Source organism: Trichoplusia ni, chromosome 5 (genome assembly GCF_003590095.1).
Source record: "Trichoplusia ni isolate ovarian cell line Hi5 chromosome 5, tn1, whole genome shotgun sequence".
Lineage (NCBI taxonomy): Eukaryota > Metazoa > Arthropoda > Insecta > Lepidoptera > Noctuidae > Trichoplusia > Trichoplusia ni.
Window position 1 is genome coordinate 15,212,615 of NC_039482.1, and position 72,089 is coordinate 15,284,703.

The 72,089-nt window shown below is 35.6% G+C and overlaps 3 protein-coding genes, 1 long non-coding RNA gene and 1 pseudogene across 4 annotated transcripts in view; 3 read left to right on the plus strand and 2 right to left on the minus strand.

The window, feature by feature from the left end:
* Positions 1-29,530: 29,530 nt before the first annotated feature.
* Positions 29,531-31,487, minus strand: LOC113493709 (annotated as a pseudogene).
* Positions 31,488-35,677: 4,190 nt separating this feature from the next.
* LOC113493711 lies at positions 35,678-38,781 on the plus strand. Its single transcript, XR_003400603.1, has 2 exons — positions 35,678-36,168; positions 36,746-38,781. It is a non-coding gene; the product is annotated as an uncharacterized LOC113493711 (long non-coding RNA).
* Positions 38,782-40,848: 2,067 nt separating this feature from the next.
* Positions 40,849-44,431, plus strand: LOC113493857. The gene is made up of 3 exons (XM_026871889.1): positions 40,849-41,574; positions 43,849-43,951; positions 44,038-44,431. The coding sequence occupies exons 1-3, from the start codon at positions 41,537-41,539 to the stop codon at positions 44,350-44,352; spliced, it is 456 nt and encodes a 151-aa protein (XP_026727690.1). The 5' UTR covers positions 40,849-41,536; the 3' UTR covers positions 44,353-44,431.
* Positions 44,432-55,608: 11,177 nt separating this feature from the next.
* Positions 55,609-57,317, plus strand: LOC113494064. Its single transcript, XM_026872201.1, has 4 exons — positions 55,609-56,218; positions 56,392-56,520; positions 56,662-57,045; positions 57,145-57,317. Exons 1-4 carry the CDS (start codon positions 55,609-55,611, stop codon positions 57,315-57,317), a joined length of 1,296 nt encoding a protein of 431 aa, XP_026728002.1.
* Positions 57,318-69,034: 11,717 nt separating this feature from the next.
* Positions 69,035-72,089, minus strand: part of LOC113494065 (uncharacterized protein K02A2.6-like) — a 4,372-nt gene continuing 1,317 nt past the window's right edge. Inside the window, exons 4-6 of the mRNA XM_026872202.1 lie at positions 71,529-71,649; positions 69,312-70,402; positions 69,035-69,225 (exon numbers count right to left, since the gene is read on the minus strand). Of these exons, the coding sequence (XP_026728003.1) occupies positions 69,035-69,225; positions 69,312-70,402; positions 71,529-71,649 (1,403 nt within the window). The remainder of the gene's footprint in view (positions 69,226-69,311; positions 70,403-71,528; positions 71,650-72,089) is intronic.

Here is a 72,089-nt window from a genome sequence, read left to right on the forward strand (position 1 = left end):
GTTACGTTTCTTCCATCTTACGCTATGGAATAGTAATTTGGGGTAACTCTGTTGAACAAATAAGAGCTTTCAGAGCTCAAAAAAATGTGTCAGGTCTGTATGTGGAGCTGATTATCTAGACAGTTGTGTACAACTTTTCAAAAAATATAATATTCTACCTCTACCATGCCTGTATATTTATGAGATATGTGTATTTGTTTATAAAAATCAATACTTATTTGAAAATGCCTGTAATATCAATAATAGACATAGTAGAAATAAATATAAACTTCATATACCAAAACAACGCACAGCAATGTTCAGTAAAAACTCGTATTGCATGGCTATTAGAATTTATAATAAATTACCTAATAACTTTAAAAATGAAACATTGAACATATTTAAAAAACAATTATTTGCCATGCTGATTGATAAGTGTTACTACACTGTAAATGAATACTTAAGTGATACAATGTAATATATGTGTTAAAATATGATTGTATAATGTAATGATAATTTTTCTCCTGAAATTTATCTATAAAATATTTATACATCCTTTCGCGTTATATAATTTTGGCCTATATTTGTTGTTTTTTTTTTTAGTTTATAAGTTTAAGATTTGTACACCAGTAATGGTAGAATACAAGATACTAGTTATAATATGTAACACCTTAATGCACTGTTTTCTAACAAATAAATTTATCTTTCTTTCTTTCTTTCTATTAAAATTCATATTCTTCCTTCTAAATTTCATACCCATTTTGCTAAAACTTGAGTCATTGCTTTGTGCAGGCTTCATGCGTTACTATTCATTCATTATTATCTACGCTGTTATCTATAATATTTTAGCCGTTGATTTCATTGTCAATTTCTTTGTGCGCTAATCACCCACGGTCGTAAAACTCGAGCGTTGAGTGCCTATTGCATGAATCATCTTGTTTACTTCAAATCGAAATGCATAGTCATTGAGCTTAGCAAACTGGTTTAATTTTTTGCTTACATGATAATATCTTAGTAACGCTGCATAGCTCGTTAGTTTAAATCAGCTGTTACCATTATCGAGTTAAGGTTTGCTTTGTGATCATGTCTGAACTTAAAACTTTAATTAAAAAACGCTCAGCTATAAAATCAAAGCTCACTATTTTTGGCAATCATATTAAATTAATTGAAACTTCTAAACCCTTAACGGAGTTACAAATCATAGATTTACAGTGCCGTTTACGAAAAATTGAGCCCTTATGCGAGGAATTCGACACCTTACAGACTGATATCGAGGTCCTTTCTGACGAGCCACCAGTCGACGAGGTACCCGCGGAGCGTGTGCAGTTTGACAACGATTACTATCCGCTTGTGGCCCGAGCTAAGATCCTGCTTGCTGGCGGGAGGAAGGACAGCGAATCTGTTGCGGAGTTCAGCGACGCAGAATCGGGTGGGCGAGTGAGAAATTTAGTTAGGTTGCCTAAAATTGACCTTCCACATTTCAGCGGTGGCTATCAGGACTGGCTCGAATTTAAAGACACATTCCTTTCTCTTATACACAACAGTGATCGCATAGATAATATTAATAAATTCCATTATTTACGGGCTTCTCTTCAAGGAAATGCCGCTCTGATTATTAAGAACATCGACTTTAAAGGTGATAACTATAAAATTGCATGGGAATTATTGTGTGAACGATTTGATAATAGCCGCTTACTAGTAAATAATCACTTACAGGCTTTATTTAACATAGAACCCATTCATTCAGAATCAAGTAAGTCGATTCAAAATCTTATAGATATAACTAACAAGAACATTAGGGCTCTCGCATCATTGAATGAACCGATCTGGGACACGATTATAATTTATATGATGTCATCTAAGCTTGTTGATGGTGTGACAGGTCGAGAGTGGGAACAGCATAGGAATACATTAACTTCGTGTCCCGACCCTAGCTCAGTTCACAACATTTTTAAGTCAACGAGCCAACATCTTAGAAACTTTAGAAGAAAAAAATAAAAATAATAAATTAAAATCAGAACCCGTAAAAGCAAGAAGTTTAGTGATAAATAATAATAATAGTAGTAATAATAAAAATAAAAGTTATAAACGTAAATCATGTCCATTGTGTGACGATGAGTCACATCAGCTGTTCAATTGCGAATCGTTTAGAAGTCTTCCTGTAGAATCTCGGATTTCAAGGGTGAAAGAGTTTAAGGTGTGCTTAAACTGTTTGCGCTTTGGTCACGTAGCAAAGAAATGTTTTTTATCACACTGCAAATATTGCAATGAAAAGCACAACACTCTTTGACACTTGGAAAAATCTGAGCAATCTGCTTCTCGTGATTCGTCATCTACGTCTTCAAAAGACATTGTATTGACAACTGATGTCATACCGGTTACTACTCCGATGCGTGTTTTCCTTTCCACAGCGTTGGTGAAGGTGGTTGACGGCAAGGGCAACAAACATACCGCCAGGGCGATCTTGGACAACGGTAATGGAATAAATATCGTTTCCGAAGCTTTCTGCGGTAAGCTGGGTTTGCCAAAGCGGAACGTGAGCTCCACGGTATCAGGTTTTAATAATCATGTATCCCATAGTACGCAGTCTTGCAATCTCACAATTGAGTCAATCAATACTAGCTATAGGACTAACATTGATTGTTATGTGTTTACCAACGTCACAACAGCAGTACCGATCACATATATTGACACAAGACATATTCAAATTCCAGCCGGCTTATGCTTATCTGATCCCACTTATAATATACCTTCTAAGGTCGATATTCTTATCGGGGCAGATATCTTCTGGGATATTCTAGGTAACAAAAAGATTAGCCTAGGCAAGCATCAACCTATGTTACGTAGTTCAGAGCTGGGATGGATAGTCACTGGTCACATCTCGAGTCCGAATAGTACATTCAGTCAATGTCTTCTTACTCAAGGTCAACTTGAAATTGATCTCACTCGTTTTTGGGAAGTAGATAGTGTTTCTCTTGAGCATTCTCAATCCGCGGAGGAACGTGCATGTGAGAACAGTTTTTCCGTTAACACAACTCGAAATAACGATGGTCGGTTTGTCGTCACCATTCCTCTCAAACAAGATCCACAGGTCTTGGGCGATTCCTTTGAGATGGCGAAGCGTCGGTTCTTATCGCTTGAACGAAAATTTGAACGAGAGCCGATATTCAAGGAGAAATATTTGAACTTCATGAGGGAATACGAGCAAATAGGCCACATGACTGAAAATAAAGTACTTTTTCCATACAGTGAGAATGCTAACTACTACCTTCCTCATCATGGCGTACTTCGGGAGTCGAGTACTACGACAAAGTTGCGTACTGTCTTCGACGCTTCTGCCGTCACCACTTCAGGAATTTCTTTTAATGAAATTCAGATGGTCGGTCCTACAGTCCAAGACGATCTCTTGTCAATTCTCCTCAGATTCCGCCAGCATAAAATTGTAGTATCGGCAGACATCGAAAAAATGTTTAGATCTATTGACATAGTACCTAGTCAACGCTCATTACAACAAATTGTATTTAGGTTTGATCCATCGCATCGTTTAAAAACTTATACACTGAATACAGTTTGTCAAGGAACCGCTTCAGCACCATACCTTGCGACAAAATGTCTGAGTAGCCTGGCATCCACAGCCAGCGATAATAGTGTCCAATATAGTATAGCTCACGACTTCTATTGTGACGATTTATTAAGTGGGGCTAGTACTGTAAGCGAAGCTATAGATTTATGTAAAGGAATTACTGCCACCTTAAACTCGGCAAAATTTAATATTCGCAAGTGGAAATCGAATAACATTTTAGTTATTAAAGAGCTATTTTCAGGTCAAATTATTGATTCAAATACAGTTTTAGATCTATCAGATAATAACATAAACGCGACATCAAAAACATTAGGCTTGTATTGGCTTTGTCAGCAGGATACTTTATCTTTTTCAATTCACATTGAACTTCATGAGAAGGTTACCAAGCGCCATATTCTCTCCGTTATAAGCCAAATATTCGACCCATTAGGCCTTGTTGGGCCATGCGTTGTCGAAGCTAAGTTAATTATGCAGAAATTATGGGTCAATAAATGCTCTTGGGACGAAGAAGTGCCGTCAGATATTTTACATCTCTGGTCTTCTTTTGCCAACACATTACCCTGTCTTAATAAGTTACAAATTCCTCGTTGGGTTCTTAGTGATCTCTGTGTTAAGATTGAAATCCATATATTCACAGATGCTTCTCAAAATGCGTATGGAGCATGCGTCTATATTAGGTCTGTGCGTAACTCAGGGATTGTGCGTGTTCAGCTCTTAGTCTCGAAAAACAAGATTGCGCCGATTAAACCTACAACTATCCCACGTCTTGAGCTGTGTGGGGCCTTATTGGGTGCAAGACTGTGTACGAAGGTGCAAAATTCACTTAAATTGAACGTTAACATGTGCCGTTTTTGGTGCGATTCCACGATTGTACTAGGGTGGTTGTCCACTCCCTCTATTCAACTTAATCAATTCGTACGTAATCGCGTTAATGAAATCAAGGAAAGCACTAGTGGTCACGTGCCGTCCAAGGAGAACCCGGCAGATCTCGTTTCTCGCGGGGTGAGGGCTGATGCGATCAGCGACGCCTCGTTGTGGTGGTCGGGTCCATCATTTCTACTCGAATCAGAGCACAGTTGGCCATAAATGCCTAATGAGACCCAGAAACGGGACCTACCGGATCTTCAACCTTGTCTTATAATAAATAATGATGTTAACAAAAACGATGATGATAAACTATTTACAAAACTTATACTTAAACATTCACAATTTACACGTTTACAAAGAGTTATAGCCTATATACAGATTTATCCATAATTGCAAAACTAAAACAAACAGACTTCGCGATCACCTTTCTTGTGAAGAATTACAACGGTCATTTAATTTTATTATACATATTGCTCAGTTAGAAATGTTCCCAAATGAATATCTTATCTTAAAATCAGGTCATTCATTACCGAAGAAAAATAAATTAATATCATTGACTCCATTCATCGATTCAAATGATATTATGCGAGTAGGCGGTAGGCTTGATAATTCACCTTATAGCTATGACACAAAGCATCCTATTTTATTATGTGGAAAACATCATTTAACTAAAATTATATTTCACATGCATCACTTGAAACTTCTACATGCTGGACCTCAGTTATTGTTGTCCAGTATTCGTCAAACTTATTGGCCTTTGGGAGGAAGGAATCTGTCTAAATCCATAACAAAGAGTTGCATAAAATGTTTCAGATTTAAGGCCAGCAATGTTCAGCCCATTATGGGGCAGTTACCAGAATCCAGAACTACACTGGAGTTTCCTTTTTTACATTGTTCGGTGGATTATGCGGGCCCGATCATGATAGCTAACCGTAAAGGTCGAGGTTGCCAACTAATAAAATCTTACTTGTCCATTTTCGTCTGCTTAGCTACAAGGGCCGTGCACCTAGAACTCGTCACAGATCTGACTAAAGAGGGATTCATGGCCGCTCTAAATCGGTTTCTGGCTCGTCGAGGGAAGCCTCAAAGTATAACCTCAGACAACGGGACTAATTTTGTAGGCACATGTAATGAGTTACACCGTTTCTTACAGGACTCAAGTTCCCAAATCAGTTCTGCAGTCGCTCAAGAGGGTATAGATTTCCTCTTCATTCCGAGCTACACACCCCATTTCAACGGTATGGCTGAATCTGCAGTCCGTTCCACTAAATATCATCTTCGTAGGCTTCTCCAACTTACGCATTTCACGTACGAAGAAATGCACACTTGTCTGACTCAGGTGGAAGCCATTCTTAATCTTAGTCTGTTGCGCGTGCTCTCTGCGTACGGTCGTATTGAGATTGATCTGCGGTAAACAGCAGAATAGACGATAGTATAATATATTTAAAAAAATGGTACAGTGTAAAAAGTGCAAGTTATTTTTGTCACTTGCGAAAGATGAGGTTCTTAAATGCAAGGGCTCTTGTGAAGCAGTATTTCATAAGAAGTGCGTACAAAACATAAAACAGTTCCAAAGAAGTGAAATGTGTGAGGTATGTACTGGGAGTGACAAAAGCCCGAAAACAATGGCACCACAAATTGCCATTGACGCAAAGAAGGCGACAGTGGAATCCTTGTTAGCTGAGGTCAACAACAAGTTGGAGATCATATACCAAACACAGAAGAAAATTGACGATCTAGCTGAAAACGTTGATTTTTACGCTGAAAAGTACCAGCAGATGTTAGTTTTTAAGGAAAATGCAGAGAAAAAAAATTTATCATTGGAAAATAAGAATACCCACTTACAAAAAGTGAATAATGCTTTAGAAGAAAGGATAGCAATGTCAGAACAAAAGGAAACTGAGAAGTGCATTGAGATATTTGGATTTGAAGAAAAGAAAAACGAAGATACTATGCAAGTAGTGAAAACAATAACGCAAAAGTTAAAAATAGATCCCAATAATATTGAAGAAACCAGGAGGGTAGGAAGAAATAAAGAGGGCGAGAACCGTCCGCGAACAATTGTTGTGACCTTGCGCACAAAATCCGCCAAAAATGAGTGGATTCAGCATAGAAAAACATGCCTTACTAACGATGATATCCTCTCCAATAGTAACGGTAAAAGATTCTACATCAATGAAAATCTAACTAAGAATATGCGACAAATGCTAAAGGATAAGTATAAATACATTTGGGTACAGGATCATAAGGTTTTGATAAAAAAGGACGATAATTCCAAGATACGTGCGATTCGTACAACTGATGACGTAAGTAGAATATGTTTTAGTGGTGATGAGTAAACAAACAAGATGTAGTCAACTGTGACTGTGCGCAAACACACTATGCGAATTTTTTATTTGTTAAAATTCAACGATATATTATCTAGTATCGAAAATCATACTGAATTCCAAAAATATAATGAGATTAATAAATGGAGCTCGTATATGATAAGCACGGAGGGTGAATTACAAATCGTGCATCTCAATATTAGATCACTCAGGAAGAATTTCAATCAATTGCTCGTTCTTTTGAAAGACTGTGCGTATAGCATTGACATCATTATACTTAGCGAAATTAATATCAAGCAAGATGAGTTATCAATGTACAATATACAAGGGTATGAGATGCATGCAAATACTCGTAAAAGACGGCGTGGTGGTGGAATTCTATTTTACACAAAATCTATGCACAATGCAAAATTTACTATAAATGCGCAATCACAGGCAGTGGAGCTAATACAGAGTCACATCAAAATACTGAGGGAAACAATACATATTATAGCCATCTATAGACCGCCGAATGCTAATAAGTTGTGTTTAATAGAGGAAATAAATAAACTGCTGAAACAAATACCAGAACGAGAACATGTAATAATTATTGGCGACATGAACATAAATTTACTGGATAGCAACAAAATAACTGAGATGTATAAAAGCAGCCTGTGTGGACACGGCCTGCAAAGCGTTATCAGTGAGTCGACGCGAGAGGAAATAACGGGTGATCGGATGGTGTCGTCGTGCATCGACCATGTGTGGGTGCGTAGCTCAATGCGCGCATCTGCACACATGCTTACGTGCAAGTTGTCTGACCACTATATGGTTGGTGTAAACTTAGCGATTAATGAGAGGTGCAGTAAAACGGTAGGTAACATGAATAATAGCAGACAGAAGTATGTGTTGAGTAATAAATTGGTGCAGGAAAAACTTAGTGAAGTTGACTGGAGTGGATTTTTGAAGTTGGACTGTCTATTGGTAATGTACGAAAAACTTTGCTATGCATTTAACAGTATTTACGATAGCTCAAATGTGGTGTTAACTTGTAAGAAAAGAAGCGACACACAGCCGTGGATAACGAATAAGCTTAAGTTATTGTTAGATCATAGAGATGGGCTATTTAGGAGGTGGAAAGTCAATCCAAAAAATAATAACCTTAGACTTGAGTATACACGACACAGAAATAGGACCAACAAAATTGTAAACAGGGAAAAAAATAAATTTAGGCATAATGAACTGAAACAATGTGAGGGAGACTTTAGAAAGATTTGGGGAACCATTAATAATTGGATAGGTAACACTAAATCCAACTTAGATAGTGTAGTAATGCAATACCTCGGGAAAACAGATACTATTAGTAACATATGTACAAAGTTTGGGAAAGTATTTACTGAAGAAATTGACGAAATAAAACACCACTATTATAAAAAAAAATTGTAACGAGGCAGTTATGTAAATATTAGTAACATATCACTTCGATATCAAAATGTAACATCTATTGAAATTGTAAAAAATATAGACCAGCTAAGTAGTAGAAAGTCACCAGGGATAGATAAAATAAGAGTACAGGATATTAAATATATTAAACATAAAATTAGCCCAATATTAGCGAAATTTGTTAATCTATGTGTACAACGCGGAACCTATCCAAACTATTTAAAAAAAGCAATAATAAGGCCTATTTACAAGGGAGGAGATCACTTAGAATACTCAAATTATAGACCAGTGGCCATTTTACCGGTAATAAATAAAATTGTAGAGAAAGTAATTGTAAAAAGAATAGGAAACTTTTTAGAAAATAATAAAATAATAACTGAGACGCAGCATGGTTTCCGGAAATCACATAGTACGGCCACGGCATTAACTAAATTTACTGATGATAATGTCAATTTAAACAATAAAAAATATGTTGCTGTTTTATATATAGATTTTAAAAAAGCGTTCGACACCCTTGATCATGACCAATTAATTGAAGCTATGCAAGAGTGTGGAATTCGTGGACCACTAAGCATTTGGCTTCAAAGTTACTTAACGAACAGAACGCTTCGGACAAGGGTTGGGGAACATATAGGGCAAGAAGCAGCCGTTAAATATGGTGTGCCCACCGGGTCAGTCTATGGCCCTGTGGGGTACATCATGCACGTCAACAGCATGAACAGAGTGATAAAAAATTGTTTTGTATACATATATGTACGCTGATGACACGTGCATGATGTACGCTGATACCGATATAGATATTATTGAAAGGAACATACAAATGGATTTTGAAAGTGTTATTAAATGGTCCCATGATAATGGTATTATGTTGAACTTAGCTAAAACTAAATGCATGCTCCTACATTCGCCTTACATTAAGAAACCTACTAGAAACCTATCCATTATTGGTCACTCATATGAATGCCTACATAATAATAAACAACTGTGTGTTAATTGTAATTATATAGAATTGGTAAATCAATATAAATATTTAGGATTAATAATAGATCATAATTTTAGCTGGAAACACCATATTGATCATGTGTGCAATAAATTGAGATCAATTTTATGTAAATTCCAGCAATTTAAGTATTTAACAAATAGACGCATATTGTATGTTTTGTACCATGCGCTGGTAGAATCAGTATTGAGTTATGGACTGAGTTCGTACGGTCGTACATTCAAAACATATTTAGATAAAGTCCTAGGCATACAGACAAGATTCTTAAAGGTAATGGTCGATAAAAATGTTAAAAACAAATGTAACAAGAACTATATGAAACTGTATAAAATATGTAACGTGTTACCATTGCATGAAAAAGTAAAATATTTGTTATTAGTTGAACATTATAGAAACTCAGAGTTTAAAATACCAAGAGACACATACTGTATGCTCAGAAAAGATGTTAGAAATAAGTATATACAACCTACTGCAGGAAACTATTACGGTGAAAGGACACATAAATATATTATACCACGACTGTTTAACAATATTACAATTGAAGAAGAGCATATATCTAAGCGACACTATGCAATAATATTATAAATCAGCCTAACATTAAAAAAAAAAACGAATTACAAGTATACATTCGGTTTGAAAGTTCGGTATCAAAATTGATACTCGAGGTATTTAAGGGTTAAAGAGATTGATTTGATATATTATCTATACGTTTATTTGAAGATATTTAAGTTTTTAAGATTAAGTGAGAGCTCAGTATTCGCCAACAAACTGTCATGCAGTTTGGCGAATTAGTTTGTATTAAAAAAATGTATCACTTTTGTTCAATAAAAAAAAAAAAAAAAAATCTCGTCCTATAACTGCCTTAAACTCTGATCCTACAGACTTCACACCTTTGACACCCGCACACTTCCTAATAGGACGATCACTTATGTCAGTTCCACATCCACAGCTGTCAGAAAGGATAACAAGTCTTGAGCGATACAAACGAATCGAGTTCGTCAAGCAACATTTTTGGAATCGATTCTCCAACGAGTATGTCACCACTCTGCAGCAGAAGACAAAGTGGCCTACTGCATCAAGCGAACTCAAAGTAGATTCTTTAGTCCTTATAAAGGACAAAGCGCTTCCTCCCCTACGTTGGGCCCTGGGTCGCTGTGTGGCCGTTTTCCCAGGACCTCAGGATCAAGTCGCTCGAGTCGCCGATATAAGGATCAAAGGAGGAACCATTATTCGAAGGGCGTTTAATAACATTTGTCCCCTTCCAGAACCTGATTGTTGAACCAGCAGCCTTCCTGCTTACTTCAACCCGGGGAGTATGTTGGTGACAAAACGTACATTGCACCGTGAGCTACTGCGACGACCGGAGCAAGACATCGGCTTGCGGGGAGCGGGGGACGAGGCGCCGCGATTTGCCGCCGCCCGCGCCGCGACCATTCACTGATTTCGCTTATACGACACGGACCATACGCGCGCGTTCTTATTATCCCAATATACGAACCTACAATAGTTACAGTCCGCTATTTTATTTCTACCACATCTGAGTATCGCCAACACGTACATATATATAATATGACAAGACGACTATATCAATAATCGGAAAACCTATGGAACAAGAGTTTTCAAAAATTATTTCCGAACTTGCCGTTTAAAAGAAAGTTTACTCGGAGCTTTTTTAATATCGAGGGGAAGAGCGTTCCAGAGTCTAATTGCCGTAACCACGAAAGTATTGGACATAAAACCGGTACGGTGAGGAGGTATCTGCAGGAGCAGATTTTCAGCAGCGCGAAGGTTACGGTCGTGCGAGCTGCCTTGGATCTGAAAAGACCTTTTCAAATAGTTGGGAGCACAAGGATCATTAATAATTGAGTAAAGCAAGCAGAGTGATCTGAGGGATCTTCTCTGGCGGATAGGCAGCCATTTAAGCTGAGAACGGTACAAGGAAATGTGATCATATTTTCGAAGTCCATATACGAAGCGAATACAGTTATTCAGAAGTCGATCCAATTTGTTCAGAAGATTTTGGGATACATCAGAGTAACAAACATCTGCATAATCAATAATAGGGAGCACAAGAGCTTGGACCAGCAGTTGTTTAGTGCTAGACGGAAGAAAGTGCTTAAATCTGTAGAGAGAACGAAGCGTGGCGGAAACGTCGCGACTTACCAAATTAACCTGCTTTTCCCAGCTTAGTCGATCGTCGATATTTAAACCCAAATCCTTAACGTGAGGTGACAAAGGAATAGTAATGTCATTGAATTGAATAGGTACATATGGTAGACGCTACCTATTACCATGGCTTGACATTTGCTCACGTTAACTGATACCCCGAACTGCCTGGACCAGTCACTAATACTACGCAGGTCATCGTTTAGGGTGGAAATGCAGTCATCCAAACAGTTGACATCAGCTTGAGCGTAAAGTTGCAAGTCATCAGCATACAGATGGTAAGAGCATTTCAGGACGTTGGTTATGGAATTTATGAAAAGTGAAAATAGTAAAGGAGAGAGTATACCGCCTTGTGGAACACCAGTCGACAGATCATACCAGTCAGAACATGCCTGCTTAATACAAACCGCCTGCTGGCGACCACGAAGATAAGACGAAAACCAATCCCGTGAGGAATCCGAAATCCCAATCTGTGATAAAATGGCAAGAAGGATGTCGTGGTCAACGGTGTTAAATGCGTTGGAAAAGTCAATTAAAATTAAAAACGTTAACTTGGAATTTTCCATGCCAGACCTGATATCGTCAGTGACTTTTAATAAAGCGGTAGATGTGCTATGTCCAGAATGAAAACCAGATTGAAATTCAGTAAGACAGTTATTTTTAAAGATGAACGAAGATATTTGTTTGTGAGCAACTGCTTCTAGAATTTTAGAAAGGAAAGGGAGAATGGAGATGGGCCTAAAATGACTTGTTAAACTGGGATTTGGATTTTTAGGAAGAGGAATTATATAAGCCTTACGCCAAATTAGAGGAAAAACACCGGAGTACAAAGAAAAGTTAACAATATGTGTGAAAATGGGAATAACACTATCAAGGATTAAGGTGAGCATCTTCCTGCTCAGTCCGTCACATCCGATAGCATTTGACTTCATGGACTCAAAAATTTTGAGTATTTCGAGTTCAGTCACGGGGGAAAACGAGAAAGTATTTGGAGAAAGTGCCGGCGTGGAAGATATTCTAAGAATAGTGTCTCTTCTTACATCATCGGCCAGACTGGTTGTTGCCGAAAAATGCGAGATAAGGCCATTCAGAGACACATTCGGAGGTAAAACATTGGATGGTGAGTTAGCTATGCCAAGTGATTTGAGAAACTTCCAAATGTCAGCCGGTGAAGAGTTAAGAACATTCTCACAGATGTATCGGCGTTTAGCAACTCTCACCATCTGGTTACACCGATTTCTTGCAAGCTTGTACAGACCCCAGTTCTCCTCGCTTCGATCTCTTCTATACTTACGGAAAGCCCTGTCGCGCCGCCTCATTGCCATCCGAACCCCCATAGTTACCCACGGTGCTGGTGGACGCTTAACTCTTACAGCTTTCAAAGGCGCATGCGAGTCGTAGAGCTGTAATAAAGACTTATTTATCAAAGCAACCTTATCATCTACTGTCGGTGCCTCAAGAACGCTAGTCCAATCTATAGATTGTGCATCCCTGTTGAGCTTCTCTCTATCCAACCTCGCAAAATTCCGAAGTAAAAACATAGTAGGTCGCTGCTTCGGGGGCTTAATTTTGTAAGAGAGATAAATTAAATCTTGTCGTGAGAGCCCCGGAGCCGCAACCTGACCATAGTTAGCAACCAAATCCACGGAGGAGGTGAGCATAAGGTCGAGCCATGAATCGTCGGTGTGGTCATTCTGATGTGTTGGACCTAGGTCAAGACAAGAAATGTTGGTCGACTCTAAGATTGCCCTCAACTCACGTGACCTGGCCGTATCTTTTACGAGGTTGGTATTAAAGTCACCCATGATTATGAGGTGTTTGTACTCCGAGGAAACAGATTCCAAAAGACTTTCCAACTAGTGGAATAATCAATGGTGGGCGGGCAATAGACTACCCCCAGAACGGCTTTAACCCCTTTGACAGATATTTCAAGTAGTAAGAACTCCGGGTTACTATTATAGGGAGAGGGGGACGAAAATATTATTTTGTAAGGGATGTTACTGCGGAAATATATAGCAACACCGCCGGCCCTTTCCCTGTGCGATCATTGCGAATTAAGATAAAGCCCGGTAGACTGAAAGAGGTTGAGGAAAGTTCGGGTTTAAGCCAGCTTTCGGAAATCAGAATTGCGTGAAAAGGAACACCAGTAAACAAATCCAACAATTCCGAATGGTGTTGGGGAACACTTTGTGCATTAATATGACACACATTAAAATTTAAAAAGTTTGGGTACCTCTGACATTCGTTAATTAAGTAACTATTTACTGAAGTGGTATCATTAATAGATGTGTAGGAGTCACAAGAACTGTCACTGACAGAATAAAATGAGTCGTCAGACATCAAAGATATACTAAATAAAATATATATAAACAATAAATACTAATAATAGAATAAGAGGGAAACTACAACTAATTACTAAAATTAATTTCACTAAAATATAACCTGCCGGTCGACTGTTACAAAGATAATTTTAAAAACAAAAAATCAGAACGCATCCTTCACAGATTGACATTTGACAACTGTCACTGTCACTATCATAACTAATGTCAGCACTACGAAATAAAGGATTGAAACAAGAAAAAATAATAAAATCAAAAGTCGGTAGACTGCAAAAGGAAAGTTAACACTGTCTAGAGAAAGATTAAACCAATATTTGCATTAAAAGAAACATAGCACTTTGTTATAGTGTAACAATTAAACTGGATGGTTGGAAAAGAGAGGAGTTCTATCACTTCTTTTGAACATTACGTTTGGGCCTTACCGACACCTGCACAACCGGCGACGGACTTGGAATCTTCGCAGTAGCTTTGGGCGCAGACGGAGCCTCAGTTTGAAGTGACTTGCCATACTCCCTACCCAACACCATCACCTCTTCGTGACTAAACACACGGCGACGGTTACCATCGGGGAGCTTGATGTGTATAGTGCCGTCCAACGTCCAAACATTGGTTACGCCGAACAGCTTACGGGCCGTTGTAAAAGCCACTTGTCTCTGACGAGTGAGGAACTCCGACAGCACAAAAGATGAGCCCTTCAGCTTGGTTTTGGACTTCCAAATCTCAGTTTTCACCGCAGGATCAGAAAACCGGAACAATATAGGCCGAGGCCGACCCTCAGAAGCTGTACCGAGTCTGTGACAAACGGTAAGGGAGGAAGATTGGAGATGCACCAGGCCCAGGTTGCATTGCATGATTGATAGCACTGTATCTGTCAGCTGCTCGTCTGGCTTCTCAGGGACACCACCAAGCAAGAGAAACTTCTTCCTGTGCCGCATTTCGATAGAGTCAATGCCCTTGCTGACCTCCATTAGTTGCTGCTGAAGGACACTGAAGACGCTCCACACATGATCCTTGAAACTAGTGAAGTCTTTGTAGAGGTCACTTAAGTTAGCTCCAGGGGGTGATGCTTTCAGATGAGCTTCAAAGTCTGCCATACGCTGGCTGAGGGATGTGAGGGCGAAGCGCTGGGTCTCCGCAATAGTGGTCATTTTACTGACAATTAGGGATTGGGAATGTTGAAGTGAATTGAAGATTGTAGGTTAGAGGTAACCGGCAAGTAAGTGCAATTTACTCAGTTCACAACATAGGTATGTTATTGTCCACACAGTATATGATTAGTTGTAATCTTCTAGCAAATTGTATATAGTATTTATAAATATTATTTCTGAATTAATTAATTAAACTAATTTAAAACTTTAACGAACATGTGTCTACTTTATTTGCACCTACCCGAAACCGAATGTTATAATCGAAAATAATCCAAAAGAGGTGGAGCGTGCATAGTAGTGAGGTCCGATCATAAATGGAGAGAGCGGCCAAATATAGCAAAAATAACTACAAGTGGTGTATTTGAATGTTGCACAATTGAGCTGATTACCCACAAAATAGTATGTAGTGTGTAGTAGTATGTGTTTGCATTTACAGAGTGCCAAATTTCAATAACTACAATGACTGTATTAGTAAACTATAACGAATATTACATATCTTAATGAAAAAGAATTTTAGCGGGTGATTTTAATATAGATCTTCTTAAGCGGAATAACCAAGCAATGGAATTCGAAAATATGTTATTAAGCTTTAACTTGAAATTAGCTCTTTATCAGCCGATTCGCCTTAAGAGCAAAACATGCATAGACAATTTTGCGCATTACTTTAATAGGTTCTGTAAGGCTTCAGTATTAGAGCTAGCATTGTCGGATCACACGGCCCAATTATTAAAATGCCCATTTAGCACTGTGTGCAGTGATATAAGCATATTGAGAAATTTAAGGCTCATTTGCGTAGTCTATTGTTTTCAGAAGTTTATCTATCAAATGACCCAAGGCAATCAACGCGTTTCTAAATACATTTTTACTGCTTTACAGACAGTGTTTCCTAGACACTGTAGCTTCGGTAACTGTGGGATCCTGCCGTTTTGCCGAAAAGATTTTACCAAATTTTCATTACCCAAACAAATTTTAGCAAGCTTTTTTATACTAATGTAATATTTGTACGCACATTTTCATTTGATCAAATGTTTACTTGGCAGATTATTACTGCGGATTATATCATTATGGCATTTGGTCTTTAATCAAATGATTTGTGATGACAACAAATATAAAGGGAAAAATAAGATTTTTTGGGACTGGTATAATTAAAAATTCAGTGTCATTTGCCGTATTTCTTTGTCTGCTTATGTGCTTGAATTTGTCTGAAGCAAGTCAAATTTATGGTTACTAGACATTAGGTTATTTATGAAACTTTTTACAGTAGGTTATTAATTTAAAAAAAAAATGGTTAGGTTAGGTTACAACTGTGACCGCGGCAGCGGCCGGCGAGTGCCAGAAACGATTAGATTATATAGAGAAAAAATATGAAAAAAAGAGACTATTTTTAGGAGGCTATCGAGAGGAATATTATATAGGTAATGCCATTATTTTTAAAATAGAAAAAGCACCTTTTTTATTTTAGTTCCCGACGTTTCGAAACCTTTGCAGGTATCATGGTCACCTGAAATGTGACCTCTGTCTGTGAGATGTGAAATCTGTCTAACATTCACGTAAACCTAAGAAACTGAGTTAGGCTCAGTTATAAGGCACCACGGATATAAATTACAATATAATGGGTCCTATAATTTAGAAGCTGTTATTTTGATTCCAATAATAGGTATGGCAAAAACATCTGAAAGCACGGAAATTTGCTCTGGTTCCAACAAGATCCTCATAATAAACAACACCGGATGTCGGCTGCAAACTATCTAATAAGACGTTACGTTCGTCCTGCCATAGACCACACTCCCACAGAATATGATGTGCAGTTTGCTCATATTCACTGTTCGCCGTTGAACACTGACATAATGGTAAAACGACAAGTTTAAATGAAAATAATTTGCTTTTAAAGTTACCATGACCTGTAAGGAACTGGGCTACACAATGATCAACCTCTATCCAAGTCCTCTCCAGCTGCTCATGAACGGACGAAAAAAAAAAATGATAGAGGTGACGGCCCTTAATAGAGGTTTCCCATCTAACCTGCCATTCCACCACCAGTTCCTCTGAGACGTCCGTTAGCGGTTTAAATAATCCATCGATCTTTCTACGCTCACGTTACAGCAAGAAGTCATTTTTCAAAAATTCTCCAGTGGAATAATACATAGCCGTGCGTCGTTGTATTTCGAGATCAACCGGTAAAACGCCTGCTAGGACGGGCAGGGCTTCAGTACTTACAGTCCGATAGGCCTTTCACAAGAATATCAACGCCAACCGTTGCTTTGAAGCAGTTTACGTCTTGCAGCGCCTATTGTGGCCCTATCGGCCCACACCGGCGACTCGTAACAAATATTTTGGCTCTTAATAAGACAGACAGTGTAGGTTACGATGGTCATCATTGGCCTAGCCTTTTCCCAACTACTATGTTGGGGTCGGCTACCAGTCCAACCGGTTTCAGCTAAGTACCAGTGTTTTACAAGGAATGACCTCCTTAACCCAGTTACCTGGGCAACACGATACCCCTTGGTTAGACTGGCTGTCAGACTTTTTCAAGCTTCTGACTACCTGTAACGACTGTCAAAGATGTAGGAATAACAGCCGGGACCCACAATTTAACGTGCCTTCCGAAACACGGAGGAACTCGTTATGACAAAGATGGTCACCCATCTTCAGACCAATCGCGTCAAGCATAGCTTAACCTGTGATCGTATCACTTATACGGTTATAGCTTAGCCACGAGCTCCTTTGTAGGTTACGATGGTATTTGTACTAAAATACTGAAAACAGTAGCTGGAGAAATTTGAAGTCCGTTAAGTTATATTACAAACTTGTGTATAAGCAAAGGCATTTTTCCAGATGCCCTAAATAAATCGGTAATTAAACTATTGTTCAAAATACAAGATAGAGAATAAATAAACATAAATAAATGCGGACAACATCATATACATTGTTCTGAACCCAAAGTAAGTTGCTAAAGCACTTGTGTTATGGAATTCAGATACAAAGAGGTCGAGAGAGTTAATGGAATACTATAGACCGATCTCATTGGTACCAATTTTCTCGAAAATAATTGAAAAATATATTTATAAAGAAATCAATTTATATCTAGAAGCGAATAAGATACTTTGGATTTAGGAAGCACAAATCAATTAACTTAGCCATTTATGACTTTTGCCATACGGTTATGACAAATATGGACAAAAGCACTCCAGTTTGCGCGATTTTCTGCGTGATATGACCCAGGCGTTTGATTATGTAGAACATAATATTTTACTAAAAAACTTACACGATAGAAAATAACGGAAATAACTAAAATTAATCTACACAACAAGAGAGAGTAAATCTTTCTTTCGCAGGAACGTAACGCTACCTACGGTGTCCCACAAGGAAGTATACTACGCCCACAGCTGTTTACATTATACATCAATGTCTTTCCATGGGCAATTAAATATCCTATGACACTGTTTGCTGTCGTCAGCACTATAACCATGTCATGTAATCAATGAGATTTTATAAGGAGGATATAAATAATACAATAAAGGAGTCTGTAGAATTAGACAATAATTATTTAAAAATAAACCTAAATAAAACCGTAATCATTCATTTTAGCCAGCGTGCTTTGACTCTCCCCAATATTGAAATAACATACAATAGTATAAAAATTGACACAGTGAATTGACAACCAAGTTCATTTGAGTTACAATAGATCGAAAGTTAAAGACTAAAAAGTTAAATAAATAGTAGTGCAGATGCCTTGTACATTTTGTCTCGAAAGGTTGACATAGATGTTTCATTAACTGCATATTACGGGTTAATTGAATCTGTTCACAGATATGGGGTTATTTTTTGGAGTAACTCGACGGACAACGAAGACGCATTTAAAGCACAAAAGAGGTGTTTTAGAACCATGTTCAAGTTAAATACCACTGATAGTTGTAAGCCCTATTTTGTACGCTACAAATTATTGACGCTGACCTCCTTCTATATTCTGGAAACAGCAATGTTCATTAGAAATAATTGGAACTTATTTTCGCGGACGGCTGATATATTGTAGTGTTCTTTATTAAATAAATGTTGTTGTCTCGTACACACGGGTAGTGGGGAGAGAGTAGTTGCATGCGAGCAGTGAGCGTACGCGCACGTCCTCCTGATACTGGTATGTGACCGAGCCCATAGGTAATATTAGGGTACTACAAGTGGCGACGAGGACAAAGGTAAGTGGAATAATGACATTATTTCATTTCACGTTCGATATGGTTCATTTAAAATGATAAAATAAAAAGGGAGGTAGGATGATGTATGGTTGCGATAATTATTTATTGGTAAGAAAAAAATGAGATTGTGTTATTGATACTCGTTGTTATACTTGACCATGGAAAAGCATAACCTACACCTCCCGACCCTAGGTCTCGTTCACATATTAATTCATACCGACTATTTCCACAAATAAAATAACATTTCAGTCTGGGTTCCGCCCGGGCTACAGTACTGTCACTGCCCTGATTAATGTCACTGATGACATCCGCCTAGCTATGGAGGACAAGTGCCTAACGGTACTTGTTCTTCTGGACTTCAGCAGTGCATTTAATTCAGTTGACTATGACGTACTTTTAGGGGTACTCAAATCCATTAACTTCTCTTCTTTTTCTACAGCCTGGTTCTCATCCTATCTTCGGGGCCGTTCGCAGTGTGTCCGCCATGAAGATACCTTTTCTGAGTGGTGTGACCTCGCTGCGGGCGTACCTCAGAGTGGCGTCCTCTCTCCTTTATTATTTAGCATCTTCATAAACTCCATCACGCGAGTAATTACTTCTAGTTTCCATCTTTACGCAGACGACTTGCAAGTATATCGACATTTCCTACCATCTGATGCTGATGCTGCCATCTCCGCCATGAACCATGACTTGGCAAACATTAGTTCATGGGCTAAGTCCTATGGTCTAAGATTAAACCCTGTAAAGTCGCAGGCGTTGATAATCGGCAGCCGACATCAGCGCAATGCTCTCAATATAAACAGCCTCCAAAAGATATATCTTGATGGTATCCCTATTCCTTACTCCGATACAGCCAAAAATCTAGGTGTAACAATCGACTCCAACTTATCATGGCGTACGCACATTAATGATGTTAGTCGCAAAGTTCATCATGCTTTTCATTCCCTCAAAAGCTTGCAGTTTTTTCTCCCAATAAAAACTAAAATTTCGCTGGCACAAGCTTTGATCCAGCCGATAATTGATTATGCCGATGCCTGCTATTTAGATGCTACTGAGGAGCTATTAAACAAACTTGAGCGCTTGCAAAACTTGTGCATACGTTTTGTTTTCGGGCTACGTAAGTACGACCACGTCTCCAACTTCCGCAAGGATCTCAAGTGGCTCCCGATCCGACTTCGCCGGAACACTCGGATATTATGTCTCCTATTCAACATCCTACATAATCCTCAATATCCATCCTACCTGCGAGAGCGTTTCTCTTATGTTAAGCCTCCTGACGCTCCGTGTCGATCCCACCTCAAAACCCTCCTTAAGTTCCATCCTCACAGCACGGACTTTTACTCCTATTCCTTTTCTGTGCATGCAGTCCGACTCTGGAACTCACTGCCGCCTGACATACGAAACTCTCCTTCTATTTCAATATTTAAGAGACGAGTGAAGGAACATTACCTGTCCTCTTAATTTATGTTGTTTTGTTTCTTTTTTTTTTTATATTGTTTTTCTCGTGTCACTATCTAGTATGTATTATCTATATTCTTACCTTTGCTCTCCTATTTCTTTTCCTTTAACCATACTCGGTATATATTATTATCTTATTATTCTCTCTTGCAAATTTGTGCACCTATGTCTATATTTCTAATTTTCTTCTCCTTTCGCAGGTCTGCTGGAAGAGATTTCTTATAGAAATAAGCAGTACCTTTGTACATGTATTTTCATATCCCATATTTTTTGTGAATTTTCCGTGTACATGAATTGTTAAATAAATAAATAAAACATTAAGTAGGTAATTGGAAATAATTTAATGTTTTAGATAGCTATGTATTTACACGAAATGAATAAGTGATTTCGTAGCTTTGCCACTTCACAATACAATAATGCAATGTTGGCTAACGGTCAAATCAATAAAATCACACATTTAGCTTTCCGCGCTGACGTTTTGTCATTAACGGGTTATCGGAAACTAGGGTCTTGGAGTATTAGGGCTATAGTTAGCATGTTGATGGTCCGGACCGGATAATTTGGCACCTGCAAATGATATTAGTTTTAATCTTCGTGGTAAAAAAAATAAAACGTAAACATTATGATTACGAATTAAAGGTTATTATTTCATTGGTGTCATACACTAATTAAGAGTATTTATGAATGTAATTACTTTGTTCGATATCATTAAGAATTCCGCAACTTCATAGCCGAAATCATTCTTTATTCATTAAGTTATATCTTGTCATAAGTTAGGTGTTATTAGTTACAAAGAATGTTACTCCATCATTTTATATTTTAGTACTGGTTTCGGAATGTGGAGACAAAGCGTGTGAATCATACGTGTGTGTGTGAAGCCAGAATGAGCCAACATGAAATTGTGAATCATACGTGTGTGTGTGTGAAGGCAGTATGGGCCAACATGAAATTGTGGATCATACGTCTGTGTGAAGGCAGTTGACCGAAATAAAATCATGAACCGTACTAGTTGTATGTGACTAAATTGTGAAGTATTGGTAAATGGTGATCCTGACCATAAGGTCCATTGGTTCCAGGTTGCCCCAAACCTACTCTACAAAATGGCGAATATCTTTCCGACCCCAGAAAAGCTTGACTTCGAGGGTGAAAATGCGTTGGTAGCCTTACGTTGGGAACGGTGGAAGTTCTCTGAATATTTATTTAGATGCAGCAGGAATAAGTGGAGATTTAAAAAAGAGAGCAATCTTACTGCTATTAGGAGGATCCGGACTACAAGAAATAATTTCCAATATACCAGGAGCATACGTTGTTGGACCAGAAGAGAACACTGCCGTTTACAAAACTGCAATTGAGAAACTTGATGCCTACTTCCTGCCTAAACAAAACAAAATATTTGAGAGACATGTGTTTCGTCAGATAAAACAAGAGGAAGGAGAGAAATTAGAAAAAAATGTAATTAGGCTAAGACAACAAGCAGAAAAATGCAAGTTACGAGCCCAGATGAACATTTGATACATTAAGTAGTCGAAAAATGTTCTTCAGCAGAATTACGGAAAAAAATACTAACCTTGAAAGACGATGTCACACTAGACAAAATTATAAAAGAAGCTAATACGCTGGAGATTATAGGACATCAACTGGAAGAATATGGACAAAAAAATACAACAAACCAGATAAACGCAGTCAAAAGTACTACCAGTAAGTTGACAGACCGAAAATACAGAAGTGAAAGACAAATATCTGGACATAATATGGAAAGTAGACAAGGAACAAGGGAATGTAGCAGGTGTGGGTACAAGGAACATACGCGGGCAAATCAGGCTTGTCCAGCATAAGGAAAAAAATGTAACTCACGTAACAAAATAGGTCATTTTAGTTCTATGTGTAAGTCTTTACCAAAAAAACGGAAAATTGAAGATAAAGAAGAGTCTTATAATAGTAAAAGCCAAAGAAAGCGAAGCAAGAATGAAGTGAATACAGTAGAAATGGAAGAACCGGGTGACAAATCAAAAGGAGGTGAATGGAGTTATTACATCTTCAACTTAAATGATGATGCAGTAATAGAATGCGAGATGGGAGGAGTCAAATTGGATGTACTTATAGACTCTGGGTGTAATTTAAATGTAGTTACAGATAAAACCTGGAATAGCTTGAAGAAAGAAGGAATAAAAAATCGTAATGAAGCCAAAAGAACTAAAAAGACACTATCTGCATATGGAAGCAACGTCCCACTGGATGTTAAAGGAACATTTGACACTGCTATACGGGTTAACAAAAGAACAGAGCCAGCCACAGTTTACGTTATCAATAATAGTTCAAGGGATTCACTGGGTAAGGACACGGCTATTAAATAAGAAGTATTAATTAGGAGTCGAAGTTAATGCAGTCAAAAAAAAATACAAACCTTTTCCCAAATTCAAAGATGTTCTGGTCGAGATACCAGTCAATAAGGAATGCCAACCAGTTTCACAGCCTTACCGAAAAATACCGATCCCGATTGAAGGAAAAGTTGCGGACAAAATAAAAGATTTGTTAGAAAGCGATATTATTGAAGAGGTACGAGGCCCATCACCATGGATTTCACCAGTTGTACCTGTACTAAAGGATGATAATGACCTACGTTTGTGCGTGGACATGAGACGCGCAAATGAAACGATATTAAAAGAGAACCATCCTCTACCTTGTATGGATACCCTATTAGTAGGTTAAAATTGGGGCTTCTGTATCTAAGGCTATACTGTATCACTCGCTCTCGCGCTCGCGTCGCTCGCTCGAGCTGCGTGATACAGGAGCCCCAATTTTATAATCGTACTCTATTCGAAAAGATGAATGCATTCAAGATTCTCTATTCGAAATGACGACTACCAGTCATTTATTTCATTTATTCAAATACCATACATTACCATAATCTGACCTAATCAGATCTGTTTTCTAGGTACCTACTCATAGTTATTATATTTTATTTATGGAATAATGTTTTAACCTGATCTTATTTCTGTGGGTAAGTGTATTTTATTTTTATGTTTTTTATTATTTTCATTATATTTTAATTTTGAGTAATATTCTAACCTGACATAATCTGTTTCTTGATTATAATACTTAGCGGATAAATGAAATGTTATTGCGAAATCTTCATTTAAACTAAAACATCAAAAATCAGACCGGAACAAATATCAATTTATCCGAGTGGGAATCGAACCCACGACACTTCGACTTTCTGATTGAAGAACGGGTCATTTTGCATTTGATTGTGTTGTGATCAGGTCTTAACCACTAAGCCAAACGTGTCGTCAAATATGTAACAAAATAGCGGACCACTTCATGCCGTTTTGTTTACTTTAACGATACACATGTTGTATTGTATGACATCATTCATTCGATGCACTTCCTTATATGGTTTTTCATTGTATTCACTTAGTCAATACTTTGATTCGAACATCTGTTTGAAAATTAAACCATGAACTGTGGGAATTACTATATACAACGATATCTTTTACGATCTTTAATGAATAAAACAAGAAAATATTTATTTAAAAAATTTATTAGTAACATAAAGTGTTTATACTACATTGTCTTCACGCCATTTATTTAAGCAGAGAACGTTTTTTAATGCACATACTGAATCATGATAAATACAGCTATACAGATCATGAGAGTTTTCATATTGTTTATATAAGTTTAATAAACTAGGACAACCTTTATCTTCTAAGTTACTAATATTAGCACTATTTACAATGTTTCTTAACCACGACACTTTTTCTGAACCTTTGTCATAAACACATTTATCTTTTAAAATATTTATAACCAAATTCTGATAATTTGAGTAAGGCACAATTCTTTCATTCCAGTATATCTTTTTATTGCGCTCAATCCAACTTACTTGTCGCCGTTCTTGTTTAGTCAAATCGTAAAATGGGAATGGAGGTTTTATTAGAAATACCTGTATTTTTTTATCGCATAATATCGCAATCTCCTTTATTATAAACTAGCTGTTGCCCGCGACTTCGTCCACGTGGTTAGAATTTTCCCCGATTTTTCTACATTTTCCATTGTATCTTCGCTCCTATTAGTCGCAGCGTGATGTTATATAGCCTATAGCCTTCCGTGATAAATGGTCTATTCAACACAAAAAGAATTTTTCAAATCGAACCAGTAGTTCCTGAGATTAGCGCGTTCAAACAAACAAACAAACAAACAAACAAACTCTTCAGCTTTATATATTAGTATAGATATAGATTCAGCTTTATATATTAGTATAGATTCGTTAGCTTCTGTTTTGAAACCTTGAACATCTGCAATTATTGCGGTCATGATAACCTGCGCACAATGTTACTTATCGGTTTGTATTCCACAAGTCGATCGTTAATAATTAAACAATACGCAGTTGTGTTATCTGGCATCAATGTTGAACATTCAAATTCCAACCTTACTTCTACTGGGCCTGTTCTTAAACAGTCATTTTGCCTCGAACAATCTATGATAAAAAGCTGTGCTTTTTCTTTAAAATCTTTAAGATCAAGCAACGGATCGACTGGGCTGTTATAATACGACTGACGAAATTTCACATACATTTCATATAATATACTGTACTTATTTTCAGAAAACTTTAAGCCTAAAGGTTCATAAGGGTAGTACTGAGAATTCAAAAATAGCGTTACATTTGTCACATCACAATGATCAAATACTGAGCTGTCTTTCAATTTATTACTTTTTCTATTAGTCTGCAAGCAAAAAATTACATACTTTTACCGAAGCAGTTTTTACTGACCAAGAATGCTTTGTAGTTTTAGGTAGTAAAGGATACTCATATAAATCCCAATTTCTAAAAGCCATCTGAATAGGTTTATCTCTTTCTAAATGCTTTAAAAGTATTAAACGTTCTCTATCTGAAACTTTTATATGTGGTACTCTCCACTGAACCCTTTATATATCTATTTGAATCTGAACGACTTCATCAGTAACAATAATACTATTTAAGTTAGAATTACTCCTATTCAATATAAGCTCGTGTTTACAATTTATCACAATTTTATTGTAATCCTCTGCAGACCCTAAAATCTTATTTAATGGCACCACAGCACTAAAATGCCCATAACTTTGGAACCCGTTTAAATTCCAACCCTATAATGCAGCAACTTTACTTTCTGCTTCATTTAATGAGATGTTTGACTTTATTGTTGATGTTATTCCGGAATTTTTTATACGGTCTATTTCAATTCTATTCATTTCGTATCTGATGTCTTGAAACAAATGCATAACAGGGTTATTAGTGAACGTAACAGTTTTCTTGATCGGATTCCCATCCTTACCGAACAGCTTTGCCCGACCTTCGATGTAGATTGAACTGGCTGATGGTAGCACGTATATATCTTGCTGATGTATGGGGATTCTGATTTCATCGTTTTCTCTAAAGCTGTTATTGTAGGGATTGTATGAATGGACTTCATAACTTTCGATTGAACTATCAAAGTGTGGTAAATCAGTTATCTGTAGTATACTCATACTTTAAACCCTAAAGCTTTAAGAAAATCTTTATTTGATTTTGTCAATTTCTTCACGTTTTTCTTACGTCTGTGCACCTTAACGGTTGTTGTCGGAATAGGACGTTTTATTTTCAGTGGAGGGTTTTTATCATATACTATCATTTTGCTTTCCTTAAATGACGACGTAATTGAATATGTTCTTCACCAAAGTCAATACAGTAACCAAACTGATCTACAATCCTGACAGATATGGCTGACATTATATTTTTGTTCACTGGGAAGTAAATAACTTTCTGTGGTATTTCTGTGTAGCCGTGACTTGAAGCAGTCTTAGATATGAATTCGTGAATAAAATGAGTCGGTAATCCGTTGTAATTTGAACCGTGCACAAGATCACATTCGATTCTGATTGCAGATGGTAAACTGCTGTTATTAACGGGCACATTCGGTCTTGTTTTTAATACTGAAAAGTATAGTAAACCGCACTCCTATTGATACAGATAAATGAAGAGGTGGTTGAAAATACGAGACCAGTTCTGATTTATTTCCAGAGATGGTAACCGTAGTAGACATGTTTGCATACTGAACTGTTTTAAATGATCCTGTTTATTTTATTTCTTAATAAGACCAAATTTTTTTTAAGAAATTTAAACATAAATGTCCACAGTTGAAGGGGTGATCACGTTGTATATTTTCATAATTATATCGAATGTTAGAACCTGCATATTTTATAAATTCCTTTGGTGGCTTAAGATTCCCATAACTATCGAAATACTCAATATAATCGTTATATTTTGCATAGGCTACCCAATGAGAACCAGGATTTTTAGAACTATCTAAATTAATAACTCCACATTCTTTTTTATAAGGATATTTAGGGAGCTCATCTCTCATAAAGACACCTCTAAAATGAGGAATTTTATGTCCATACTTCAAAATGTCAAAGTTAGTTAAGGCTCGTTTGGGTAGCCGATATCTTAGTTTTTTTCTTTTGACACGAAAATTCCAAGACCACCTTTGTGTGATTTAAGGTGTAGTCCTTTCCCAATACATAGAGCTTCCATTTTTTCATTGTGTCTCCTCGATTTCTCATACAGCTTTTTATCCATTTTGTATTCATTTATGGTTTTGGCAATACCAGCTGCACCGCCTGCTAAAGCTCCCGCCGCGGATAATCCGGCAAAAATAGGAATCAGAGGTAGTACTCCCCCAGTTTTTGGAATAGGAATAACACGGGGGAGTTTAATGGATGAATCATCAGCTAATTCTCTGGTAGCGGCAATAGCTAATTTTATAGCCATTTTCTTGCTCTTAGGTTTTAATTTTTTTATGTGTCTTTTTGCTTTTGTAATAACAGTTTTTAATTTACTTTTTAATCCTTTCCCAGATGTAACTCTTGGAGAATGCTTTTTCCTCAAACCAGAACCAGTTTTAATTTTTGCTGACATAGCCTTACTTACTAAGCGTGCCGCGTGTTTTTCGCCTGTACTGGCATCGGAAGCAACCGCTCGCTGTTTCGCCATTTTTAACAAAATTAAATCAGCTTTATGTCGCTCTTTCAAGTTTGATGACTTGTGATATGCAATATCGTGATCTTTGCAATATTCGTCCAACTTATTAACATCGTTTTCTCCTTGCGCAAGTCTTTTTATTAATTTAGTACCAGGACCACAGTAATTATATCCTGGTAAATGAAATTCAAATGGTAAATTATTAATAAGCCAATTGAAAAGACTGCTCTCTCCAAAACACATTATAAGACTGATGGTTCCGGTTTGAATACTTTAATAAATAGTTATGCGATTCGAGTTTGTTGTTAATGTTATTTTATTTATAATATGACATTCGATTTATCAATCCAACTGCTTTCAGCTGAAGACAAACCTAGCCATTTTACTAAAACCCTGCTACCTTTTCTTCTGAGAACTTTCTCGACAAGATATACATTGGGATGTTTTGTTTTTTGAAGTTCTTGTGTATAAAATGCACCTAAAATAGGCTGACCTCTGATTGTATCTTCGATTAAGTAAGTTATAGGAGTTGTATTTTGTATTTTACGAATTTTAAATATTTCTGTTGACCAGTTGGGAGTATAACCTTTTTCAAATGTTCCTTTGTATTTACTGATACGCACATAATTACCTACTTTGTACTTGCTTTTTAAATTATCATTTTTTAGCAACTTTAAATACCTTTCTAATATCGTTTTTTCATTATTATTATCCACATTGGCAGGGATTTTATTAATAGTGCGATGGCGAGTGTGATTGTATTTGTAAATAACATCATTGAGGGTATTATTTACCCAATTGTAATTGCCTTTTAAACTAAATTCCTTATAGACTTTAGATTTCAATGTCCTGATAAATCGTTCAACTATTGAAGCCTTTTTTGTTGAGAAGGTTGAATAATGGATAATATGATACGATGTCATAAGTTTCTGAAATTTGTTATTATAAAATTCTGCTCCATTATCCGTTTGCAGATTTTTAGGAACACGCCCTTTATCCAATAAAGTTTTGAAAGAGTTACACACATCTCCTTTGGTTTTACTTCTCATAGGAAAGGCCCAAGCATATTTCGAAAATGTATCAATGACGGCAAGAATATATCTGTAATTTTTATTTTGTTTTGAAATTGATTGCATGTCAATTAAGTCTGCTTGCCACAAGTCATCTATATCTTTCATGATAACATGTCTTCGTGGATAGTTCACCCTCGCATTTTTATGAATTTCGTTTACTACGTCAGCTTTGCTCATGTTCACAGTTCAGTATATTTGTCTTGAATTGAACTTTAACCCATTTAGTCCTACCGTACCATATACGGTACACCTGTTAGATTTTATTTTTTTCAGGTACCCGCATAATATTTTTAATATTATTTGATATTTATGTCGAGAAGAAGAATAGTGTTCATCGGAAAAAAATACGCCAGTGCAATTGAATGCTGATAATAGTGCAGATATATTGAACAAGTTTCGTAAATCTATTTTTTCTGCTGAGACATGGCTTCCAACAGGTAAATATACTACAATTATATAATTTATACAAATAATTTCCATCTTTTTATAAAACGAATATACTCCTTAGTTCATTGTGACATTATAATATCCTAATTATTTATTTATTTTTTAGTAATTTAGACATGAATAATGGTTTACCCTATTTGGTACGGTAGGACTATATGCCATTTCAATTCACTTTTTTTGCTTTTCAGACCATTATCCCTGAATTACATCTTATCTTTATTGGAAGAGGGGGATGTTGAGACAACCGAAGGGGAAAATGATGTATTCATACTTCCGCCTGATAATGCGAATGCAGAACTGACAGACGAGGACTCTGGAGACGAAGATCAGGTCAATGTCAATAATCTACCTCCCAGCTTGCTCAGAGCGGACTGTTATGAGGATTCCCGAATTTCGGTTTTTAAAAAACAAAGAAATAAAACTTAGATGAAAATTGAAGGACACTTTAATTACATTAGGACTCGGTAAATAGGGCAAGTGTCACGCGCGGATGATGGAATCGAACTGTCGCAAAGAGAGCATCTTATTATTATGAACTATCAAAAGTGCTGACAAGGGATATAGAAAGAGCCGTTGGGCACTATCATATACATTACATATATATAACAGCCCCCAGGGTTTTGACTAAACTTATCCTTAAAAGGTTAAGTTTATGCAAGGGATTTACGGATTTTAGGTGCGGAAATGTCGGAAGAACTAGCAGCAACTTCTGTGAGCTCTTCAGCTTTTTCCATATTACATTTGAAAGCTTGTCTATTTAAGAGACGATGACAAATGCCCGATTTTATAAACTTACAAAATAGTACAAAAATAGCTATACAATAATAACAGATATAATATTTGTTACATAGGAATAATATTCACCATATAAAACAATATGTGGTTTTTCAATTAATTTGTCAAGGTTATTGACAATGCGACTGGTTTCCAAATTTCGTCGTGACGTTATAGAATCAAGGTTAATATAAGTAAGATTTAAAACGGGAATTTGAGGCTTAAGTTTCGATAATGTTTCCAAATTACAACAAGAGTCATTTACTAGATTAAAGTTAATTTTAATTGTTTGGACTTTAATTGTTTTGTAATATTTGGGTATTAACCTTGAGTCTTTATAAAAGGCTATACAATACGGAGGTAAGTTTATCATGCCTGTGCCTGATATGATAACTTCAGTATTGGAAGCTTTACAGTCTATGGACAATTTGGAAGGATTTGTAATGACATATAACCATGTATTGTTAGACAATGTTTGCCAAATATCTAGTTGGCCTTGAATAAATTGGGTCTTACAATTACTAGGCACAGATTTTAATGCTTTTGAGATTATATCCGATTCGCAGATCGGAGTCCTGGCACACGAGTAAGTATCTAGGTTGTCACATATATATGTAGTACTGGTTATTTATTGTCTTACAGCTACTTAGATTATCTAATTTACTATAATATGATCTATCTCTGTTAATAGCTAGATATTTAGTACAGGGAATGATCATGGTATAAGTATCATGGGTTACAGAAACTGGATAAGGTATGTTATGATATAAATCATAGCTCCTGGAATTTACTAAAGGTATTTTTAAGGCAAATACAACTTTGTTATTATTATAATAACTCGCAATTTCTGAAACATTCATTAAAGTGTGTATATTTTCTAAAGTTAAACGTAAAGGAAATTGATGATTATCAGCTAAAAACCTATAATTATTAACAAGCTCTGTAAATAGCTGTTTTGGACTTATAATAGAAGGATACAAAATATTTAATTTACTAAACATAATAGCGTTTACAGTGTCTTCTAGTTTAAAAGATAAAGTTAGGAGACTACTTTCTAATAAATTTAACATTCCATTGAATTTAGTTTTTAATATTAATTTATCAGCTAACAAGGTCAAGTTCTTTTGGAATAAAGCTATGTTATCAATAGCATCATTTAATCTCTGCTCGTTGACACTAATTTTATTTACTGAGTCTTCTATTGAAGAGAGTGTTGAAGTAGTTACTAATATATTTTGTTTAACTAATTCGGATAATTTAGATTGATCTTTCTCTATTAATTGAATAGCGTTACTATAATTTATTGCGTCGTCTTCGTTCATAGTACCAAATAGATTTTTGAATAGGGTGCCAATACCCCCAAACCAGGCTGAACGTTTAGACCTTGATTCAATTAAGTGAGAAATAGAATCGTAATCTCGAATAATGTCGTTGTATCTTATTGATAATGGCTGGTGCAAATTAAGACACTCGATATCGGTATACAGAGCAGTCTGCTTACATAGGAACTTAGAAGTGCCTATCACACCGTTAAGATTCTTAATATGCGGTTGAATAAATGAAATATCTATTGGAATTAGTACGCTAAGGAACGGAAGGAATTAGTACGCGTCTATCATTTTTAATGACCCAATGGGGTCAAAATATATGCCGGAAGCATTCGTGGAACTTGTGATGAACATTGCTTTTGCGGAACTCTGTCTTCCGCAAAAGCTGTAAAGGAATAATTAACTATTAATTAAAATTAATTATTAATTAAAAACTAAGACTAACTAACTAAACTAACTAACTAAACTTAAATATTACGTTAAGTTAAAACAAGCTTAAAGTGATTATGACACGGTGTCACGGCGATGAGCTAATTTTATTTCATCAAAATGATGGGACACGGGTCGTCTATTTATTAATAGCGTTATACTATTTCTACCATTAACCTTAATAATTTTATAAGGGCCTTTCCAGACCGGAGATATTTTACGCATACGGAGGTGATTTTTAAGGTACGCATAGTCACCAGCATGGTAACTTATAGGTCTTGTGCGGGCATCGTAATAGGCTTTGGAAGACTCTTTCGACTTCTTTATAAATTCGACGGCTTTATCACGCGTGCATTTAAGGCGGTGTTGAAGCATCTAAATATAGTCCGGATACGAGGCATTTGTGTTAGGTTCATATATGGAATTAGGAAGGATTGGTTTATGACCGAAAATCAACTCGTAGGGAGTGAAATTTGTTGTTGAATGTATAGATGTATTATAGGCGAGCATAGCAGTATATACATATTTTGGCCAATTGTCTTGGTTTTCAGATATGTAAGATTTAAGGTACTCCTTTAACCCTTAAAGTAACTTTGTATAGAATAGTATACGTCTCATTTGAATTAAGATATTTTCCTATTTAATTTAATTTTATCTGGAGTATTTTGTCATAAATGACATTTCTGAACGTTTTTCTCTAAGTTAAAATGACAAACCTTTTTTTGATTGTGGTAAATTCAAATCAGTTGTCAAAAATAACGAACGAGTCGCCGTCAGAAACTATTATCAAGGTGCGTTTTAGTTATTTTAGTGTTTTTATTGCTAATCATAGATTTCCAACACATAAAATGTAAAGGAGAACAGTTATTCTAATAGTTTTGATAGATAAATAACTTGGAAAATGCGGTATTTGTATTATTTTGGCTAGTTTTTAAACATGTATAGTATACTATACAATACTACAGTTGCTATCATTTACCATTGTTTTTATTTGTATAGCATACTATACAACGCCACAATTGCTACTATGTGATGAACCTCTCATTTTTTTGTTTTTTGATATGATGCGAGTTATATATGGTGCATAAGTAACGTCTTGGCTTTTATTTGAGTGGTGCTTGCATTGCATGTTTGCTTTATGTTGTTTTAGATCACAATTAACGGAAGAGCTAGACGAATATTGGCTTGGATTCCTGCACTAAATTCGTTACTAGACTCGTCATTTGAAAGGCTCGACATTCTAGGCAGCCCAGTTTTGCTAGCCAACCCAGTGGGTGAGGTAGAATCAAACGCCCTTTCTGATGTGGAACAAGAAAATACTCAAGTGCCCCTCACACCAATTCTGAACGCTGTATTTCTGAGCCCTACGCAATGCAACTATGATGCAATCTCGTCAATTGTTTCTATGGGTTCTGCGCCATCTGTTCAACCTTCTACTTCCATGGCAACACACCTTTGAGGACACGTGGGCAAAGAAAACTTACTGGGCCTTCTATTGCAATTAAAAGAATCAAAAGACGCTGTATCAAAAAACTAAACTTACGTTTTCGTTGGAAGAAAGTGTCATTTCAACACGGGGCTGACATATCTAATCGTACTTTTCAAGAAGCAGTACCAACTGATTGGTATGATACTGATTGGACCCTTAGACTATTTTTATCGATTTTTTAAAAAATAGAGAGAAGAATAGATAACGAAGCCATTGGCCGAGAGGCCTTTTGATGATGTCAGGTATGATAAATACGATCATTAGCCTCAGTTTACCGGGTATCAGAGTTGTAAATATTGCAAAGGAGGTCAAAGAGCATCAGCTGCTGAATTTAGCTTACCTTTTCGGTAGACTATTTCGTATTCAAATTCTTGAAGTTGGAGACGCCAACGTTGCAATTTACTGCTCGGGTCAGTGTGGTTGAAAAGCCATTTTAAAGGACGATGGTCAGTTATGATCATAAATTTACGACCAAACAGGTACGGTCTAAAGGTTTTGCAGCCCCAAACTATAGCCAATAATTCCTTTTCAGTTGTGCTATAGTTGATTTCGCATTTGTTCAGGGTTCTAGACGCATAGGCTACGGGATGGTCTTTGCCAACTGGCCCTTGAGACAGGATAGCAGAGATTGCATAGTTACTTGCATCACAAGTAAGGTTAAAAGATTTTGTGAAATCGGGATAAATAAGGACTGAAGCGCTAATTAGCTTATCTTTAAGCGTTTCAAAAGCTAACTGTTGTTCATTTGTCCAAACAAATGATACATTTTTCTTAAGAAGAGAGGAGAGTGGCTTCGATAATTTTGAAAATTCAGGGATAAAACGTCTGTAGTAAGATATAAGACCTAAAAATGATTTTATATCTTTCGGACACTTTGGAACTGGGAATTCTTGAACAGATTTAACTTTATTTGGATCAGGTTTTAGGCCATTTTCTGTTATAATGTGTCCTAGATAGCCGACTTCTTTTCTTAAGAATTCACATTTATCTGGTTGCAATTTCAAGTTAAAACTACGAAGTTTTTGAAAAACTGCTGTCAAATTTTGAATATGACTATTTAAGTCATGTGAATAAACGACAATATCGTCTAGATAAACAAAACATCTTTCGCCTTGAAGGCCTGTTAAGACATTATTCATTAGACGTTGGAAGGTCGCTGGCGCGTTTTTCAAACCAAAGGGCATTCGAGTGAATTCGAAATGTCCTTGGGGAACACTGAACGCGGTTTTACAAGCGTCTTGTGGAGACATTTTTATTTGATGAAATCCGGAAGCAAGGTCCAGAGTAGAGAAGTATTTAAAGTTACCTAATTGATCTAATATTTCAACAATGTAAGGAATAGGATAGATTTCACCAATTGTGATGTCATTTAACTTTCTATAGTCAATGACTATACGCTACTTCTTTTCACCAGAAGCATCGATCTTTTTGGGAACAATCCATATTGGAGAAGACCACGGAGATAAGGAAGGTTTAATAATATTCTGACCTATCATTTTCTTTATTTGGGAATTGACTTCTTGCTTATGTATTTCCGGGAAGCGATAAGATTTAACGTTAATGGGCTGATCAGAAGATGTGCGGATTTCATGCTGAATACTGTCAGTTGAGCTAAGTGGATCATTAGGTAAGTGAAATATATCGGAATAATTCGAGCACACGTCATAGAGGGCTTCGCTTTCTTCTGTATTTAGATGTGAAACGCGAAGAAGGTTAAGGACTTCGTTAGTTCTGTCGAGAACTGTTTGGTAAGTATTGTGTACTTGACAAGTTTCATAGTCGATCGGGTGTAAGGTAAGTTGCAGATTAGAATTTAGAGAGACAGGGTCTTCAGAAGTATTAAGAACTGTTAGGTTAATTCGATTATTCCTTTTGACTTTAGCTAAGCAGACCTTCTTTTAATTTAGGGTTACTTACTGAACGTTCTACAGTGATTTCAGAACGAGATGGTATTTGATAAATTGGGTCTGTGAAATTTAGTTTAATTTTATTTATTCCTAGGTTAAGAATATGACGATTGTAATCAATAGAACACTGATAATGGGTAAGTAAATTATTTCCTATGATACCATCATAGGGGAAATCAATTGGTTCTACTACGTGAAATGGGTAAGATATCGATTCTTTGCCGAATATAAGGTTCATATCGAAATTACCAAGGGTAAGTACAGCATTTTCTTTACTATCTATGCCTTTTAATTTAATTATGTTTTCATTGAGTTTCAGGTCGGAGTATGATTGAATAGAGGTCTTTTGGAGAAGGCAGATTGAAGATCCAGTGTCTACGAGTAAAATAAGTGGTTTCTCAGAAACGGATGTTTGAATGCAGACATGAGGTAAGGATATATTTCGATTATACGATATTTCATATATTTTATTTTCTTCCAGGAAATTGTCAGTAAAGCAGTTTTGGGCTTTTACTTGGGGCTGGTACGGGTAACCGTGAGACCCTTGGATTTAGTAGAATGGACACTTGCTTGGGGCTGGTTACCCGTGTGTATTTGGATTTAGTAGAATGGACACTTGCTTGGGGCTGGTTACCCGTGTGGTCTTTGGATTTAGGAGAATGGACACTTGCTTGGGGCTGGTTACCCGTGTGGTCTTTGGATTTAGTAGAATGGACACTTGCTTGGGGCTGGCTACCCGTGTGGTCTTTGGATTTAGGAGAATGGACACTTGCTTGGGGCTGGTTACCCGTGTGGTCCTTGGATTTAGGAAAATTGGTGCCGTTGACATGGAAGGATTTTGTGAGAGGTCGTATTTTGGGCCTCACGAGACACCTCCGTGAGCCCATGTAACGTTGTACGTTTTTATGCTCTAATTTCTTTGAATCTATAGATACTTACGAGTATATCGAGTTGAAGTTCTATAAAATACTCGTCTTTATATTGGAACGCGCCGCACGCCCGAACTCACGTCTCGGAAACCGGTTCCGTTGGCCGAACCCCTTCCACCGTTCGAACTGCGAGCGACGCGTCACGCGAGTCACCGATGCCAGTGCGACCGGGGAAAGGATTATTACCGACCTACCGCGAACAGCTGAGCGCGTACTCTCGAGTTCTATTTTTTCACAGTGAGGCCCTAATACCGGCCACTTAAAATATAAAACTTTAAATATATCTACTAATTAAATTCAGTGAACCCCATATCGGGTGAGTGTTGCAAAACGTTTACAAGCAATCGCTAGATTTAAGTAATGCATGACTTGCTAAAATTATCATTGTGCTACGATTAATTGCTTTTAATACTTTCACCATCATAGTGTTGCAAACCTTTAGTAGATATTTAAACTGTTATCTGTCATGTTCTAAAATGTAATTGACCTATAGTTTTAAATATTGTGTTTACCGACTTTACAATTTGCATTGACCTTTGGAACGGTTAACCTTGGCCGTGTCATGACGGTCAACCATTTTAAACTTACAACGACATTTTTATTATAGCATATCCTTCTCTTAAATTCGAAATCTAATAACACTGCTATTAATTTATTGCATAAGATGTATTAATTATGAAACTACTTTCATAATAGCTGTTATTCATCTTACAATTAACAACGTCACGTAGTTTTGCTAGCTAATGTACCACGCTGCCTAGACTGCCCCATCTCGATAGCTACTTAGTGCTGAATCACCGCTTTCCATTTTAGTATGTTGTGTTGCTAACGGGATGCCGCAGTAACGGACTGGATTCGGTCAATTTCTAAAGTTACCAATTACCGAATTCCAGGGTTCAAGTTCAAGTCCAAGTTGAGTCTCCAGCTTCAAGCCTCAAGTTCCAGCTCAAGTACTTGTAAGCCACCGAGGCTGCGTTTTCTACTCTTCTTCTTCTTCTTCCTCTTCGTTCCTGCCTAATGTCCTTGACGCCGTCATCTATCGACCGTCAGGATTAGAAACGTTCCTGCCGAAGACCTTGCCTGCCCTTGAGTCTCCGTCGGTCAGCTGCTACCCGGGAAGGAGACCGCGGACCCCTACACATCCGGATACTGAGGCAGGATAGTGGTGTTTCTCTTGCGACCTTCAATTCCTCGCGCGCTCGATATTTTAAAACCACCCCCAGCTCAACCGACTATTTGTTTTTTTTTTTAAGAATAAATTGTTAATCTAATTGTAACCATTTTTTTCTCACAAGCCTATCTGCCTAGAACCTACGCTACACCCACTATTCGTTTAAATCGTGGGTTTCGTCATATTGGGTATCATTTGTGCTCGTGGATGGTTGTGGTTCCGGATTATAATAGTCATCTTCACTGGTTACACAATTAACCCGAGCAGGTTTATAGTTCTCCTGATAAGGTTGCTTTTGATATTTGGGAGATGGATTAGCCTTGAACCGATTATTGTTGTACTCGCGTTTTCTACATGTTTCAATGGTATGACCTTGATTTTTACAATACCTACAGAATAGATTTTTATTATCTCGGTCATATTGTTTAGCCATTTGCGGCTTAGAATTGACATCATGGTTTGAAGGACGGGAAGGATATTGGGGTTTAGAAGCAATACGATGTAATGTTGAACTTTGGGGATTACGCTTATTATACGAATTTAGGATCTTCTCCTCTGAGACGGCAAAATTGATTGCATCGTTGAGAGTGGATGGGTTTCTACTGCGGACTAGATTAGAAATTTCGGGCTTAAGGCCAATTAAAAACGTGTGGAGTGCTAAGTCTTCCATAGCCGCTATACGACCCACTAATTTGCTTTTCTTTTTATTAGATAATGTTACTTCTGTTAAGAGCTTCAAAAGGCAAGTTTCGAGGCGTAATGCGAATTGGTTAACCGGTTCATTTAGTTGTTGGCATTCCCGTAATTCAGTCATTAGATGGGCATAGTGTTTTCTTTCACCGAACTGTGTTTTAAGGAAACTATTTAATTGGTCCCAAGAGTCGAATTCTTTAATGGAGCAAGCTACTTCGGCTTTGCCTTCTAATTGTGATAATATGTATTTAAATAATATTGGTTTTTGGGTATCAGAAGCTAAATCAATTGCGTTGTCACAGTTAGTTAGAAATGAATTCAATTTTTCACGTGTGCCATCGAATGTTTTTATAAATTTAAATAGAGTTCCAATTTGAATATTTTCATTTTTTTCTGGTTTAAGAGACATTTTATTAAACAAATTTTATAACGCGTCCACTAAAGATGTAGTTCGGTGTAATAGACAGCAACTGTAATGTGAGGTTTAGATAAGAGCGAGTGCGGTATCGAATGTCTTGATAGTGATAATTCCGAGTAATGGTTAACAATAACAGTGAGAGATTTAGAATATAAAGTTTGCAAACAAAAAATAAATTAGAATTAGTAACGCGCATAAGAAAATAAACCTTTATGTTTAGTTCACTGGATTTACGCACTTTCACGCACTTGTTTTCGAATTGTTTGAGATGAGTTGCACTTTCGCTGGGAAATATAATGTTTTCAAGACTTACAGGAACACGTAGAAAATGTACTGGAACATGACCACTTCTTTGGTCTGTTGAGGTTGAAGAGGCTTTCCCTCTCAGGAATCAGGCACGAAACAGGAACACAATCACAATACCCACGGGAAAAGTTATTCAGATTTTAGGATGTCCGAAAATAGATATGAATATTGAATTTTTTTTTTTGAGTTCGAGTTAATTTTGGCACTTCGACACTTTTATGCTTTAAAATAGTTTAGAATATGAGTCCAGAAGGAGACGTCCCAGGGATACCTTCACCATCGGTATCCCACCGCTGCCACCAAATTGTTATGAGGATTCCCGAATTTCGGTTTTTAAAAAACAAAGAAATAAAACTTAGATGAAAATTGAAGGACACTTTAATTACATTAGGACTCGGTAAATAGGGCAAGTGTCACGCGCGGATGATGGAATCGAACTGTCGCAAAGAGAGCATCTTATTATTATGAACTATCAAAAGTGCTGACAAGGGATATAGAAAGAGCCGTTGGGCACTATCATATACATTACATATATATAACAGGACGCAGAGCTACGTCAACCCGCTACAGTTAGTTTGGACAACATTGGGGATCCAGACAGGAATGATGAGCCCCTTCATAAAGTTTTAAAAAAATATAACTGGAGGAAACGGGATTACGAAGGCTCACTATCATTATGGCGACCTGATTACCACGTCCCTCAGGAAAAATCACCAATAGAATGGTTTTCTTTGTTTTTTTCGGAGGGTGTTTTTGATTTATTGACCACTGAGACGAATAGGTACATAGGAAGAAAAAACCTTGCTGCTGATATAAAAATAGAAGAGATGAAGTGTATGATTGGTGTTCTGTTAGTAAGTGGCTATTCTTCGGTAAATAGAAGACGAATGTACTGGGAGAACTCGCCTGACGTGAAGAATGAACTCATTGCTAGTGCTTTATCGAGAGATCGGTTTTCCTACATATTTTCAAATCTACATTGTATGGACAATCATCAGTTAGATTCTTCTGATAAATTTGCAAAAGTTCGGCCACTTATGAGCAAATTATCTGCCAAGTTTCTAGACCACTGTCCCCACAAAGAAAACCACAGTGTTGACGAAGCTATGGTGCCTTATTTTGGCCGACATGGATGCAAACAATTTATTCGTGGCAAACCCATACGGTATGGGTTCAAACTGTGGGTAGGAGCTACTGCGGGGGGCTATATAGCTTGGTTTGAGCCTTACCAAGGGGCCACCACAATTTTGAACGCCAGATATGCTGAATTAGGCCTTGGGGCTAGTGTAGTTTTGACATATTCAGATAAACTAATGAAACTTGAGCTTGGATCCAGATATCACCTATATATTGATAATTTTTTTACCGGGTTACCGTTGGTTGAAGAGTTAACGAAAAGAAATATGGGTGTAACGAACGAAGAAAATCGAACCGGAAAATGTCCTTTGATAGGGAATAAAGAAATGAAAAAGAAGGAAAGAGGAGAGTATGATTATCATGTTAGTGACTCGATTATAATCTGTAAATGGCATGATAACAGCATTGTTACAGTTTGCTCAAATTCAACGGGTATATTACCGTGTCATAAGGCAGACAGATACTCACAACAACTAAAAAAGAAAATTAGTGTATCTCAGCCTCACTTGATTCAGAAGTATAACCAAAATATGGGTGGTGTCGACTTATCTGATCAAAATATTTCGTCAGTCAGAACCAGCATCCGGGGAAAAAAGTGGTACATGCCCCTTATTCTACATTGTCTTGACATGTCAGTGCAAAATGCTTGGCTACTTTATAGATACAATGGTGGCAAACAAGACTTATTGTATTTTAGACGTCGTATAGCTATATCCATAATTGACTCAAATAAGTCTCGAAGCAAGCCTGGACCTAGCCGACAATCATCTATAACTATGGATTCCCGATTTGACGACAAGGGTCATTATATAATAAAACAGCCCGATAATAAAAGAACGAGATGTGGACATTGCCACCGACAAAGCCCAGCAAGATGCATCAAATGTAATGTTGGATTGCATGTTGAATGCTTTCTTGCTTACCACACAAAATGCTAATTTAGTGTATGTTTTTCTTGTATTTTTAATAAGTTTTCATTTGCTGCGGTTTTTTTTATTTTGATTACATTTTTAAATAACTATGAACAATAAACAACTTTTTCTCATTTTTACGGTATTTTTTGTTACTCCAAATCCTACTGTACCATATGTGGTACGGCTATTTCCCAGACCCCTTTTATTTCAGGATTTTTATTTTCTAGGTTTTCCTAATATTTAAACCCCTATCAACCTATATACTAAGAAAAAAACAAACAATTTAGAAAAAAATAGTTTCAGGACTAAATGGGTTAATACTGAATAAAAAGCGTATTATTTTAACTATTTATTATTTAATTATGTCAGCTTCTTTTAATTCTTCGATAATTGATAAAATTTCATTATCATGGTTTGTATTACCGGCATCTCGGGAAGCAACTAATAGTTTCAATCTCTCAACAAGTTCGTTAGGATCGTCCCAATATACCAAGTCAGCATCTTTTTATATTTCTTTAGTGTTGGTAAGCTTCCTCCAAATTTAGTGACAATATTACTGTTTAACGATTCAGAAAACAATGGTTTGATTATTTCGCCATATTTTATACCTTTATCGCCTCTAATTTGTCCATTAGGATTGACATCTCTCTTATGTGCATTTGTATAATGCAACATATCTTTATAGACAAGTTTATCTTTGCTCGATATTAGTTTCAAATCAGGTTTTCTTCGAAGTAAAAGTTCTTTTAAACCAGGGGTTAAGTTGTAGCTTTTGTCACCAACTTTAATTAAAATGATATTATCTTCATTCACACTATCTATTTTAGAAAATGAGACTATTGAATTACCCATTAGTAATTTTTTGTTTGCACTCCTTATTCCAAATGGTATATTTACCCCATCATAAATATCATGGATATCATCACCCTCTAATGATATTTCTAAATCTTTCAGTAATTCTGTCTGGGGAGACTTTTTAACGAACTGTACAGAATTTAGTTCTGGATCGCAGCATTCTTCAAACTTTGTAGATGAGCTGGTATTAATGTCATCCAATTCCATGTCTTCAAAATTATTATTAGAGTATGTATTTTCTATTGTTTTGTTCGAATCAACTAGGGTTTTAAGGGGATCTGTGACAGGTTTTAACATTTTGTCGAGTGGTAAGTTCATCGAGTGTTCCTGGTCTTTCATTTGTTTTATTTTATTCTTTATGGAGTCTACAGACTTCATTAATTCTATTTTAATATTTTTCTCCATGTTGCATCTGTTATCACAACTGTATTAAGCTAAGAACAAATTATACTGAATTTGATTTTGCATGTTAATTGCTTATATGCACATATAAACAGTCAGTCGAATTTAAAAAACATATCAAAATTCTGTCTGTACCTTCCGTTATTTAATGCTGATTCTTTATTAATTAGTAGAAAATTATAAGGTTTCCTCCAAACAGTTTGACAAAGATTTCTGAACTCTTTCCACTCTAAATCAGAACTAACATGCTCTTCATAAATATATTTTAAATTCACATCATCTTGTTTGAATATAATAAGAAAATTCACATTGTCACGTAGCAGTTGTTTTGGAATTTTAGAATAGGTTTGAGATAAATAGAAACAATCTATTTGTTTATTTCTACCCATACAAAAATAATTGCGGATATTTATTTGATTTTCACACGCAACATCATCAAAAATAAATACAGAATTTGCTAAAGCTTCACTCGGAGAAATTACATCTTTATCATCACTAAACTGATAGAAATTAATTTGTGGCACTCTTTTTAGTACTTCGGTCAAAAAACGGTATTTTGGTTGAGAATATGTCTTAGAGTAAAGATATAGATTTCTGAATTTGAGCCCGTTTTCATGCAGCAGCAAACTAATCATAACATTCGTTTTGCCACAACTTGATGGACCGCATATTATACAGCGAATGGTATCTGGCAATAAAGCGCTATGTCTGATGTGGTGAACGGAGTCACTTAATTTTATATTATTAACATCGAGGGATATGGGTTGCTTGATCAACTTCATCTTAACGATTAATGAAAAAAACGATTTAACGTATATATTTATACTAGCTGTTGCCCGCGACTTCGTCTGCGTGATTAGAAGATATAAGTTATGACTTTTTCTTCGCTCCTATTGGTCGCAGTGTGATGATATATAGCCTAAAACCTTCCTCGATGAATGGTCTATTCAACACAAAAATATTTTTTCAATTTGAACCAGTAGTTCCTGAGATTAGCGCGTTCAAACAAACAAACAAACAAACAATCAAACAAACAAACTCTTCAGCTTTATATATAGATGCCAACGATATCTTCGCTACGTTTCATCGATTTTTAATTTCTCGCGCGGAGATTTTAATATTACGATAACTCATTACCTATTAACTTTTTTGGTGTAGTGTAAAAGGCAATTTTGTTCTATATTACATGCACAATATATCTAACTTATTTATTTGGATAAGGATTAATACTGTATTGTTAAAAATAGGTTCGTAAATAACCCATAATTTTACTGTATTAAGAAAACACATAAAAATGGTTATTGTGGGTTATCCTTGGAAGATAGACATATACCACCGCGGATTTTTTTGTATATCTATTAAAGAGGCATAAACCCGCCATACATTGTTTTGTTGTAACTCAAAAGGTTTTGGCAGCGTTCTCGAGGAAAGCTCTCGAATGGCTTAATTTTTTCCGACATGTTTAACTAATATCGTTGAAATATCGTCAGTTTACACAAAACCTAAACTTATCATACACTAAAACCTTCCTCAAGAATTGCTCGTTCTATTGTTGAAAACTGCATAAAAATCCGTTCAGTACTTTTCTAGTTTATCGCGAACAGACAGACAGACAGACGCGGCGGGGGACTTTGTTTTATAATATGTAAGGATAAGGAAGGATAAGGATACTACTTTATAGTGACCCCCATGGTAGTGTTTTAATTTGGTTTGAGAGAACATATCTTTTATCATCATTTCTATTCATCACCAGTTTGTTTACTTGTTGTGAATACAGTACATGTTTTATTGACCGAATTAAATTCATTAATAATATTTTATACCTGAAGAGAACATTTGTACTGCAATATCGACAAGTTTAGACTTGTATCGTTTAAGCCGAAACTGAAATTTGAGATATTATTGCACCCATAAAAGTTCCTTTTGCATATAAAAAAATGAGGTCCCTTCAGTGCGTTGCTGACATTTGCGTGAGCAGATCGTTTATCCTTTGATTTATTTACTTTCGAGGGAAGAATAATTATCAGCATTTTTCTTTTCAAATGCTTATTTTTAAAATAAATAACAAGTCTTTTAATATTGTTATCGTTCTTATTTCAGAATCATGTCAGGCTCAGCGTCCTACAGTCCTGTTCTAGATATTATAAGCCATAATAGAATTTCAGCATTTAATGAAGAACCGGAGAGACTTAATTTACAGGAGGTAAGTGATAAGGTTATAAATAATTTAAATATATAAAAGTTGTTGTTATTTATAGTTTTTATTTATAAAGGTTATTTTTTTTACAGAATTTAATAGAAGACGATTATCCAATTACGAATCCTTTTTATTACGCTCAAGATAGAGAAAGTTGGGATGCTGAAGTAGCTGCCAAGGCCTACGAGGAAAGCCGGCAGCAAAAAGCAGAGGAACAAACAACGAAGAAGAAAAAAAACAAATCAAAATCTATGAGTATAAACAAATCCTATATCATGCGTAAAGAATCTGCACATGTTCGACATTTAATAAAAATTATGATACATGATTTGGACGGTCGTCCTATGGATAAAATAAGAGTGAACCCTGAGGATGCGAGTGTGGATGTACAGTATTTAGTGACTTAGTAATTATGATGATATAATGACTGAAACCGAACATTTAGTTGGTAAAATAGTAAATAAGTTAAGGTAATCATCGTGTCTATGATGTATAATTATATTATATTAGTTTTTTTTTATAGATAACATAATGTTGTATGTATTTATAGTATTTAAATTTTGTGTTGTATATGTTTATACGGGTCCTGATGCTTGAAGTAAATGGACAAATAAATAAATATTATGTGTTATATATTTTTTCTTTTTTATTTGAATTGTACGTTGCTTATATTTATGTTGCTGTATGCTTACGTTATTTATATGCTGGCTATGTTATATTTCCATTTTTAAGTGCTCGCATTGCCTGCCACAAATTAATTTGCTTAAGAGAGATTTTTTTAGAATCTTTTCAATAATTGCTTCTTTTGTAATGTAATTATTAGATACGATCGCTAAGTTGTTATAATCTTTAATAACAAATTAACTTGTGACAGAATTAAGATCAAGGAAAAAAAAACAACTGTTATATTAAAATAAAAGATATTTTATTCATTTTAAAAGTACATTAAATGTATTATAAGTTTACTTATTATATTTATGTTTTAATATATTATCAATTTACAATAAAATAGATATTAGCAACCAAATATTTGTTTCATTTACTAAAAAGTTCTTTAAATTATGTTTTTTTACCATTATACTTGTGAGAGTAAACACGTTATTGTGATTTTAAAAATTGTTTAAAGTATTTTTAATCAACTTCCGGTTTATGAAAGTATTGCATTTGATTTCTTGTTGCCCCCACTTACTACCGAATCGTAGTATAAAAGTGGGGCGCACACGTGTCGACGGATCAGAAGTTGTTCGACTGCGGACACGGCACAACAGTGCTCTGAACTGTCAGGTAACGCTACTCATTATATTGTCAAATTGCTGTTACACTGCCTATTTATTTTGTGCCTAATTATTCGTAGTGATTAATAAATGTGTTTATTTAAATAAATGAATTTAATAAATCGTTATGAATATTAATTTATAATTATAATTTATATATATTTTTATATATAATTTATAATTTATAATTTTTTTTCACTGTTGGTTAGTACTAGTTTCTCCCACATACTAATTAATTTATTATAAATGAATATTTTTATCCATACTTCTATACTAATATATAAAGCTGAAGAGTTTGTTTGAACGCGCTAATCTCAGAAACTACTGGTTCAAATTGAAAAATTATTTTTGTGTTGAATAGACCATTCATCGAGGAAGGCTTTAGGCTATAAACCATCACGCTGCGACTAATAGGAGCGAAGATACAATGGAAAATGTGAAAGAACAGGGCAGGTATAAATCATAACTCTTCTCAATAAACATCTTGAGTTCTCGATTATATAATAAACTACAAAATCAATTAAATATAAATAAGCTAAACCGCTATAAATTAAAACGTACATTACTTAATTGGCTACAAACATTAAACTATCATGCAACTGAAGAACTCATCTCGCCCATCAACATCTAAAATACTCTCATTAATACACACCGACGCCCCTTTACTACGAACATACATCCACACTCAAACCCTGATACGAACACACACCCCCACACCCTAACACACCCTCACACATACCCTGTCACACACACACACACACACACACCACTCACACACAACACACCACACACACACACACACACACACCCACTCACTCACACACCCATTCATACATACATACATACATCCTCATACTGCTACTCTAAGTTATACGCTAATTGTTTTCTATATACATATGTCTTAATTTTTAATCACTATTTTTATCTAGTTTAGTAACCATCAAAATCCTAGTGCTTTTCTTTACAATGCTTGGTGGTACCCGACAAGAGCACTGTCCTTCAAGATACAGGTTTTCCTAGTTTGAAGGGCAGGGATCAAACCTATTGTGAAAGCCCGAAACAATATTGTATTATTATTTTGATGTATTTAGGCTAAGTTCATTGGTAAATAAAAACATTACTTACTTACATTACTTACTATAACTTATATCTTCTACCCACGGGGACGAAGTCGCGGGCAACAGCTAGTTTTGTTATAAAGATATATATTTATTTAGTACAATGGGACAGATGTTTATACATTTAGCTTGAATTTTACGCTAGGTATATTATTTTACAATGCGATATTTTTTTAGTACACATGCCAGCACCTCAAGTTACTACAAACTGTCAAATTTATCGAATAGATTTTCAACTTTATGTCTTAAGCATTAGGTTCAAAGTTAGTTGAAGAAATTTGACAGTTTCGTATAGCTTGACCTGCTGGTGTCTGTACAATCTATATCCCCACAAATAAATACTAATCAATAACACTTAAACTGATGAACACTTAGCTTAGTTCTGAGTAATTAGTGTATTCTCTGGCTTATAGAGAACAATAAATGTAGAAAAGAAATCCAAATCAAAACGCAAAATTATGTAGTATTTTTTTATATATTTTTTAAAATATGTGTAGTAGTTTTTGTTTATAATTATAAATGTTCTTTTTTTATTATCATGTCTTTCACAAATAATTAAAAATAATACTTTTATGAAAAAAAGTGTTATGATTTTTTTTTCTCTAAAACACCGTTTTATAATGTCCCCAAGGTAAAGTTTTATAACCATCTTGCAGTATTTGTCGTTTGTCGTCATCTCTACTCAGTACAAGTTTATTTATTTTTTGAGTAAAAATATTATGATTTTTGGTCCTTATTATAAACATATCTTCTCTCAGACATTCATTATATTGTAAAGTTCTTTTATAGTTTTTAATATTAAGTTTTTTGGTAACAGATTTTTTGATACCTTTTGCTTTTCTTATTGAGGTATTAATAGAATCTATACAATATAATTCTGCTCTTAAGCCTACAAATTCAGTTATGATATCACCGCCCATTTCGTCCTTAAAAAATCCTGGTACTTTACAGTTGAGTTTAGGCATATTACATTTCTTGTTTTCAAAGTTGCTTGTATCAAAATATTTAATATGTTTTTTCATGTCCGTAAAAGTCTTCTGCATGTATCAAATATAAAAAGACTGTCAGTATCAGTATAACATAGCTTAATACGACTTTTATAAATTCTCTTCATTATAGAATAGTGAAAATTATACAAATGAGTTTTAGCTAGTTCTAAAATTATGAAGCCAATGTAAATTGGACGATCAAGAACAATTTTTGTTTGCTCTAATTGGATTGCAACCAAGGAATCGGTTATTACGTTCAAATTTTTAAAATTTGGCGCGCTTATGTATTTTTCTGCTCCACAAATTTTATTAGTTTATTGATTCATCTCACCATACATTAACTAATTTCACATCGACTTGTTTCCTTTTATTTTTTATTGTTTTTCCAAATATGCTGTTATTTTGCTTTTTAAAAAAGTCTCTTTCAAAATCTGAACTTGCTTGTTGACGCAATGTTGTATTTAGTAATATGTATGGTGCTAAAAACGTACTATGATTGAATGACAATATTTGATGAATTTTGAGTAAAATGAGGCCATTTTTCAGACATTCTTTTAAGTGAATATAATGAATAACATATTTATGTTTGTCATACAAGTTTGCAATTAATTTAGGATTTTTACTACCAGGTGGTACAAATTTTTCAGCTGCAAATGGCAAATCAGCATGGTCATCATGTATTTTGGAAGGGTAATGCAAATCTACTTCGAGTATATATCCTCTATCACTATCATTGGGAACAGGCATTAAATCGAATTTACTTATTTCCTTTCCATTGAGAAATTTAAAGTTCCCGGTCGGTAACCTTTGCATCATAGCATAACCATATAAATTTACGCAATCAAGATAAACTTAATAAGAATTAAACTCCTTATCATTATAATTAGGAAGGTATTTATTATTTGCCTTAAGATATGCATCTTAATGAACATTGTGCAAGACCGCCTCGAATACCTTTTTCTAACATTTGATACATTTCGATATCTGAAATTAAATCTAAATGTATTCCTGTATATAACAACATAGCGTCCCAACATAATGAAGGTGAAGATACATAATAGCACGGATCAAGATTGTAAAATTTTAAACTCATAGATCTAAATTTCTCAAACGCATCGCATAAAAGTAGAACATCACATTTTAGATATAAATCAGTTTATTCTCCTAAGTTTGAGATATCAAATTCATTCCAAACTTTTAACGCGTGCATATAATCTTCGTCTGAAACTTTTTCAGAAGTAAGATAATTATAAAAATGTTTTTGATCAAGTAATTTGCCTTCTTTGTAACGATCCCATGAATCAATATAATCATAACAGTAAATACCTTTTTTTCCGTACTAAATTAAATAAATGCTCATCTTCGAAAAAGTTACGCATATTTTGAAAATCTTCTGGTTTCATTGATTTAACTAAATTATCTAGACTTGAACTTAAAAAGTTTAAAGAATCTATAAATTTTACCTGAGCTACATTTTGAGTATCGATTGGAACGAATTTTGTAAAGGAGATATATTTTTCTTTATTTTTGGGGATTACATTTATTCGACCGCAAATAGCAGAAAGCTCTTTAATAAACAAATGACAATCGTAACCAGAAAGATTGTGAAATATTATGGGTATAAATGAACATTTTTTGGCATTCAAATTACATTTGTTATGAGCTGGCCCTCGGTATTTTCCCGTGAAATGATCATGATCTGCAACAACTAAATCCGTATCAGAAAATACTGTTTTACATATATAACATTTCTTTGCATTGTCAAAAGAATAACGTTCATTTTCACTCATTACTAGTGGCTTTGAATGTGAAAGTATTCTATATAGTTTTTTTACGTTGCTGATAATTGATTTGGCAAATTTCTTTGAACAATCCGGTCCTCTATATGACGTGAATTTATTGAGTTCAGGCTTAGAAAGACAAGAAATGTAATATGCAAAGCAACTTGCCTCGTGAATTTGAACATTTTCAACATATTAAGTTTTATTTTTGTCTGAATATTCGCGTAATAAACTCTCAAAATCACCGTAGATAACAATAGGTATTCTTTGGGTTCTTTCAAAATCAGAAAAATAAAGTTTTGAATTATCTTCAGATAGTACAGTTTGCACTCTCGCGCAATTATGATTAAATAATTTTTCCGATGTATCAAAATACGTGAAACATTCATCGCAAAGATGTATTTTTGACTTGTGTCTAGTTAATTGTTTGTGGACAAGCTTATCGAATTTTTTTAATTAACAAAAATGATTTTTTCCTTTTTTATGAATATATAGTAAGTTAACATGCATTATTTTTCGTTTACCAGTTATATATAATGGACCAGTAACTTGATTTTTTGAGTCCAAACCATAAATATTTACACTCACGTTAGAATTCAAATCTTCAAATAACTTTATATCCTCAAAACTTGGAGGAAATGACATATTAGTCGTATTTAGCACTTTGTAATAATGAGGATATGATTTTACTCTATTTGGATTATTCACAGTCGGATACAAATGAGCCACAATACTCCAGAGAAAACAGTGCTCGTCATAATTAATTATATTTAGACAAGATTTTGTTTGATGTTGTTTGAATATTTTAGGCAATGAAAGATAAGAACCAGCTCGCAAAGGGTTGTATTTTAGAATATTTATTTCTAAATGACTTATTGATTCGATCGTCCAGCCTGACTCGCAAAGTGCAAACTCTGAGCATATGTTTATAAGTTTTTGGAAAAATGTATTACAACTAGATGTCAAATCAGTATTTTGTAAAATTACTTCATATTTAGGATTTTAGTGATACTTCATTATTTTTAGGTAAAATATATGAAACAAACGATTCAAAATTTACTTTTAATGAAGTATGTACTTTCAATTTCTCTTTAAGAAGATAGTAACATGTGTGTAAAATATCATTGAAAAAAAGTTCAGGTGAAATTGTTTTATTTTGAGGATCTATTTTGTAACTCACAATTTTATTCCTAAAAGCACATGCAATTATACGAACATTATCAAGTTTAGTTTGCAACAAGTTATTAGATTTATGAATATTGGACTTTTTGTGACTTGAATATTGTTTAACATGCACATTACAGGACTGGCAAAAATACATTGTAATTTAAACATATATATTATTATATTATATATTTAGTTTATTTCTTTTTTCTTTGATTAAAGGATATCTTTTTGCAATAAACTTTGAAATCAAATTAAATTCTTCAAATAATGTATTTCTTACTGAAATTTTAGCTTAGGTAGATTTTTTAAGCTTCTTTTTTTTCATTTATTATTTCTTACGTTTTTTAAATTTGTATGTATTTATGATTTCATTTTATTGATTTGTATATAGGTAATATTGACTTTTTAATTTCATTTAATTTTAATACGTAAATTGGATAATTAGATGTTTGTGCTCTTATTATTTACTAGCTGTTGCCCGCGACTTCGTCCCCGTGGGTAGAAGATATAAGTTATGATTTATACCTGCCCTATTTTTTCGCATTTTCCTTTGTATCTTCGCTCCTATTAGTCGCAGCTTGATGGTTTAGCCTAAAGCCTTCCTCGATGAATGGTCTATTCAACACAAAAGAATTTTTCAATTTGGACCAGTAGTTTCTGAGATTAGCACGTTCAAACAAACAAACAAACAAACAAACTCTTCAGCTTTATATGTATATTAGTATAGAGTATAGATTAGTATAGATAGATTGGTTTTGCTTTTAGTTGTGTATTTGTTTATCATCAATGTATTTAATACTTTTTATTTATTAAATAGGTAAGGTTTTTATTTCTTAGTTTGTTTTTATTTTTAGTTGCTTTTTTGTAATTATTACTTAATTTTGGTTTATTGTCTTTGTGTTATTGATTTTTGGTTTATCGTCTTTGTGTTATTGATTAATTCTTATTTAGATACATTCTGTAAGAAACATAGCATTAAATTACAATAGACCCATTATAATAAACGCTAAAATTATAGGAATAACATTCAAAACATAAAGTGAGTAAGAATATGAGAAGCACATATAAACAAGTCAAAAGTTATTAAATTTTAGAGGGGTATAGAACTGGGGGAATATTACAAAAATCCTGTTTAACAGCTGATACCAGCTGGGTAACTGCTTTCCATGTGGGCGTTTTGGCATCTACAGCAGTTTTAAAACTAATAAGCGAATGTTGCCACCTGTTGTTTGTAATCGCTTCCAGTTCGCGACAGCTTGAGATGCGTACCTCAATGTAATACTCGCCTTGTCTGGTAGGGTCGCTTTGATGAGTATTACCGGAAGCTACCCGACGTGACAGGAAATTTTTCAATGTTGCAGCTCGCACAGGTACAACTCTTTCATCCTGTAATACGCAATAAGAAATGATAAGATATATCCACAGAAATCTTAATAATAAGTATATATTTATCGCTACATGAAACACGATGTGACAAATTGTTTACATAATATATAAATCAGAACAATTTGGAAATAAGTTTAAATCTATCATACACCTACACCAAATAGACAGACAAAAGTAAAGTTTTATTATTTTTAACTATTTCTAAAAACAAGATTTTACATAAAAAAAATTTAAGAAATATAATATACCTAATAACATAATATGTATAGGGTTTGATATTCTCAGGATCATGTGGTCCGGGACCTTTAGAAGGTATGCAAGGGTTCTATCACTACTATGTTATTGTTAATTCAGGATCGAACCCAAAAACTTACACCAGCATCATCAGCACAGACTTATGCTATTGAACAAAGGAGATAATCGCTTTTTAAGTCAATAAAACATATTAATTAACACTGCTAAAATATTATTTAATTTGGACTCACCTCAGAATCAGGGAAGACTTCTAATTTCTTTTTCTTAATAGTGATCGGCCCTGGGTCGGTCTCCGACTCCGAGTCACTTTCCAATTTTTGATGTAGAAGGCCCTTCTACATCAGATTCAAATGGATTTATTGAAGACCTGCAACAAAAAATTAGTTAGTAAAAGTAAAAAAAAAAGCAGAAATAACTATAAATAATATTTCTGCCTTATGAACCAAATATTAATACATACATACTTAGCGCCTGAGCAGTATCTACGGTTGACAAATGGTATCTATGAAGTATTTCAAAACGCCTCAAGGAGCGACATTTTATAGTCTAAAATTATAAAGCCGTGATTAGAGTAATACTTTCCACATTGATATTAATTTTTAAGCTAAGAAAATGAAATTCATCTATCTTAAATAAGACTCTATAGCCCTCTAGTGTAGAGCTTAGTTTCAATTATCGTATGTTAAAATTAGACACTTCAATGTAAACATAGCCTTACCATTGAAATTTGGAGATAATACTATCGCAGCGACGCTCTGTCGCAGCAATTTGAGACGAAATTTTTATAAGGCAATGATATGTACTCGCAAGTAAAGCTAGATGCTTGAAGCAGCTTAATTTAAAATGGTTTGCAATACTAACATAATTAAGTGTCCATTATAAATTGATTTTCGTATTAAGATATTAGACCTAAATTATAAAAAAATTGAATTATCCAATTTCTGGAAATTAGAAGTGAACAGACATAATAATAATAATAATAAACCTAGATATTCTCTAGATTACTCTTTGCCTATTATTTTGTTATATTAAAAAATAAATATTTATTCGGTTACCGTCGATACTTATCGCCGATTATCTTATTTGGGAAATTATATTCAAAAATAGATGTCCAAAAATGCGTGCCATGTTATATGAAAGAAATATCATTTTTCATCATTGGCCTAGCCTTTTCCCAACATTGTTGGGGTCGGCTACCAGTCCAACCGGTTTCAGCTAAGTACCAGTGTTTTACAAGGAGCGACTGCCTATCTGACCTCCTCAACCCAGGCAACCTGGGCAACACGATACCCCTTGGTTAGACTGGCTGTCAGACTTTTTCAAGCTTCTGACTACCTGTAACGACTGTCAAAGATGTAGGAATTAAAGCCGGGACCCACAATTTAACGTGCCTTCCGAAACACGGAGGAACTCGTTATGACAAAGATGGTCACCCATCTACGGACCAACCGCATCAAGCATAGCTTAACCTGTGATCGAATCACTTATGCGGTTATAGCTTAGCCACGAGCTCCTCATATGAAAGAAATATATGATTTTTAATAGACATACTTACCCAAAATAATCGTATATATGTGTTTGAATCACATTGAAACAGCCTCATTAAATCAATTATAACTTAATATTGATTGAATATTAAAATTAAGTATTTATGTTATAATGTTTTATACCTAAATTAATAATAGTCGTACTCTATAAGCCATAGTTGTTTTATTAGGTACTTACCAAAATGATCCATACTTCAAGCAAACTTCAAGCGGTCATTCATAAAAGCTCATTAAAAAAAAATCCTTGTCTTTCATCACAGTAATTATACTCGCAATAATGATAAAAATAATTCATTTATTTTTGAGGTTTGTAAAATGTCGCCTTTTCTCATTCATAATGATCAATATGCTTTTAAAAATAAAATTTTGTTTTCATTTTTTTTTAATCATGATTATATTGTGAAAAATCATGATAATTTGAAATAAAGAGAAGATTTTTAAAAGATATTAAAAATAATTATTATTACCTTCTACATATTCTTTCTATACTATAATATTATAAAGAGGTAACATTTTTATTTTTGTATGTAACGAATAAACTCAAAAAGTATTGAACCGATTTCAAAAAATGCTTTCACTCATTAGAAAGCTACATTATCCCTGAGTAACATAGGTTATATTTTATTCAGGTACAGGAAGTAGTTCCCTCGGGACGCGGGCGAAGGTGCTCGAAACAGCTGGTTAATAATAATAGCAAATATATTTCATTATTAAATATAACATGTCGATACCAACATGCAAAAAAAAAACTATTATATTTTGATAGCTATCTGGCAGGTACAGACGCCAGCAGGTCAAGCTATACAAAACTGTCAAGGGACATGGCCGGAAATTGTATGAACCTGTGCCCCAGCATGTACACGAATAAAATCTACGTCAATTAATAGTAAACATCGTCAGAAACAAGAATAAAAAAGATTTATATTGCTCAGCAGTCGCTGACAAGAGTTATGAAGGTTGAAAGTTAAGTAAGGTTAGGTTGAAAGTTAAACTATGGTTAAAGCACTTTTATGTTCCTGGTATATAAACATTAAATCTAGACATTTAAAATTCATAATACAATCACTTGAACACTGAGAGCAGCATTATTGTTGATTGGAAGTTAGAACAATATTACACAATATTATTCTACTGATACCACTTTGGATTAGACAGCAAATAAAAGAAATTCAATTGTTGAAACATTTAATATTAATAAAACATTATAAATCATTATAAATTGCGGCTGGTGAAAAGACAGCTTCTTGGTATCTCGTCCATACCAAGTACCAAAGAATTGTCATAATATGAGCACAACATCCAACAGTCCGGTTGCCAGATACACAATTACACCAATAACTTAAGATACCATTTCTAGGTTGGTCTTCAAATGAGGGAAGCTCGTCATATAAAAAATACGTGTAATATTCACGCCTGGACGAATGTCTCGATTTAATACGTCCTCTTAATAGAAGAGGATGATTTCCTTCAATTTCAAGTGCTGCGAAAGTATTTGATAAACTTGAGTTCTCCAATAATAACTCCCATTCATTAGAATGCGCATAAAGCTTATTATAAAACAGCAAGGCTGATTTAATTAAGGTAGGCACTATACCCTATTCAACGAGCCATGAGCCAAAAGGTAAACAAACCATAAAAAGGGTTCTTTAAATGTCACGATTGATGTAAAGCTTATTTTATAAAAATAATACTACGGAAGTTATACACAGACAACATAAGAAATTATTTTTTAAACCGAAGCCTATAAAACTTATGTAATCTGTTCAGACTTATTTGAAATCAAATATCATAAATGCCTTAAATTATATTTTTAATTTTAATTAATTATTTATAAAATTGTTTACATGTAAAAGAACCTAAAAAAGAAGTTGTTCTCAAACTTGGAACGAATTTTAATACGACTAAATGTAGACCACAGATATTGCGAACATTTTACATCAAAATGTGACGTTTTGTCATCGGCCGGGTCATACCCGCCATCTTTACTGTCGATCAACTTGTTGATGCGATAAGTGCTACTGCCGATATTTTCGTTAAATTAATGTTATTTCGTTGTTACCTTTCTTGTTTTCTTTAAGTTTATTGTTTTGTTACGTTTAGAGTTATTTGTTTTGTTTTTGTTATATTGACGTTTTCGTGAAAAAACATGAGTGAACCTAAACCTGGGCCAAGCAATGCTTGTACTTTTTCTTCGCCGAAGAAAAAACGAGCAAAGAAAACCCCAATGAATTCAGCGGAAAAAGTGACTGTTATAAACGTATTCAAACACGTTGAAGAAACGTGGCCGCAGGATTCGTATCCGTACAAAACTGATGTTATTAATAAAACAGCTGAAGTTATGGGAATTTCACGAGCCACTGTAAACCGATTTATAAAAGAATACAAAACAACGGGCTGCCTGAAATCTCCTCCAAAACCATCACCGAGAGTGTCTAAGATTGACACATTAGACGACATGGATTTAGGTGCAATACGCCGAAAAGTACACATGTTTTACTTTAATAATGAACTGCCCACCATTGATAAGGTGCTGGAGGCTGTAAATTCAGACGAAACGCTGCCCAGTTTTAAAAGGACAACATTTTATAAAGTCTTGAAGAAACTGCAATTTAAATACGTCAAACGCAACCGCAAGAGTGCACTCATTGACAGAGATGACATTGTGTTATGGCGTATCAAATATTTGAACACAATAACAAAATTAAGGAATGAAGGCAAAACAATTTATTACACGGATGAAACTTGGCTCAATGAAGGTTAGTTTAAACATATTCTATATATAAGACTCCATATCCTTCAATGATTACATAACTTTATAATTACTGGAGCCCTGGAAAATAGTTGATTATAAAAAGATTTTAAAGTACAAGTTTTAATTACTAAAGAATTTATGTTGTAAGTAATACGCTTAAATAATATTCTATTGCAGGACACACTATGAACAAAGTTTGGCAGGACGAGACAATAAAGTCGGTTAAAGAAGCTCATCATCAGGGTTTATCCACTGGGTTAAAAAATCCAAGTGGAAAAGGAAAACGACTCATTGTGGTTCACATAGGTAACGTTTAATTTTAATGCAACACTAACATAAGCAGTGGTATTTAGTATTCTCCCACATTACCTCATTATGTTGAAATTCCATATAACTATGATTATTGTAAATTAAGTTTCCATATATTTATTATTAATTTGTTTACAGGCTCAAACACAGGCTTTCTGGAAGGAGGAGAGTTAATTTTTGAAGCAAAGAAAAACGATGGCGACTATCATTCTGAGATGGATTCATACAACTTTGAGAAATGGTTCGGTCAAATTCTATTGAAATTAGATGCTAACTCTGTTATTGTCATGGACAATGCACCATACCACTCAAGGAGAAAAGAAAAGATTCCTACATCTTCAAACAAAAAAAGTGAATTGCAAGCATGGCTAAAAGAGAAAAACATATCCTTTGAAGAAACAGAGGTAAAAGCTCAGCTACTTTTAAAAATAAAAGAAGTAAAAGATATTTACCAAACATATGTTGTCGATGAAATGGCCCATGAAAAGGGAATCACAGTGGTGAGGCTTCCACCTTACCACTGTGAATTAAATCCTATCGAATTAAGATGGGCCCAAGTCAAAGGATATGTTGCTCAAAATAATAAAAGCTTTAAGCTAAATGAAGTTAAAATTTTATTAGCCGAAGCAATTCAAAATGTAGCAACGGAAGAGGCTTGGCAAAAGTGCATTGACCATGTAATAAAAGAAGAGCAAAAGATGCTAAAAATTGATGGCATAATTGATGATTTAGTTGACCGCTTCATTATCCATGTTGGTGAAAGTTCATCAGAATCGTCTGAATTCACAGAATAAATAATTAAATAAGAGAGATCTTTGGTTTTATTATCCTCATAGTTAAGTACCTTCTAATAAATCTTAAGCAATTATTTGTACACGTGAACTATGTAAGATAAACTGAAACAAATAAAATCATAATGCATAGTTTGATTGCAATTTTATCATAGAGTCATGCTTTCATGAAATACAACAAAAGAACAGTAAAGCTAACTGCTAGTTACACAAATGAGAAACTTTACATTAAATTAAATGAAAATAAAAACTAAAATAAAAGCTTGAGAAACATTGATTTCTTTGTTTACACTTTGGCTCAAGACCAGATGAATAGGGTATAAATAACCTGCACTTTGCTGACATCCATCAAATATGCATCGCCTAGATGTATTGGCACAACATCTATAATTAGGTAGGGCAATTGATGAAACATCTTGACCTGGGCCAAGATGAAGTTGTGGGGCAAGTGGTGCAGGAATTGGTATTTGGATATTTTGATCAAGTTGGTGATCTTCTAAGGCATCAAAACGGTTGGAATCAGTAATAATTCTTCGGCTCACTTCTCTGTTAGCTCTCATGTAACAACCTTGACATAAAAAGTTGGCTGCTCTAACCTGAAAAAAAAAGATGAAAGTAATACCACTCACACTTGACAATCAATAGCTTAACTTTCTATATTTGCAAACTCAAATGTATGTACATAACAATATTATTATTTTATTGCCAACATCAAAGCAAGACACATATTACAAAATAAAATACCCCATCTCATCTCTGTCAATCAAACAGATACTCATACAGTTTTTACCAATATATAGAGTGATTAATGTGGAAGGTGAAAGTATATAATACATCCATATTATAGCACAGAAATACAGAGAGTTCCAAAGATTTGTAAAATCCATGTGGAGTCAGAGTAAATCACTAGTTATCTAAATAAGGCAAGTAAAGACTTGTCCTAACTGATTCTGAATTGAAAATATTCCTCATTAATAATAATTAATATTAAATCAGCATTAAATATTACTTTATAGTAACTATATTGACTCGCCTGTAACATTTTGAATTAGAACTTCAAATAAGTTTAAATTATTTAATGTCTTGACTACACTATTAAAACTGTAACAATAAATTCACATGTAGATATTTAAAAACGTACTACTTACATGTCATCATGTAAGTACTGCCACAGTGATACAACTGAGGCAGGAGGGCTTCCCTCCAGAATTTCGTGTCTTTTGGCATGTGTAACTGATTTACCACAGCCATAACAAACATTGATATGACCGGGTTGTCTTTCCCTGGAATTCGTTGCAAGACATCTTGATATCTTGTCATAACACCATAGAAATCTAAATAACAAGGTAATAGAAGTGCCAACGCCGCGTGACCTTGTCGCCACACTGGTGTCTTGGACGACACCAGCGCGCGAACTTACGCTCAGTCGCTCGCGGAACGTCGTCACAGCAAGAACCACTAAAAATGGTGTTTTGCGGCGTTTCTCAGGCTGGAAATTCATCTGCATCGTGTAATAACATAAATAAATAGATAACATTTTATCGGTAAGTAAATTATTGCAGTAATATTGATGTTATTGCAAAATTAAATTTCAAAACATAACCTTCATTATAAACCATATTTATATCGCACCATCCTGCAACAATTGCATTCTTTACTAATCATTGCCTCTGCAGTAAGAGACTTACAGAAATGCACCGTTGTAAAAAGAGAAATGTATAACGAAAAATAATATTTATCAATGCGATCGTATTTGTAGTGATACGGCCGCACAAAACTGTCGGAAATAGTGATGTGGTTAAGTGCGGACAAATTATCCAAAATGAAAATTGTATACGAAAAGTAACAATTTTAATAGTCGTTTGTTTTTGTGAACATATTATTGAATATATTTTTATTTCAGAATCCCGCAGAATGCAAATAAATACAAAAGACAAGTGGATGACTACCACGGGTAAACGAAATTGGTACCCTACAACTTAGGCCGAATATACACTATGAAATTAGTTTATCCAAATCTCATAAATACCTATTTTTTTATTATGAACGTTTACTAGTCATACGATACATGAACTGGGCTGCTTTTGTAAGACGACTAAAAAGTCACCGTACATACCAAACCTACCGTACCAAGTATTTCCTAATAATATTTTTTTTTGTCAACCGACAATTAGCGAATTTTTTTTTTGTAAGTAGGTAATGTAATCCATAGAAGAATACAACAAAAAACATTTTCACTCATAATTTCGTCTTTCATTATATTTCGGATCCGTAGTCAATCCCTAGTGTAGTTTACGTAATCACTACAACTAATGCAAGAAAATGCAATGACTGTGTGAGTTAGTGAATCCATACAATGACAAAGTCAACCTTATTGCAATAGACGTACGGCCTAGTGTTGTTTGCTTGTTCTTCTCGATGTTAATGTTTGCGTGATTGCGTAGTTATTTGCTGTGAATGTGTTGAAGCCCCGCCCACCGGCGACATGCGTTTCGATAGATCGCCGCGGTGTATGCCATTTCTATTACCTTGTTATTTAGATTTCTATGCATAACACGCACCACAGACATGGCTATGAGATGATAACTGTGAAGGTAAAATAAGTATCTTTATTAGTCTTGAGATTATAGATAGGTATTTAAATAATATGAATGCTGTAGGTATAAAAAAGATTTAATGATGCTACAACATACCTCGAATGTTAACCACTCCGATAAAAGAACAGTCATATCGGGAGGTAATGATGATATAACATGTCTCCTGATACGTTCTCCGATTGTGATCCGGTTGTAAAAGGTCAATTTTCCTTGAGTATACACAGTACGACTAGTTAGTAGAGCACTCGCGTGGGGCTACAACACTAAAATATAAATATTATTATAAACGAAAAAACAAACCGGCGCAATGACAGTTTATTGTTTACATTGACATTAGACGCTCGATATTCATCACTTCAATGTTGTCAGCACAAAAGTGACTATCTACCTTTGTACGCGAACTTAGTTTTATTTACTTAATAATATTTATGGTTTCATTTATTTAAATAAATTAGAAAGCTTAAAAAAATATATGTGTTATGTTAGTTATAATTAATTATGATCATTTTACATTTTAAGCTCGATGTCTATAGTGACGGACTTTCCCTACTTTGTTCTTTGTGAATATTATATGGCAACATTAAGGGTACTTTTGAGTGGAGTACAAACGAAGAAAATCTTTTTATTGTATGTTTTTTTCTCCCGCTGCTACAGTAAATTGAGCTATTTTCATAATTCCTTATTCGTTTTTTTATCATTATTGGTTTTATTTTGGTTCTTGTACACTCTGGGGCAGAATCCGGCCAAGTACTTTTCTCAACTAACTTTGAACCTAATGCTTGAGATTTAAAGTTAAAAATCTATTAAATAAAATTGATATATTGTAGTAACTTGATGTGCTGGCGTCTGTACATTGCTAAACTTTGATCTTCTATTATTAATTTGATAACCCATCGTGGAATAGAACTTAGGACTTGTGAGGTAGTTAATATTAACTGTTTAGTAATCTTGTTTGTGTATTGCAAGTTACGCTTGTCAGAAGTTCACAACTTAAACAAAGTGAGCTCTAGAGAAATAAGATATAAATCGAAATCAAATGTTCGTCGTTTGATTCAACATTTGATATGATCAGTCCCAGTAAGCAGATGCACTTCGAACCATAACTGCTGATAATAAATATGTACGATCGATGCAATCAGATCACTATACAAATTAGTTCTCGATTATAAAATTGGGGCTCCTGTATCACGCAGCTCGAGCGAGCGACAGCGCGAGAGCGAGTGATACAGAAGCCCCAATTTTAACCTACTAACAGCAGCTTCAGCTAATGAATTATAATGAGGGCTGTATGCAGGCGTGAAAATAAACTCGATGCCCTCCTGCGCCATCTCAGATGCAACATTTGATGATTGCAAGAACCTATACATCTCATTTGATGCTCCAACAAAGTTAGTCCCGTTATCGGACGTGATGCTTCGAGGCTTGCCCTGATGCGCCACGAATCGATTTAAAGCAGCCATATAAGCTTCAGTGGTGAGGTCAGTGACGAGCTCCAAATGTAAATTGGTTCTAATATTAGGTAGCTGACCCATTACTGGCTGCACATTTTGAGACCTGTGTCTGAAACATTTAAGGCACCTATTTACGACAAACCTTGCTAGGTTTCTACCACCTAGAGGCCAATAAGTTTGTCGTATATGTGACAATAACAACTGTGGACCAGCTTGTGCAAGCTTTAAATGTTGCATTTGAAATATAAGCTTGGTGAGAATGTGCTTACTGCATAAAAGAATGGGATGTTTCACATTAAAATCGTAGGGTGAATTATCAAGTCTTCCGCCCACGCGGATGAGGTTATGATTGTCAATGAACGGAGACAAAGGAAGTAACCTACTTTTACGTGGTAATCTCTGTCCAGACTTTAAAATGTGATACTCTTCCGCAAACATTTCAAGTTGAGAATAATGTATAATTAAATTTAATGACCTTTCTAGTTCTAGTGTAGAAAGATTACCATGCAATTTATTCTTATTTTTTAAGCTGTAAATAAAGCGTTGTACATATGTGAATATTTTAGGTATTTTTGTAAAAATAGAATACCTTTCTAATAAGTTATGTATGATTGATGAATTAATGTTTACGTCTGAACGATTATGATATGAATGATGATCGCTATTGCTACTAATGAAATGAGTTACTACTTCCGGCAAATCATGTTTCTCAGTATTGTGGGCCATTCATTTTCGTTAAGTGACAGAAATGAAGGTCCGGACCACCAGAGGGGTGTGTCCTTGATAATGTCGGCCCGGAGACTACGGGAAACAAGATCCGCCGGGTTGTCCTTCGACGGTACGTAGTTCCAGGTATGACCCCATGTGCTCTCCTGTATCTCGTTGACTCTATTTCTAACAAAAGGTTTTAGTTGGTTGGAAGGAGTAGAGAGCCAACATAAAACGATCGTTGAGTCACACCATAATCTACACTTGTGAATGGGTATGGTGAGTGATTCCTGAACCTTAGTACACAGCCTTGCACCCAACAAAGCCCCACAAAGTTCAAGCCTCGGGATTGTAGTGGATTTAATTGGTGCTACACGATTTCTAGATACTAGAAGTTGTACGCCAGTGGCTCCGACACTATTTGATGACCGAATGTACACACAAGCGCCGTACGCCTTTTCAGAAGCATCGGTAAAGACATGTACTTCGTGTGTAATAGAGTCTTCAAGTATCTTGGCTTCGACAACGCACGGACCCACCAAGCCCAGTGGGTCGAAAATCTGACTGATAACAGAAAGGACATGGCGTTTGGGGATTTTACTAGTAGACGTAATATTAATTGTGTATGTCAGTGAATCAGAGTCACAGACCCAGTTAAGTCCTAGGGTTTTAGACTGTGAACAGTTAAGGTGCTGCTCTGAAAAATGTAAAATATTATATGAATCATTATTAACTTTATTCGAATTTATTTGCTTTAAGATTTCCAAAGTATTTGATCGCCATTTGCGTAAATTAAATTTTGCTGAAGAAAGAACCGATTTAACAATTTTTGTGACTTCTACAGTGTCGGATATTGTATTGCTTCCACTAAGAAAGTCGTCGACGTAAAAGTCACGCCGTATGGCGCACTGTGCGCGACTATCCTCAATGTTATCAGCCAGACTCACCAAACACTTGGTGGCCAAATAGAGAGCAGACGCAGTACCGTATGTCACTGTACTTAATGTGTAAGTCCTCAGAGGTTCTGAGGGATCAAAGTGGAAGACAATTTTTTGAAGGGAACGCTGGTCTGGACTAAGCTCAATGGCTCTGTACATTTTCTCTACGTCGCCTGTTACCACGTATCTATGCTGAAGAAAGCGTGTTAATATGGAAAACAGATCGTCTTGCAGTACCGGACCGACCATCTGAATGTCGTTAAGAGACACTCCCGTACTAGTAGGAGCTGATGCGTCGAAGACTACGCGTAGTTGAGTAGTGGTACTGGAATTCCGAATGACGCCATTATGTGGAATGAAATACTTTGTCACGGATTGTGATTCGACAGAGGAAGTACAGTCGGCGTCTAATGTCATGTGACCTAAGCGCTCGTACTCTAGCATAAAGTTATAATATTTGGTTTGAAAGGATGGATCACGCTTAAACCGTTTCTCTAGAGATAAAAAAGGATTACTAGCATTTACGTAGGATTGTCCTAGACAGCTTGGATCGCCCTTTAAAGGCATTTTAACAACAAACGCACCATCGTCATTACGGACGGTGGTTTGCGCGAAAAGTTGCTCACACATTATCTCTTTAAGAGAGTGCGAATGTTTGCTTGAGATGGTGTCAAGCTCCCAAAATTGAGTAAAGTCGGGAGTGACATGGGAATGATGGCAAAGATTATTAGATGCATAGAAAATAGAACTAGATTGATGCGAAATACTACCAGATACAAGCCATCCGAGTTTAGTCTCGCATAATTTAGGTAAGTTTTTTCCTAAGTCTATTCTGTTGCTGCCTAAGACATTCCAGAAAACTTCAGCCCCTACCAGGATGTCGACGACCGACGGAACATTAAAGTTCGGGTCTTCCAGTTTAAGACCTGAAGGAATAGGGACATGCTTGTACATGTGTACGAATGAAGACGGGAGTACCTTTGTAATTTCAGGTATAAGATGACAATCAATATCTACAGTGAAGGCACAGCATAAAGACTCTATTGATAGGTGACAAGACTGTGTACTGGTGGATACAAGATTATTAATACCCGTTACCTTGGTACTCGTACCGCGTCGTAACAAACCCAGTTTCTCCGATAAATTATCCGTTATAAAGTTTGCCGTGCTGCCGTTGTCCAGCAAAAGACGCGCAGTGTACTGCTTATCACGGCAGTCACCTTCACGACAGCTGTGGACAGTAAAATATGCGCAGAAGTGGCAAGCTGCATAGTATTGGCTGAAAGCACAACATTTGAAGAAGAAGGTGAAGCAGAAAGTAAAGCAGAAGGCAATGGATTGGCACAAGATTTAGGCTCATTATTTTCTAAATGCAAAAGCATATTGTGCTTTACTTTGCAATATTTGCAACGTGAAAATGGACACTTTTTAGGAGTGTGGCCAAAGCGTAAGCAATTTAAACACACATTGTATTCGTTTGCCTTTTTGATGCGATCTTCTATAGATAAGCTTCTAAAAGATTCACATTTATATAATGTATGTGCTTGGGAGCAGAGTGGACATTTATTATTATTATTAGACTTTTTTATTATTATGTTATTAGTACTAGTTTTATTTAAATTACTATTATTTAAGGCTACAATAGTACTCGAACCTGAAAGATTACAGTTAGACTCCACTGATTCTAACCAGTCCGCTTTTTTGCCTAAAAAGGTACAAAATTCTGTTAAGGTAGGATCATCTTTTAAATTATTATTCTCCTTGTTCTTCCCATTCACGACTAGTCATTAAATCTAATTTTTTACACATGAAATAAATAATTATGTCATCCCAATATTGAGAGGGCCTTTTTAACGTGGTAAGTGCCCTAATATTTTTATTAATCACATCTACCAGATTTCTAATGGGCTCACTTGACTCTTTTATAATTGAGCCTGCAAATGAGGCAAGGCGGTTGTTATTGTACCGCTCACACAACAGGTTCCACGCAACATTATAATGACTTGCTTTAAAATCGAAGTTTTTAATAATTAAAGCTGCGTTTCCTTGTAGTGAGGCTCGCAGGTAGTGGAACTTGTTAATATCACTTATTGTTTTATTATCATGAATCAGTGACCCAAACGTATCTCTAAACTCAAGCCAAGATTGGTAGTTCCCATCGAAATGAGGCAAATCTATTTAAGGCAAACGAACAAAACCATTTCTAAATGAATTGTGTGCACCTGAGTCAGCATCTTTGAAGCCCGCCTCCAATCCTGCAACGTTGGACGAAACGCCAAGCAAGCTGCGCGTGAGTGCCACGAGATTGAAGAACTGGCGGTCGAAGTCCTCTCGCTCAGTAAACGCGGAATCGGCGTCGTCGGCAAGCACCTCAATTTGTGTCTGCTAATCATCAAAGTCGGCGTGTAAGGCCTCGAACTTATTGAAACGTTCTTCTAAGTCTAAGCGCTGCAACTCAGATACTGCGGAACTACTCTTAACTAAGTTTAAATAATTGCTATAGAGAGTGACCTTTGATTTAATTGAACTACGTTTCTTAGTCAATGTTTTCAACTCAGCCATTTTAGAGAGAAATCACAGCAATACTAATGATAATAATGAATAATAACTGCAAAACAGCTGTGCGTGAACAAAAGGTGTCGATAATCAATGTCAAGGTCAACGACTCGACACAGGTTATAAAGCAATAAGCCAATGACTAAGCGTTTTTTCAACGAAATGTTCGTATTTAAATATGCAGTGCAATTTTAAATAAGAAGAAACACTAAAAGGAAAGCGTGAGGGCAAAATTAAATATTCACCGAAGGATTTGGAAAATAGAATAACGATTTTCGGGTAAGAAAAGTGTGAAAAAAATAACTAATTGGAACGGACTCACTCAAAGACTGTATTATACTCCCAAATAGTGACTCCCACGATGACGATGCAAGCTGATACAGGAACGAATTCGTTGTTAATCTTCTCGGCCACGTTGTACTCGCGAGCGGTCAAAGTCCGACGGCCCGCACGACGACGATGTTAATTATAGCAAAACTGGTATAATTATATTTGCACGATCGAAAGACCAATATGAGTGGGCTCAGTCGGGTCGATACAACAAAGGCAGTGGACTGTATAAAGGTTTATTACTGTAGTAACAATAGTAGAACAATGAAATGCCCGTTGGTCAGCGCGTCCGTGAACGAAGTGAGTGGTAGGAGGCACCGCGACGCGTGAGCGGCCGGCGTTCAGCCCCACTCCCCGCGCCTGCACCGGTGTCGCCTACACGCAGTGTGATGCGCCGACAACACACACTCTAGATACACAACTTTACATCATCACACAATGTTTTCAAGCTCCCAAAACACGAACTTTCATCTCCAAATTCATGACAGCCACTTTTGTACCCCTTTACTTAATTCCCTTTCTACAATTATTAAATGATGTAACGGTTTACTCACGCGTATTTATCGGGGTAGCCCTTTCTACAATGTCTAATGATATTATAGAATATATAAGAAACGTCGACGACGTTTCTGTATCAGATGCTCGTGTCTGTGCTCCCGAGCAAACTAAGTTATTTATAGGTAATCTAAGTGCATGCTATACAATTTTAACACAAAATATTCGATCCATCAACCGTAACTACAAAGAAACTACCTAGAAACTCTTGTCCACCGTATAGACTTCGACAGCGATTTTCTGGTTCTTACTGAATGTTGGTTGTCATGTAACAGCAGCTGTCGAATATCCGCACTACCTAACTACACTTCGTACAGTACGTTGTATACGCGAAATAATCCTTGTTAGCCTCCTGCGAAGAACCTGACCTTCTTGGAGTAGCCTCAGGTTTACTTATAAAGCTTGAAACTGACATAAATTTTTCACTTTACCTACGAGAGGCAACAACTGTTTAGACCATCTTATAATACGAACCAAGACAAAAACTATGACACTAGTATATAACACCACAGTGACTGATCACTGCTCTTCCCTTTTCTCACTAAATAAAAATAAATTAAAACATACAGCTCAAAAAACTTATTCAAAAATAGATTACGAGGCACTAGACACCTACATGGAAAATCTTGACTTTAATCTCCTGTAGGTCGTTGTGTGTAAGGATGGATGCTCGTAAAGAATGTAGTCGAGACGTATAGAAGTTTGAAGAAACAGTTTATTACGTTATACAGTTCAGTTCACAACACAAAAGAGTTCCACATGAAGAGAAGGAGTGGTTGAAGTATATTTAGATGAACAGAAAGCAAAGCAGATAGTAATAAAGACAATAATAAATAGCGAAATCGTTTAGCGTAAGCGCGGCGCAGCTAGTAAGCATACAGAAGTATTCAAAGCGGTGGCAATAGGCTAACTGCAGGCGGTTCAATCTTAGTACAAAAAACTGGGGAAATCAGTGGTTACAACGATACTAATTCACGATGTGTCTGTTAGTCCTTAAGCGAACAAGTAGGAAGGTGTTTTCTTATTTTGTCGGGTTATAACGGGTATGGTACTGACTCTGGATACCAGATGGCGGCTCTGCACTAATGTTCACTAAAATTCCAACAGATGTCACTAAACAGAATCTAACACTGACAATTTATTGAGAGGCAGATTGCTACTAAAAGAGTAGTTTTTATTTTATTTGCCGGAAAATATTATTAATTTGTTCAAAAATTTTATTAATATAAATTTGTTAATAAGACATTTGATTGTTAGAGGGAAATATTATCAAATAATCCGAAAATGTTAAACAATATCTATCCAAACTTTACTCCATGAGATTATGGTGATGGTAGAATTTTGTTGGTGGTCTATTTTTCAATAAACTGGTACCCCCAAATGCAAATGTCTACTAATGCCTGACGCTCGCGCCGGGTTCATGTGATATTTTTGTGTTCGTGTTGTGTTCTTTCTGTATGTCGTTGTTCATTTGTCGTTGAGTTGAGCAAAAGTTCCTCCGGCTAACCCACAATTGTGACCAGAAAGGAATTTAGTGTTCCGTCTCCATTCCTGTAATTGGTTTATTTGAAATAAATGCTATGAGTTTGAGTTACTTAATGAAATGTTTCATTTCTAAATCCTTAATGTCCTACAGCATAGCCGTTCCATCCATAAAATTTTAATAAAAGTACCTGTACGTACGTACGCATAGCCTCTATTTATATGTGTATAGGTATAGCTATAGTTATAGACATAATGAGTAATGATTCCAACTCCTGATAACAGATGGCTAGCATCTAAGCGTAGGTGGTTACCCATTTTAATGCCGAAGATTGGTCTCTATTACAGTATATCAGAATGTACTCTGTGGCTAACTGGTTGGCGGTTCTCTCGCTCGCACCTGACGGCCGGTACATGAGCGCAGGATCTCGCTCGCACCCGCGGGCGAGTGCGCCGGGCCGACCAGTCCTTAAACAATAGGCGGCGTCATAGCTGCGATCGTGCAACTGATAACAAACTACTACTAATACATAAGATCTGTTTGTCTGGTATTTTATTGATACAGAATTTTGTAAATATGTATATAAAAATGATTCTATATAATGCAATGCGCTTAATATGTTTATGTTTGGTAGTTAATAAGTTATTTATTTTATATTATATATGTATATAATTTTAACAATTTATTTTATTTAACTAATTTAATAAATACATGAGATATTTAATTGACACATAACATTTGCCAAATATTTTACTGTTACTAATTTTGACAATATTGAAAATTATAAAGTTAAGTGGGCACTACACCCCTTTACCTTGTATCGGATCCTAACATTGCTGTAGTATATCCTTCAATACCTATTGTCGGCTCTTAGTCGCGCGTGCCCTCTCACTTCACCGCCCACAGCTGACTGAGCTGTTTACGGCCGCACGCGCGCCAGAGATGACATAATGCTTCCTTCTCTTTCACTCACATACACTACATCCCTTCCTTATTTTTATTTTTTTCAAAATCAATAAAAGATCAATCAATAAAATAATTACTAGTTTTATTATACTCCTAATTACTGATTTAAATCAACATCAATCTCCTCATTGTATCTTTAATTCTGGTCTTCTATGTAATTAGTCTTATCGTCTCCCACATCCTCTTCAGAACTCTCTTCTACTGCAATTTCTGAATGTTGTCCTTCGGTTTCTTTATTCATCGATTTCCATTCCCCCTCTACTTTCTTTAGATGCAGTATGTTTCGTCTCAACTGTTGTCCAGTTTCATCATTCTGTACTTCTACGTCTCCACCGGTTTTAGATTTTACAGTATACGTAGTAGTATCAAAGTTTAGACTCAATTTGTTAGATTTATTGGTATTCTTAACATACACTTATCTCCTATCTCTAATTCAACTTCACGTGCTCTTCGTTTTTTATTAGCATATTCTCTCCCTTTTTCTTTTTGTTCTTTGTCTTTATCCCTTACGTCAAAATCCTCAACATTTTGTTCAGCATAATCTATCATGGGGATCTTGTCCTTAAACTTCCTTTGAAAAAATAGCTCTGCCGGTGATTTTCCAGTCACACTATGTGGGGTGGAATTGTACATCGTCAAGTACTCTACCAGTGCTTCTCTCCAGCTTTTTCTTTCCACTTGACATATTTTGAGACGCTTGAGGATATCCCGGTTCTGTCGCTCCACTTCCCCGTTCTGTTGTGGCCAGTAAGGTATTGAATTGAATAGTTTTATATCATTTTCATGACAGTAAGTCTTGAACTCTGCCTTAATGAATTGCTTTCCGTTATCAGAAGTAATGGAAACAGGATGTCCTAGACGGCTAAAAAACTCTTTTAGTAAACGGATCATTTCCTTGCTGCTTATGTCTCGACAACTTTTAATTTCCTTGTACCTGGAGTAGTAATCAATCACCACCAATAGGTGATCGCCACTTGGTAATGGACCTAAAAGATCTATAGCGATATCAACCCAGGATTGGGTAGGTAATTCTCTCCTTTTGAGTGGGTGCGGAGGGTTTGGTGCCGATACTAGCGTACACCCTTTACAGGATCGTACTAATCTTTCCACGTCCTTATCATACTTGGGCCACCACACTTTCGCTCTAAGTCTCAACTTCATTGCGACTATTCCAGGATGGCCCTCGTGGGCAGCGTCCAAAACAAGTCGTCGTAATTGTTTTGGTATAACTATTTTAGTGCCTCTTAGCAATATGTCCCCAAAGAAACAATACTCGTTCTCAAATAGTTTGTAGCTCTTCACTGAATCATCCCATTTCCTGTTATATATGCCTTGTTTTACTTTTTGTATGTCAATGTCGGTTCTCGAATGTTCTTCAATATCTTTTATCGATACAGCTATTGGTCTAGCATGGTCAATTATATCCTGAACGTAATCTTTTTGCTGAGTTTCGTCATGCTTAAATGTACACAATCTGGACAAGGGGTCGGCTATGTTATTTTTCCTGGACGGTATATAACATTATATTTATAGGATTGAAGTCTCAGTATCCAACGTTCTATCCGTGCACAGGGTTTGGACTTTGGACCAAATATGACCTCAAGAGGCTTATGATCCGTGATTAAGTCAAACTCCTTGCCGTACAGAACATATGAAAGTGCTCCACCGCCCACACCAGTGCTAAAGCCTCTTTTTCGGTTTGGCAATACCGACGTTCGCAATCACTAAGTGTTTTGTTTCCAAACGCAATAATGCGTGGACCACTTTCATTTGTTTGTACCAGAATTGCTCCAAGTCCGACCGGACTAGCATCTGCAAATACCATGGTTTTATCGTCTACATTGTAGTACCCTAAATTTGGTATGTCACTCAAAGCAGCCTTTTAAAGCACAAAAAGCTGGTTTTGCTGACTTTTCCCCCAACAATCCCTTATATCAGCGTTTCTGGCTGATCCTTGGCGAAGCAATTGCTTCAATGGCTCTGTGAGGGTAGCCATATTTGGAATCCATTTTCCAATATAGTTAATAAGCCCTAAAAAGCTTTGTAGTTCCGAAATATTGTTCGGGGTTCTAAAATCTTTTATAGCCGATAAATATTTATTTAGTGGTCGAACTCCTTCATCAGACAATTCGTGTCCTAGAAATTGGACTTTCGTTGTTGCGTAGATACATTTATCTTCCCTTAACATTATGTCATTTGCCTTTAATGTTTCAATTACTTCTTGCAATCGTCTGTCATGTTCTTGCTTGTCCTTTCCATAAACTAAAATGTCGTCGATGAAATTAACGACCCCTTCACATTCTATTAACACTCTGTCGAGTGTTTTTTGAAACATCTCCGGCGCACAGGTTATACCGAACATTAATCTTTTAAAACGGTATAATCCCTTGCCAGAAATAAATGTGGTAATGTGTCGTGAGTCGGGCACAAGCTCCAATTGATGAAAAGCATCTTTTATATCCAATTTGCTAAACATTTTAGCGTTTTGGATCTTCGGTAGCAGCTGTTCCATCGTTGGTAATGGGTGATTTTCTCGCTTAATTGCCAAATTTGCGCGTCTCATGTCGATACAGAGACGGACATCGCCATCTGCTTTTAAAATCGGCACAACCGGGGATATCCACTCTGACGGTCCTTCTACCTTTTCTATAATATATTTTTGTAGTAGCTCGTCTATTTTGGTATTGATTTTCTCTTCTAAGGGAATTGGTATACGTCGGTAAGGCTGTATGACTGGTTTTATGTCCTTATCTATTGGTATTTGTATTTGAACATTTTTGAATTTTGGAAAGGGTGTCATCTCAACCTGGTTTATGTCCAATCCTAATTTTAGCACACCTAATGCAATAGCAGTTATTTTGCCTAGTAAATTACGTGTCCCTTTTTCTATGACATAGAAGGTAGCGTTTTGTGATTTTGTTCCAACACGGATATCCGCAGTAAAGGACGTCAATAGTTTGAGAGGGACTTCACATCCATATGCTACGAATGTCTTTCCTGGATTCTTTACTTCTTTTCCTGTCTTTAAAACGTTTTCTTTTATTTCTTTCCAAGTTTTATCTGTTATTAAATTATGTTGACATCCTGAATCAATGAGCATCTCTACTCGAGTTCCACCTACATGACAAGCGAGCGTATCATTATGCAGAACATTAAAAACGTAATCGATTTTATCTTCTATCGCATTCGCC

Coding starts and splice junctions, on each gene's coding strand:
- LOC113494064 (XM_026872201.1), top strand. CDS start 55,609: ATGAGTGAACCTAAACCTGGGCCAAGCAATGCTTGTACTTTTTCTTCG. Junction 56,219..56,391: donor TGAAACTTGGCTCAATGAAG/GTTAGTTTAAAC, acceptor ATTCTATTGCAG/GACACACTATGAACAAAGTT. Junction 56,521..56,661: donor ACTCATTGTGGTTCACATAG/GTAACGTTTAAT, acceptor ATTTGTTTACAG/GCTCAAACACAGGCTTTCTG.
- LOC113493857 (XM_026871889.1), top strand. CDS start 41,537: ATGTCATCCAATTCCATGTCTTCAAAATTATTATTAGA. Junction 41,575..43,848: donor TCTTCAAAATTATTATTAGA/GTATGTATTTTC, acceptor TTCTTATTTCAG/AATCATGTCAGGCTCAGCGT. Junction 43,952..44,037: donor AGAGACTTAATTTACAGGAG/GTAAGTGATAAG, acceptor TTTTTTTTACAG/AATTTAATAGAAGACGATTA.